A 72,089-nucleotide genomic window follows, 5' to 3' on the forward strand; every position below is an offset into this window, starting at 1 on the left:
GAACTGCAACTGTGTCCGAGGTCGCAATAAACCTGGCCGAGGTGCCTTCGTACCTTACTAGACTCTGTGGTTATTTGGGGTTCTCTTCGGGTCTGCTGGGTCAGCTATCTGTGCAGACCTGGGGCAGCACACAGAGGGAACACACGCACGCAGCCGAGTGATATCAACAAAGGAGAAAGCAAAGCACCACACCGGTAACATCTGACAACACTGGTGACGCCGACCACTGATCTGGTAAGTAAGCGAGCTGTCCGCTGTAGGAACCGTGATCTAACATGGCAGAAAACCTTGAGCTAGGGAACCCCCGATCCCCTCCCTTATGATCCCCACGGAGTTTGATAACTCGTGGACCCGCTGGATTGCCAGTAAGGGGGTCCATATGAATTTAAAAAAGAGAGTGGGGAAAGATGGACTGGCATATGCAGAGCGATGGGAGAAACCGAGGCTCTGAGAAACAGTAATAAGAGTAAAAAAGTAAGAATTTTGCAACTCATGTCTATGGCTCAGACAGCATGCTGGCATGCTGGCCAAACAAGTCATAGGAAAAACAGGAGAGTAGAAGAGGTAACCTGGGCAGTCGAGCACTGGAAAGCCCAAGCTCTGTTAGCAGAGCAACAGGCCGTCCAAACTCATAATATGCTCGAGCAAGTGAAGCAGGAAAATAAAAAATTGGAAACAGCTGTAGAAAACCTGCAGAAGCAAAAAGTGCCGTCCCCTGTTATAAATATTGGTGGTAAACAGCAGGCTTCAGGTAGCTACCCTGTGCCTGAAGAATGGGGACAGAAATGGAAAAAGTTGGTCCTAGTAAAATTAAAAGATGAAACGGGGTTCACTGCATTGCAACCACCACCTTATGATAAAAGCCAGGTTCCAGTTAAACTTAAACTGAGACCTAGACTGGTGCCTGTCAGAACGGGACAAGTAAGTGCACAGAAGGAAAGAGTAACACATAATACTTTCACAGAATTGGTAAATCAAATTGGTAAAGTCAATCGCAGGGGAGTAAATAAAAAAGAATTTCAAAGTAAAAAACCAAAATTAAATGGGTTAACACCTAAAATTGATGCATTAACACATGGAGTTGCCCAAAACCAGTTAACTGCAGCAAAAAAGGGCACTCCCGCCATCCATTTGGCATGCACACAAAAGCAACAGACATTGGGGTAACAAATTCAGGTTTTACAACAGCAGGCAACTACCCCTATTCTCCTCTCAAAGCCAGGATAAAAAACAGGGGCACAGTTCCTAACTGTGCAGGTTCCCAACTGCTTTGACCCACGGAACCACACTCCGCGCTCATATCTGAAAATAGAACCTTCTTTCTCAAATATTTTTACATAACAGTTAAATTTTGTCCTTTATATGCTTTCTTAGTTTGCTAAACTTGCTGCTGCTACCTGTACTTTCAAATATCTTGATAGAGTTAATCTCTCTTGGCTCAAGACTCGCTACCTTCCTAGGTTGCTCTTCAACCCCCTACCCCTTCTCTAGCCTCTCCTCAATTCTGCTCTCTCTTTTTGTTTTAAAAGTTAAAAGTTATAGTTTTTACAGAAACCTCCAAATAATACAGCAATTAAAAACAGAATAAAACAAGAAACAAAAAAAAACCGAGGTAAAAACTTTACTTTAAATAAATCCAGTAAATTAATTATTTTAACCCTTCAGGAATGCAACAGCTGGAATTATTCCTAACTTTCTTGAAGATATGGTTGCCAAGCAACAGAAACGCACACTCTGCTTCTAATCCTAACCACTCACTAATATTTGAAACATGGGCGTTTCTTATTTCCATATAGCAGAGTTTTAAAATAATGTTAAATATAAAGTAATGCAAAATTCCTTGTTACCAAATTAATACAATACATTTGGCAAATAGTAATATATTTTTTACCAATTTATGTTACAAGTTTTAAATAAGGAAATAATTTGGTTATTCAAACGTTTAACCCTTTTTATTTATTTATTTATTTATTTGCCTTACTTTGTATAGTTATGAATAGAATTCTGGCGCCATTTGTTTTTAATTGTAAGTTTGTCATGTATGTTGTCTTGTGTTGTATGTTGTGTGTGTCACATGACTATTTTTTATTATTTTTATTTTGTTGCAACAAAAGTTAATTTATACCCTTTTAAAAATGTATGTATATGTGGTACCACACTATTTTAAGATCATGGTTGGGGTATAATCATAGTAGTTTTAGCACCAATTTTTTGTGCAAAGTTCAAAAAGGTTTCAGTTACAAATATATGTACATATATTTCTGCCTCAACAAATAATGCAATTGCAAACAAAAAATATTCTCTTATCAATCACAGTTTTGTTTTGTTTTTTTTTAAAGATTTTTTTTTATTTGTTATTCAAAGAAAAAATGTAAGGGGAAACCTCAACATTAAGGTAAAGATAATATTAATAAAATGTTAATTTCTTGTTTGGGCTTTTAAATATAGTTATAAAAATATCATAACCAAAATGTTTTAAAATAACAATTTATGCATAAAGCTAACCAAACAATTTGAACAGGTTTCCACCTTTGGCTCCCAAACATAACAAAGCATCATGAAACTATACCCTCAAATACCCTCAAAGTACTGTATTTAAAATTTATTTTGGTTTAATTTTATACTTGGTTTAATTTTATACACTTTTCTTTTGTTATGTTATGTTAATGGGAAGCAATGGTTGTTAAAGTTTGTGCATCTAAACAGTTAACAAAAGTGAAATTGGTATCACAAGCAAATTAATTCTAAAAAGCTTGATACAAATTCTGTTAACTCCTTTGCTGAAACAAATTGTTCAGCAAGGGAAAGAAATACACCTTCTTATGGAAGATTGTGAGCGTTTATTTTAGCCGTTAAGCATTACATTTTGTATAAAAATATTAGTAACACATCAAATGAAAAAGAATGTCTATACAACAATTGCAAAAGTATAGCTTGTGTTATAAAAGGCTCGGTCCCTATTACCTTGTTCTTATTACATTGTAAACAAACTAAGTTAAACTGTGTATTAAGTTTGGGTTACTGAAAACAAAAACAAAAACAAAAAACAAAAACTTTACTCTGTTAACTAACAAAAGTTGTTTAAGTTGCATTCCACAGACTAAAGACACCAGAAGACATCACACCACAAAAATACCAGATGATATCAGTATATAGTAAAGAAACCCACAAGCATCAAGAAAAGAAAAATGAAGAGCTTTATAAATAAGAGACTGGTCAAATACACCTCTATCTATCATATATGGACAATTAACTTAACAATCAGCTAAAAAAGCACTAGCTGGACCAAAATAAGCCATCATTTAATTTCAACTTGGGTACTATGTAAAAACAACCTTATTATTGCTGTACTGCTGTATTATTGTTGTACTGTTGTCTTATTGCTGTATTGTAATATTGCTGTACAACATTTACAATGTGCATAACCTTGCTAAACTGTTTAACCAATACCCAGGTAAAAATCAACAAACAAATGGCAGCAAACAACGTGAAGGCAAGAAAAAAAAAGTGGTAAACAAACAAAAAGTTACATACGAACTACAAATTGGATAAACACCTTGCCTGTTAGTACCAGTCATAATTTGGGTCAGTAACACTGCATCCTAACTAAGGCACACGTTATTCAAAACGATCTTGTTCAGTGTCTGGGTACCAATACTACATCCTGACACAGCACTATTTTATAAATTGGTTGCTGTCCATTCAGTAGGTTATCTGGAAGACAGCATCCATAAGAAACAACTGAATCTATGTCAACTACTGGTGTATTGCAGAGCCATGCAACCCGTGAAACAAAGAAGCTAGCCACTTCAATTTCCTGCACAGTAAAGCTTACCAAAGGGTGACACCAGCCATAAGGGTAACCTATAACATGAATGGACAGTACTGTATAGTAACTAATTACAATATATTTATATATAAAGGCCTCAGTGGTAGTGTCACTACTCCAAATTTCTGTTTTTCTTCTCATATACATAGCACTGTGGGACACACCATCACAATCCCTATCCAGTATTTCAAAACACTCAGCCTACTACTAATAATGAGACAGGTGATAACTGGAATTGCCCTAATAGCAGTGTGTTTCTATCTGTGTTACCAAAGTAAAAGGACCAGAGTACAACACCAGACTGGAAAAACATGGTTATGCTTGAATATAAGGTGGTGTCATATGTATACATACATACTATACATATATGCCCATACACAACACAAATATATATGCCATATCCACATAATTCATATATATTAATTATTTGGGAGTGCCTCTAAGGCTCAATCGTAACACTACATTCCTCAGTCATGGTCCCTAACATTCCCAGGCCCACCATAAGGGACTAAAAAATAATTGAATAATAAAATCTGCCTATCAGTCGTATGTGGGAATGTGCAGACTAAAAAGACAGATGGGGCATGGATGTATGGATGGTAAAATAAGATAACCACATAACAGTGTTTAGCCCACTGGGTTATCTTTAGTCCATGCATTATGCTTTTCCAGGATGATGGGTAAACATCCTCCCCTTAAAAAGACAAAAAGTGGGGGAATGTAGTAAGAGGAGGCCCTGAGATATAAACCTTGGTATCAGAGGCCCGGTATGAGGCCTAAGGCCCGAACTAAAGAAATGGTCAAGACTTTGCTAACATAAAGCAAAGTTAAACTGTGAGCCAGAGGCAGGCCCTGCTCACAGAAGCTGGCAAGGAAAGGGCTGATGCTGCAAAAAGAGACATACCTAAAAGGTACTGGACACCAAATATCAGAACATACACTATACTGGAACGTTCCACAGATAACATGGAACAGGCCGACCCATCCCAATGACAGGGGCAAAAGGGTAAAATGATGGATAGAGTTGTTTTGATTGAACCAACATGTACAAGGTGAGAGGCGGCACCTTGCTACGTAGAGGGGTTGCACCTTAATACGTCAGGAGTGATGTGTAACTTGTTTGTACCTGTGTATAAGACTGTATCCCTGGGGTGGTGTCTTTGTCCAGCCGAGGGGGCAGTGGAAAGTCCCGCCACTGACTGAGCTGAGTCCATTGCCAAGAGGCACTTTCTCGTAGTATGCCTGGTAGACTAAGTAATCTTCGGGGAACTGCAACTGTGTCTGAGGTTGCAATAAACCTGGCCGAGGTGCCTTCGTACCTTACTAGACTCTGTGGTTATTGGGGGTTCGCTTCAGGTCTGCTGGGTCCCATATTTCAACCAGGTTACCATGAGCAATATCACTCTCCTGAGGATTACACAGCAAGATAAAGAACGGATGTTGCTTGAATGCCCGCAAACACAGGGACAATACGCTGCCAGACTTTGTCATTCAATGATACCAAATTACTTGCTACTAACATGGCGTGGTCAAGTGTCCTACCATGGAGGATGGAATAAGGCTGCACTGCCCAGAAACCTTCTGCAAAGGCTTTTGGAGTACCTCCAGGAGAGCTTCATGGAGATGTCCCTGGAGGATTTCCGCTCCATCCCCAGACACGTTAATAGACTTTTCCAGTAGCTGCACTGGCCGCGAATGCATCCCAAGTCCTCAGGGCAAATTAATCATTAAAAAACGCTTGCTTTTAAACCATGTTTTATATTTGAAAAGGTAAACTCACCTGAGGTCCCTTCCATGGGGTCATGGTCTTGGGTACTGGCTTGGGAGGGTTCTTCAGTCAGGCTGAGAAAAAGATCCTGGCTGTTGGGGAGAACGGAGTGCTGTGTGCTCTCTGCAAGCTCCTCGTCCTCCTCCTCCTCCTCCTCCTCCTCTTCACTGTCTGCAGAATCCTCAGGTGTGGCTGATGAGATTACCCCCGCCTCGGAATCCACGGTCAGAGGTGGGGTAGTGGTGGCCGCCCCCCCTAGAATTGCATGCAGCTCAGCGTAGAAGCGGCATGTCTGCGGCTCTGACCCAGACCTTCCGTTTGCCTCCTTTGTTTTCTGATAGGCTTGTCTGAGCTCCTTGACTTTCACGCGGCACTGCTCTGAGTCCCTATTGTGGCCTCTCTCCATCATGCCCTTGAATATTTTTTCAAAAGTTTTGGCATTTTGTCTTTTCGAATGAAGTTCTGCTAGCACTGAATCCTCTCCCCATATAGCGATCAGATCCAGTACCTCCCGTACGGTCCATGCTGGTGCTCTTTTTTGATTATCGGCCTGCATGGTTATCTGTGCTGATGAGCTCTCTGTGGTCACCTATGCTCTCCTGTGCTGGGCAAACAGGAAATTAAATTCAAATGTTCACGGGGCTTTTCCTGTCTACCTGGCCAGTGCATCCAAGTTCAGATTGTTGTCCAGAGCGGTCACAATGGTGCACTGTGGGATAGCTCCCGGAGGCCAATACCATTGAATTGCACTAACCCTAATTCGAAATGACAATATCGATTGGCACTACTCCGCTCATCGGGGAGGAGTACAGAAATCAATTTTAAGAGCCCTTTATTTCGAAATAAATGGCTTCGTTGTGTGGATGGGTGCAGGGTTAATTCAATTTAATGCTGCTAAATTCGATTTAAACTCATAGTGTAGACCAGGCCTAAAACTCTAACCTCTGTTAATACCAGATCTAGGTCTTTCAACAAAATATTAGGCTCTCCCTATATCATCGGTTCTCTTGCTATGGTCTACTATCGGTTTGTGGCACCCTTGCTGTGTCTGCTGGCTGGTTACATGGTGCTGGCTCCTCCTTTTTTCCCACGTGCTAAATTGTATAAAAGACAACTAAGTATAAATTAAATACTTCACTAATATTACTCTGCCATGTAAATAATTGTTGTAAGTGCCACATAGATGTTGTGTGATTATGAATGTGAAGAGAGTTGGTCTACAAACCACGCTATGAAAAAAATCTCAGGGCTCAGTCCCAAGGCTACTCTCAACATTTTTTTCCCCAAAAAGCTTTCAATATCACTCCTGTGAATTCTGACAGGTAGACCCAGACCCAGATTTTAAATTTTTAGAATCTATTTCATTCTCTAAGAATTTCCAGTTAAACTGTAAAATTTTTTATGAGCAGGTTGTTGGCAGCTGACAGCAAATGTGCCTTTTATCTATGGGCAATCAGATACCTTGGAGAAGCAGTTAAGTTCCTTTATTGATTAAGATAGCTGAAAAAATAAAAGCCACTACCCAAAGCACTGGTGATATGGAAGGCCTAAGAATTAACTCAGGGAGAATAAGAGGGGAGTACTTGGGAACTAATTGCAAACACAAGGGCTGGGGCATTGATTAGATTGAAGTTGAGTATGCTTGTGTATGTCAGAAGTTATCACCCAGAAAAGTGAGAAGAAAGCCAGAGAAGCTCTGGGTGAATGTGACCCTGAGAGGAAGCCAAGAGAGAAAGCTTCTTTGGGCAGAGTGCTGTCTGGAAAGAGGCTTGTAAACAGTGAGCAAGGAAATTGCATCCTGTCCTACTGTGCTTGGGGAAACAGGACTCTGTGTACATTCTTTGTAAATAAACAGAATTGCACCAAATAAATACTTGACTCATATAATAATTTTTTTCAAATGGAAACAAGTTGCAAGACCTTCCAGATGTAGCCTAAGCTCTTGGGCCAAAAGGGACAGCATTATCTGTCATTATGACATACCTCACAATGTATACAGAGTTAATGCTGGATTATTGTGATGGAATATATCATCCATATTTACAATTGTAATGTTCAAATCCCCAAACTGACACTGCATTAAGAAAAAATAATCTTCTTTTCATTCTAGATTTTCAGAGTGAGTCTCAAATTGAATTTTGTATTCAATCCTTGTAGAAGTGCCAGAAAAGTTTCATTACTCTAGATCTTATCAGTTTTGGAAGTGTCTCTGATCTGAGAAGTAAATAACATGTAATCTGGGGGACTTGTCTCTGGTCATGTGGAACTTTTTGATCTGATTTATTTTTGGCCCCTCCCCACTTACTAAAGGGTTGAGCCATTATTTCCTTGGGTAGGGCCTCTTACAGGGGCTTTGGCTGTCAAACCGGAGGTCAAATGAACTTTCTCACTGTAAATATGGGCTGAGTATCCCCTTTTGCTGGAAAAGGGTGCTAGGCAATTTGACCTCTGGCCAATGGCCAACCCATCAGTAGTGGGGAACTGCCATCAAGAAACCAGAATCAGCTGGGAACAAATACAAATGTGGAATCAAAGGGATAACAAAAGGGAACCAGTGATAGAAAACACCATTCCCCTCTCCCCCTTTCCATCTGCAGGCACAGATCATTTAAATTATAATCCAAAATGAACAGGCTAGTGTTTGTTATGTGTAGGAGACAGCCAGCAAAAGCAAACAAAAATGTGAGCTAAACAAAGAATACAATCAAATCTGTCTCTTTTTCCTTAGTCCAGCAGCTTCAGATCAAATTTGGAGTCCTACTCTTAACTCCTAGAAAAAAAATGGTTCCAACAGGGCTGGTGTGTGGTGAACTGTGGCTATGAAGTTTGTACAGGCTAGGGGTGTATTTCCAAAAAGGCCTTGTCTATATTAGCACATTTAGTGGCTGCAATTCATCACTGGGGCTCCCTCCATACATTGATGTCTTTTCCCAGTAACTGGCTATCTAGCATTTATCTACTACCAGGAAGTTACTTTGTGTAACCTGAGTCAGTCATTTTCTGTAGAGAGTCTAAAAGCAGGACTAGTTATTAACTAGGACACATTTTGTTATCAGCCTGAGCTGTTCGTATATCATGACCCAGAACTCTTGAATAAATCTACCTGGGATATATCTAGCTTATAGGATAGAAATTTCACAGCTCCCCCATTCTCTGTTACATAGTCACTGACATGCTTGTTTGGCAGAGCCCTGCACTGGGGCGGTGGAGAATCTCACTGTCATGGAAGAGGCACCAGGGTCATCCTTTATGAGAAGCTTTCCATTGCTCTGATGGGAGTAGGAACTGCTATACCCTTCTGAAGGGCATAGCATAATTTTCCACATGTGAACAGCCAGATCTTCCTCTTCTCTGATCCTCCTCATAGACTGCTATACTTTAAGGCCAGAAGGGACCATCATGATCATCTAGTCTGACCTCCTCCACATTGAAGGTCACAGAACCTCACCCACCTACACCAGTTGGAGGCCTATAACCTCTGGCTGAGTTATTGAAGCTCTTCTTTGGAAACTATACTTCTCATTCACTTACTCCCTAATCCACCTCCTCACTTTTCAGTACCATACTTCCTCAGGGGAACATATTAGTAACAGCCCCAATGCAGGGACTGTTATTCTACCTGGATTTTATCCAGACTGTGCAAGTTGGTGGAGAGACTCTTTAATTCTTCCCTCACAACTGCCAACCCACAAAGGGCCAGGCAGATTCTAGCCCCAATGATCTATAGATTATAGGGATGTGTCTCATTGGAACCATGCACCATTGGTATGGAAGTCTGAAGTAAGTTTCACTGCTAACATTGTGAATGGATGATATATGGCCCATATTCTATTTCTGGACTTTTGTCTCTCTTTTGCACTATCACGCTTTTCCATAAAGTCTATTTTGACCTTCGTCTCTCCCAGAATAAAAACTTTATATGGTTGGCCATAGGAGACCCGGTTATAACCATAATTAGAAATACTCTAGGTAAATAGTCCATAATCAAACAAACAATTTTCATATTTAATATGGTATGAAATATATCTATTAATGATACATTTTCTTAAACTTCTTACAAAATTAATGAAAATTTATATTTGGGGCTTAAACTATGGGGCACTGTTGCTTTAAGAGGATCTACACATTTTAATTCACTCAAATACATTCTAAAATATCTAACTCTCAATATGAAATTTTTGAAATAAAAATAGGATTATCAGAAATTATTCATTATTTTTACTATTAAAAATAAAAAGGGCCTAGAGGCCCTAATCTGGGTTTGGGGCCCATTGCATTGTATACACATAACAAGAAGTCAGGCCTTGCCCCCGAGAATTTACAAGTAGGAAAACAACTTTAATTACAAACTTAGAAATCAACTTAGTCTTTTTCATGAAATTGAAGGAAAGCATGATGGTTCTTTGTGTTGCTGTTCTTCCACTGTTCTACATGTAAAAAAGATAGTAATCATGACTCGATAATCTTTCATATATTTTCAAGTACTAGTAAGACAAGCTGCACTCCAGGATTTTCAATGTGCTGTAGAAATGTCCACACTGGTCTAGTGGATGTGGGGAAGCTGTAGACATGATATATCTTGATTTTAGTAAAGCTTTTTGACATGACATTTTCATAAGCACACTAGGGAAATGTCTAAATGAAATTACTATAAGGTGGGTGCAAAACTGGTTGAAAGACCATATTCATAGAGTGATTATCAATGGTCTACTATCAAACTAGGAGAGGGAGCTGTGGGGTCCTGCAGGGGTCTGTCCTGGGTCTGGTACTAATCAATGTTTTCATTAATGACTTAGTTAATGGAGTAGGGAGTATGCTTATAAAATTTGCAAATGACATCAAGGAGGGAGGAGTTGCTAGCACTTTGAAGGACAGGATTAGTATTCAATATGACCTTGACAAATTGGAGAATTGGTCTGAAATCAACAAGATGAAATTCAATAAAGCCAAGTTCCAAGTACTACACTTATGAAGGAAAATCAAATGTACAACTACAAAAAGGGAAATAACTGGCTAGACAGTGCTGCTGAAAAGGTTCTGGGGATGATAGTGGATCACAAATTGAATATGAGTCAACCATGTGGTGCAGTTGAGAAAAAGGCTAATATTCCAGAGTGTATTAACAGGACCATCATGTGTAAGACATGAGAGGTAATCGTCCCACTTTTCTCAGCACTGCTGAGGCCTCAACTGGTATACGGTGTCCAAATTTGAGCACCACACTTTGTGAAAGATGTGGACAAACTAGACAGAGTCCAGAGGAAAGCAACAAAAAATGATAGGTTTAGAAAATCTGATCTGTGTGGAAAGGCCAAAGAAATTGGGCATGTTTAGTCTTAAGAAAAGAAAACTAGGGGGACCCGATGCTATGGGCTGTTATAAAGTGGACTGCGATCAATTGTTTTCCATGTCCACTGAAGGTAGGATCTGCAGCTTAATCTGCAGCAAGGGAAATTTTGATATCAGAGAAAACTTTTAAACTATAAAGATAGTTGAGACTGGAATAGGCTTCCTAGAGAGGTTGTGGGATCCCTGTCATCTGAGGTTTTTAAGAACAGGTCAGACAAACACCTGTCAGGGACAGTCTAATTATACTTAGTCCTGCCTCAGCTCAGAGGGCTGGACAACATGACTACTCAAGGTCCCTTCCAGCCCTACATTTCTATGATTCTTATACTACGCAGTAAGCTGATGCAGTGTTACTCTGACTTGCCATGCATTAACTTGCTGTGTAGACAAGCTCTAAGTGATGGAGTAAATATTGGCTTTCACTAAGAACAAAACTTAAAAAACAATGCAGTGGCTGTGCCGTGGAGTGGAGGCTTCTGAATAAGCAGACAGGGGTGCTGGAATAATTTTTATAGTGAGGGTGCTGACAGCAATTGAAACAAACTTTAAATAATGTATATAATAGAAACTTCTTCAAGCCAGGGCGTGCTGCCTGCATCTATGGGAGCAGGCACTGAGGTTCCTCCACCTACCTTGTTCACTTGGATCTCTTGCTCCTATGAAGGCTTACTCACATCTTGTTGAATGGGACTATTCACGTGCTGTTAAGCACATGCTTCAGTCTTCTCAGGATTGCAGAGTTGCTAACTCTTCCCACTTTATCTTGAGTCTCGTGGCATTTGCTGTTTTTCTTAACACCTCCACTCTGGAATCAAGAGACCCCAGGAAAATCTCAGCTTTTATATTTTTTAATGTAGCCCTCACAGTTGTAGAGAACACCTTGAAAATATGACTTGAGTGCACTCTCTATTTCCCTTTTGGGGAAATAGAGAACCTCAAATTCATATATATGTATATATAAAGCCAATCTCATGATATTTTGGGGCCTAATCATGATTTTTGAATGTTGTATAGAACAGCATGGAGGATGATAAATGGGAAAGGAGTGGGGCCAGGAGGCCAGGGGGCATTGTGAAGGTATATTTCACTCCACTTGCCCTGTACCTCCAGAAAGCCAGATTGTTTGGGCATTTTGAAGAAAAAAATGAATTTCACCCTTAATGAAGCCTGCAGGGTCACCTATCTACCCAGTGTGTATGCTTTCTAGCAATATTGGGTCATTGTTGACATAGCAATTTCCTTTTTACTAAGAACACAGTGTTATGGTTCTATAAATAAATGCTATTTTCTGCATAGGGTTTTGACTAGAATGCATTCAGAGACAGTATTTCTCCATGAAAATCACTTGTGGTGATTTATATATAATTTTTTTAGTAATACCCTAATTCATCTTCTGTCACCAGATTACTATGTAAATCTATGTGCATAAGTCTATGGAAATTAACTTTTTAAAGGACAGACACCATATTTTTAGTAGCAATCAGGATGTTCTATTTGTAATATTGTATCCTGTCATGCTAAATCCAGGTGTGAATTCAGAAGATACGCTTGCATTGGACAATTTAGTAATTTAGGCTTCGATCCTGCAATGAGCTCCAGGTGGGCACAGGAGTTTGCCTGTGCAGAGCTCATTGCAGGATCAGGGCCTTAAAACCAAAATTATTAAGGTCTAACTATTTTTATTCACTAGTGTTCAAATGTATTGGTTAAAATACCTATAAATGCTTCATCTAGACAGCAGGGCACCATTTCAGGAACTGATTGCCTATTATAGTGCTGACAATGAAAGAGGAAAATACCTCAAAGGAGTGGGAGCATGGACTATGACTTTCCCATTGAACTCAATGTAAAACTTATAATTTCTTGCCCCTAATTTGCAGGATGCTTCAGTTTTCAGTGGCCATTACACTATGCTTCTAAGCTGCTTTTCAAATAAAACTGTAATGAGTGGAAAGCAAAGGCAACAGTACTGCAGTTTTCAGAGTCCCACTACAATAAAGATTCATTTCATATATGTACAAGAATATTCTCCTGTTCTTTGTTTTGGTTTTCTTACCTCCCTCATGGAATTAATCAACTACAAATATCTTTAGCATGATTTATTTTACAGTCCCTGGTCTAGGTCCTGAAAATGCACTCTCCCTCATAATAAAGACGCCCCTTTTAAGGATTCCAGCAACAATACTTAAGAAAGGAAAAACACACACACAAATAATCCAAACAGTCACCATTTTCCATGGCAGAGGTGTGTGCAGAGATCAGACACAATATGCAAACTCCAGCTCATGTTGTGCCTCCTCTGGTAGAGATCATCTGTCTCGTTAATGTGAAGGGATAAGGAAGTATGTTAACCAAGGAATTGGGGAGGGATGCAGGAGACTGGGTGCTAATTGAAGCAAAGTGTTCTATTAATATAGAGTGCTGGCTCCAAGCATGCCTAAAATCTAAATAATGATTCTAAACTCTAAAGACCTTATCCTGCATTCCTTGTGCACTCAGTACTCCCATTTAAATCAATGGGGCTTTTATGGACATGAGAAACACAGGATCAGATCATAAGTAAATAAGTTGTCAGAACTAACAACAAAATCTCACAATGTTTACAAGAAAAATTGCTGATCTGGTCAGTTCCCTCCCACCTAATAATAAATATATGGCAGGTCCAGTCAGACCAAAGGCACCATACTGCTCACTCTGACACTCTGGAGGCGCATCTAACCCACTAAATTTCCTTTGGGATTTTTGATGGTTTCCAAATGATCTCTCCTGTCATTTAGTCCTACTGCCATTGGATAGTTTGTGTACATTGCTCTTCAAAGGCTTACAGAGAATTTGACTGCTAGGTTGTGTAGCTTCTTAGGATATGCTTAGGGATTTGCCTTGTGCATTCTCAAACTATCTGTTGTTTCAATGTCTTTGCATATTGGAATACCTTAATGTTATGTAAACATTAATTACTTGATGGTCGTGCAGTGTTTTGAAGCTGTAAAGTGCTTTAAATATAATTATTATATGTATTATTAATATTTTTCCAAAACACAAAGGGCAGCTGATCCTCTTTCTTAAGAGCATTCACCTATGTAGAGCCACGGGACTCCATCCTATCTCCATTCCCATTCAATGAGCATATTGGACTCCAAGAGGAGAGTATAAGGCACTAAAATCTTGGGTGTGGTCATTGGAGACTGGGGTCAAGGCATTTTCAGAAACAGGAGCATGGTATGGAATACTATCTCATAGGGAGACAGAAGGAACTTGGATATTAACACCTTCAGACCGCACAAAAAGGATCATGTTTTTACACTTGCCTTCCTGTAATGAAACTACCAGAATGATAGGCCATCTTTCCCCCTGAAGATAACTCCTTTTTTTTTTTTGGTATGCTCACTCTATCACTAGAGCAGTGGTGGGTAACCTGCGGCATGTGGGCCGCATGCAGCCCATCAGGATAATCCCTCTGGCAAGCTGCGAGACAGATTGTTTACATTGACCATCCGCAGGCACGGTGGCTGCGGTTCGCCATTTCTGGCCAATGGGAGCTGCGGGATTACCCTGGCAGGCCGCGTGTGGCCCACAGGTTGCCCACCACTGCTCTAGAGTGATGGGTTTAGAATATAAGTCCTTTGGACTGAATTTTGCTTTGTGTAATTCTGTTAGTGCCCAAATAGATGATGGTTGCTACATAAAGGTTTGGGTAAAACTGAGAAATGATATGAACAAGTCCATCTAACACATTATAGTTATCAGATTATAATAATGATAGTAAATAAAACCTAGCTCTTATATAGCATTTTTCATCAGTAGATCTCAAAATGCTTTACAAAGGAGGTCAACATAATCATCCCCATTCTACAGAATCATTTTTAATTTTTCTAAATCTTACTGTATAGTACAGCTACCAATTAAACCCTATGCCATGAATGGACTTGCTAGCACTCAGACACAGCTCTTTGGATCTTGGAGGAAATACCCGTCCCCATATTCATATATTGTTTCCATGTCTGAGAAGGACATCCTCTCTGAGGATGTTTTAGAAGATTCTCAGATTTTGTTACGTCTTGCTTACTGCAGTAAAAATAAGTAAAGTTATTAACATTGAGCTAAAATCACCTAGGTTGATTTGAATTTGTAAAAAACCCTGGCAGATTCTCACCCCTATCTTTCTTAAGTGAAATTTGGCTACCCAGCTAAAGTCTCCACTTAAGATATTAACCACAAAAGCTGGTTGACATTTTTGATTGAAAAAGTTTCCTGTGGTTTCATCAAATTTATCTGTGAGAAAATGTCTGTTTTAATTAATTTTTTGTGTTTGCGAATCACAAAATTTAAACCAAAAATGTAATTTCAAAACTAAACAAAATAAGATAGTTAATTTTGTTAATTAATTTAGAAAACATGAAACTTTTTGGTAATTTTTTTTAAAAGGGATTTTAAATATGAAATTTTCCATGGGGAAAATTTATGTTTTCTGATCATCTCTAATTAACACTGAGTTGTTTCAGTGTTAAAAGCAACTACCTTCTCCCTAAATTTTACCATTACAGGTAGAAGGTTCAATTATAGCAACTTTTCCCAATTCCTTTTTCTTCAGTATGCCCATAATAGCCTAACCTGCAATTATACCTTCCCTCCATAGGAGGCTCATCTACAAGGTAATTTGTGACTTTTCTGACTCCTCAGCAATAGGATTCAGAAATTCATCTTCTCTTTTCTTCATGTTTCAATGGCCTTTCAAATGGCAATTCTGAAGCTGGGAAGTAGAAAGATTCTCTTCCCTTTGCCCTCTGCTTGGTTAGATAAAAGAGCAGTTATCAGCCGAACTACATGAGCTGGTCAGTGCACAGAAGAACAGACTAAGGAGCAGACTACATGCTCACCAACAAAATAAGACTTTTAACCAAGAGAGCAGGCATGTACAATGAGTAAAATGCTGTCATGCTAATTTGATAAAGCTTTTCTTCAAAAAATGTTAAGGCTATTACAACAGCACTTCTTACAATGAAATAAATAACGTGATGCAGACAGTAGGTTTGAATAGTGACAATTAGATAGCTGATGGTAAAAAGAACAGGAGTACTTGTGGCACCTTAGAGACTAACAAATAGCTGATGCTGATACTGTATAGTACACAAACTTAGGCCCAGACATTGCAAAGACTTATTTACATACATAAGTTTACACACTTAAGTAGTTCCATGAAGACAGGGACACAAGCCATATGTATAAGGTTATTCACATGCTTAAGGATATGTCTTCACTACCCGCCGGATCGGCGGGCAGCGATCGATTCAGTGGGGATCAATTTATCGTGTTATTCACATAGCTGAAGTTGCGTAACTTAGATTGATCCCTCCCTCCCCCCCAGTGTAGACCAGGGCTAAGTCTTTGCAGAATCAATACCATATTTAATTTTAAAAGTCATCTCTCTTTTTTTCTTGCAGTGATTTTGCTACCGCTAATGGCCACTTGCTGTCTGTAGGCTGAAGTAAAGAGGAGGAAGAAGGGAACAAAAGATCAGTACATTATGATCTGCACAGGAGACAGCAGGGAGAGCTACCACCACTCATGGAAGCAACTGGTGAGGCCAAAATATTCAGCAACACAATGTATACCCAGGTGGGGGTGAAACTGTGGTACAGAGAAAGGAAGTGCCTGTGTGGGTAAATCAAAGAATATTGTGATACTAGGGAGGAAGAGTTGCCTGGGTGATTGTGCTGGGAGATGAGAGGAGACTTTGGTACTGGGATGAGGATAGAGGTGGCCAGTAATGGAATGCTAAACTATTCAGCCACTAGGTGGCACTGTTTATAAAATACCTTAATTAAACAAACCTCACATCTGGTGTGTATAAGCAAGCTCTTTAGCCAGTCCATATCTGTAAAAGGAACATGACATGCCCTGCATGGTTGATTTGTGGGGATGGAGGAGTTTTTGATGTGATGAGGTGGGCCAGATGTTGGATTTGTCAGAGGGAATGTCCAATATTAGGTGCTATGGAGATGGAAGAACCAGTTGTTCCGGGGTGGGTGAAATGGTGAATGATTGTGCTGGTGGGGAGGGGTGGTGAAGATTGTGTGTCTTGGTTGGAAAGTGTTCATGACAATTTTGAAAGGCCAGTGGGGATTTGTGCATGCAATGTGGATAATGCCGTTATTAGATTGAAAGGGTGGAGGGTGAGTAGGGAATCAGCATATCGCACTGTCCTATTTTATTGAAATTTCACTGGGTTTTGCTAATATTTGTTTATGTGTACTAACACAGCAAATCTGTTGTAAAGTAATCATTACTTCAATTATGATATCTAATGGAAAGTTGGTAAAAAAAAATTTGAAATGCCATTTTTATGTTAGTATTTAGATGTACAGAAGTAATACTTTTTCCAGTTACTTTTTGCTAAATCATAATGAGAGGATAACTAATTGATTGTGATCGTCCACATTAGTCCACATTAGTCTCCACATTTGATTTCTGGTCCTTTTCTCTCACTCCACACAACTGCCAGAAAAAAGGCTGCTCCAATGGCAGTTTTTGGAAAATGGGAGAAGAAAACTAGTTTTACTCAATATTGGCTCCCTCTAGCTCTGATTGATGAACAATGTTATTGGGCTCTGAGGAGAATCCCATCCAGTCCTCCTCTGCCAGGAGATGAGTGATAGATGCAAAACAGGTTTAGTGAGTGAAGAAAGCATTGAACCACGGAAAATGTGGAGAGTGCCTTCAGCTTTCCATCTGAATGCAAAGAATTCCCTTTCCTTCCACTCAGGGGACAAAGATAACTAATCTAGTCATTTTTATGAGCTCCTAATAACACACAGTAAGTGTGTTACAGAAATTCATCAAAAAACTGCTGTTTTGCCCAACATTTTATATTTTCTCCTTATTCAATTGATCAATAAATAGTGCAATACGCAGCCAACAGAAGCTTCATGTTGGCTGTGCAGTCAGAAGGGATAACAGGCCCGTTATGTTTAGTAATTAGAGCACAAGGCTTGGAGTGAGAACTCAGGGCTCATTTGCTTCTATTTCTGACTTGCTACTGACTCAGTGTGAAACTTTGGGTAACATTTGGTCAACATTTATTAATGGATATCTAAAATTAGGCATCTACAATTCATAATTAGGCACTAGTATATAACTGGCCTGAATTTCAGAGATGCTTAAAGTCAGGCCACTTAATCTGGTACCAAAGTATGGATTTTGGTGCCAACTTTAAGCACCCAAATTTAAAAATCTTGGCCATTACACTTTTCTATGCCTTAGTCTATCTGTAAAATGTTCATGATAATACTAACCATGCAGAGTTGCCATGAGGCATAATTAATTAATGTTTCTGAGATACACTCAGTTCCTCAGATGACTGGTGCTATAGTAAAGGAATTTATTTAAGCATTTCTGCTTTCTCTGGCTTGGAGGAAGAAGAGCACATTTTTCCACAACATGTTACTGAAGTATATAAAAGACGAGAAAGGGGAGAAATATGGAGCATTCACAAGTCATTTAACAGATTATTCAGTTTGATGGCCAGGTAAAAAGCCGATTGCCCCAGGTTCAATAAAGGTCTAGAAATCTGGAAAAAATTTCAAATTGAATAAAGTAATTCCTTTATTCAGAACAGGTAAATGTTCCTTGCCCTTGTTTAGAGTAATGGTACATCATGATGGCTTGATCTAACCAAAAGCAGACTATATTTGCTAATAGAAACAAAACTTCAAACTAGGTTATTCAGAATCACCCGACAGGAGGTAATTGCAAAATCATGCATGATAGACAGGAACATTTGTATATTATGTTTAAAAGTTTTAAACATATAAATATTGTGCAAAGTCATCATGAATATTTTATATTCAGTGAGCTACAGAATGCTACTAAACTGAGCTATTCAACTTAAATTACATGAAAGTGCCCAATCCAAGAATAATATTTGAGTTATTTTACATTACTATACAATATTCATATTTAAACTTGCTTCAGTGTCTTCGCTCCATTTTATTGTTAGGCCAGTCTTTTACAGCAGCCCAGCCAGTCTAGTTGGTAAACACATTTGTCTCATTTTCACAAGATACTCGAATAAAAACAGATTTTAATTCTAACTTGCATTGAACTAATGTGAGTCTCTGTTAAACAACTCAGCTGGGATTTTACAGTTCTTTTGCTGTCACTTGTGACATCAATGGTTAACATTTTCATTCTTTCTTTTCCCTTTTAATTCTTTTCTCTCTAGAAATGCTTATTGATAATAATATTGCAAAGCAATAATAAGGGCAAAAACCTTCTTGCCTGATTCATACCTTATTCATTTCATTTGTCCCAAAATGATACTAAGGAGAACTGTGTGGCCTGACAAATGACTATTTGTTATCCACAGCTCTCCAATATTTAACAATGTAATCCAATTAGCTCTGGGTGATAGGGTAATAAGTGGTGGTAAGTGATGAAATCTGTTTCACTCTTCCCAAGCTCTGCTCCATTCTTAAAATTATTTTGTTTTACCTCTCTTCTACTTTGTTTTGTTTCTGTCCTTCACCCTTATTGCAACTTTTCTTGTTTTGCTCTTCCAAATGCTCATCATAAAAAATAAGCATAGAACCAGTTGAGCAGTAACATTATTTACCTCCCCATTAAGAACTTTCTGCTGGTTGTGTCTGCTGTAGTTAAGTCGCAAAATGTTTCCATTATTCCCTCCCCCCACATTTAAAACATGTTAGCATTTTCTGAAGCATTCATCTTTTGGACTATAATTATCCGTATCCAAGGATCACAATATAGTCATAAGCAACAGAGGGTCCTGTGGCACCTTTAAGACTAACAGAAGTATTGGGAGCATAAGCTTTCATGGGTAAGAACCTCACTTCTTCAGATGCAAGAACCTCACATCTTCACATCTTCAGAACCTCACATCTTGCATCTGAAGAAGTGAGGTTCTTACCCACGAAAGCTTATGCTCCCAATACTTCTGTTAGTCTTAAAGGTGCCACAGGACCCTCTGTTGCTTTTTACAGATTCAGACTAACATGGCTACCCCTCTGATACTTGACAATATAGTCATAGCTGAACATTAAAGCTTATAGGTCAAATCTCAGAGATTATCAAACAAACCAAGCTCTTATTGAAGATCTAGAGAAAAGCATCTTTCCAATGACATTTGGCATGATATTTAAACTAGAATATATTATATGAGTTTGTGTCTCAATCTTCATCTAAAAAACACATTCAAATGAACACAGAGAATCACCATAATATAAGATGACATCTATCAACCAAACTAAATTCATATATCCTTGTGGTTACATTTTGTTTGACATACCTTTCCTCTCCACCCAGAGATACCCTCAAACTACAACTTTGATGTAACCAGAAGCTAGCATAAGACCAGTTAATACATGTTTGGCTCACTTTCTATAGAACAAACATTTTATTAGGATCATATTACTTAAGTATTTTAAATTCCTGGTAAACTGAACACTACGTCACATAGATGGGAGAAAAAATGTAGACAGAATCATCCTGGTACTTCAATGCTCTTGCTAAATATAGATCATGTTAATAGATTTTATACATCTCCAGTTCATCCACTGCAATACTTTTTACATTGTGTTAAATGTCTACGTGTTAAATAGTAAACGTATTAAAACAACATAGCAACATTATTAGGTATTTCCATTAAAATTACAATTTGGAACATTTTATAGCTTTATCATTTCCAAAAACACTAACTTAAACTTTTCATGTTTTTAACCAAAGAAAAAGGTTAATTTTTTTGCATCTAAAGCAATCAATCATATTTTTGGTTATTCAGATTAAAATTAAAACATGAATTTCAGAAAAAAGTAAATGGCTGCCTGATGGAAGACTCTATAGAAGTCGCAAGATCAAGCAGCACAAGAGAGGCAAGTATAGTTACCACAAAGGTAAGTGATTTATTAGTAAAACTGATCAGAAAAAAAAGAAAATCACATTAAAATGTTCTAAAAATGTTGTTTCTTTTCATCATCATCAATATTTTCTGACCAGCTCTGTTTATTAGTAATACTCTGGAAGAAACATAGTGAATCAACACCACATCTCATTGTAATTAAATATACAGTTTTAATACATTGTCTAGTAGATCTCACTTTTATTCACTTTAAAAACATCCTGCTCTTTTCTGCTTGACTTCAAACTTGCCTTTTTTTTCTTTTCTTTGGGTCCATATTTATTTATTTTTCTTCTCTTTATTTTGTCTTTCTGTTCCTTGCTTTCCACAGCCTCTAGCTCATGGTTCCACTGAGTAGCCAAATCACAATTCATAGTTTCACAATCAGAGTGACAAAAGAAACTATCTTTTTACACATTATCAGATTTGTAAATGGCACATGTACAACTGTCATTACAATCTCTACCATATATTACGTGGGGTCTGGGCCTGTGTAAAGGAAACTCATTCGTCCTGTATTTCACAACAACAGTCTGCAAGCTCTCCAATGAACTAGACTTTTTAAAATTCAAAGTGGAACTAAAATCTTTGGTGGTAGCCTGCATTTTGTGTCCATCCTCAGAAATTTAAATGGAAGTTTCCAGTATATATTTTGCCAATTTCTTATACCATAAATCTGTCACATACTGCTATTTAAGTTCCAATCCCTCAACGGAAAATTAATATAAAATATGTAAAAGAAACAGAGGATCATAGGTGGTGAAGGCCATGGAAATTCTGAGCTAAGGCGTGCATGTTATTCTAGCATAACTTCACTGTATGTAGTCACTGAAGCCTGTGTGATCTCAGAAGAGAGGGTTACATGTATGGTACTATACTGGTATGTACTCCAAAGTTTAGGCATGATGGACATAACTAAGAGATACTGTCATCATATTTTGCTTCTGTCCTTAGTTTAAACTTTTAACAAATTAATAACAAAGGAGTTTTCATTTCTATTCTGCCTTTAATTTTGAACATGAAACAACATACCAAAGGATGGAAACTTGCCTTGGTTGTGAGACTATATCTATTACCCCATACAGAAAACTTTTTCCATGAATTGCAATTCTAATTCAAAAAGTGACTTTTTATAAATTGCATTCTAGAGTTCCATATTTATTGTGTTGCAGTGGTTTCCAGATCCAATATGCTCAGTGTACAAGTTATTCTGCTTTCTTATTAGGATCTAAAACTCCAACTGAGATCCAAAAGTCAAATTGTATCTTTTCTTGATTCTGGATCATCAGTAACATTTGCTGCAGGTTAAATTTTGCCTTCAGTTACAGTTTCATTGTCTTCAGATTTTGCCCTCACTTATACTTGTCCAACCCAAATGAAGACAGTGGAGGGGCAGAGAGGTAAATTAGGCAAATTTGTCCTTGAAACAGAAACTTAGTTCACAGTTTCATTGATGACATGTGAGCCACAATAAAATCCATGTCCTTTATCCATAACTGTACTGGCTCTGCAATGGTAATAGAAGCAGACAATAGTAGACTATTTGTGGCATTAAAGTAAGCTGACGCGAATACACAAAGGGAGTTGATCTTTTGATTAAGAAGTGGCCATTTTTATAGTCTCTTTGCAGTGGAAGTGCACTTTAATGTTACGTTAACAAATTTTGTTTTTACTTATTATACTGGACCATATGATATCAGTTGTAACTCCATTTAAGTTAGTAAACAACTGTTGGATGCATTTGATGCTAGAAAGCAATATTGTTTTCACTGATAATCCCCGTAACAAGTGATAGCCACTGAAAAAATTAAGTGTCTCCTTGAATCAAGTGAAAAAAAAGCCCTTACTTTTGCCCTGGGGGTGGGGGCACTTCCTTTTACAAAAAGTAGCACTCTGTACCTATAGTGTTGTCTCTAATATGTACTTTTGAAGATAGTGCAAATATTTTCACCCAGTAGGAGTACACAAGCTTTGCAATTGCATGCCTGTTGTATTGTCAAGTGACATTTAGCATCATTTACTTTTTGGCTGCCATTTCCTTGTCTTGCATAATACATTTTTCTTACATTAAAAACTGAAGCATAGGGAAATTTTAAAGTTTGAGTGCACCTGTGGGATGACAGCATGATAGACATCTTTGAAATAAATGCAGACTTATGGTGAGCAGGATCAGCTGCAACCCCATAAAATGACATTTTAGGATATGGCTGGCTTAAACTGTATAATGCTGAACAATTACAGAAAAACATTGCATCACATAAAACTGTAGTATGAGAAAAAAAGACAGCAGTGTTTAGAGCTGCAGCTGATCCTGCTTGCCATATGGCATGTCACTCACAGTAATAGCACTTACATTTCTTCAGGAAGTACACTTAAATATCAGTTAGTGAACAAGGCAGTACACATATTTTAATAGAAATTTGCAATCTTTGTACAGTCAAGGACTATGTCATAATCAATGTATCCACATAAATCTGAATGGCATTTTAAAAATTCTTTTATTTAAGATTATTCTAAATGCTGCATTTAAAAAACCATAATTATTGTGCGTATGGTTCATAGCAACTCTTCTTAAAACAAAATAAAACATAAAACTCATGAACAAATAGTTAACATAGCTTCCTGCTTGCATGGTATACAATGATTTTCATATGTTTATAACTTTACCAAACTGGCTGTAGTGTTTTCTGAGGTCCTGATGGAAAGCCAGTTGAAATCAGTGGAAAAAAGCCCATTAGTTTGAATGAACTTTGCATTAGTCTGAGGGGCCTACTAGTTTAGTGCTGTTTTCCAATGAATACAGATAGTTAATGAAATGTAGATGAAGCCTCTTTCCTGTGGAGTAGTCCAAACTTCATCTGCCAAAAATGCAATGATCATGTAGACAGAAACCAAGACTTGCAAGGATCAGCTATTTCCTCTTGTTGGTATGGGTGAGCTTTAAGAGTTAACACTTTGGGGTCATAGTGGATAACCCTGGAATGGCAAACTGCGGCCAGTGGGAGCCACGATCAGCCAAACCTGTGGACACGGCAGGTAAACAAACTGTCCCGGCACACCAGGTGGCTTACCCTGGCGGGCCATGTGCCGAAGGTTACTGATCCCTGTTCTATAGACTGTTATACAGGAGGTCACACTGGATGATCACAATACTCCTTTCTGGCCTTAAAAAAATCCCCAAAATAAATCTAAATTTATAAATCAAGTCACTTTTTATTTTGGTATATCTATAGCTGTTGATAGAGTCCCTTATAATTTTCAGGGATTATTTTGATATTCACTGTTAGAAACTGATGTTTTCTGATCTATCCTGTAGCTTATTTGTTCCGTCTAACTACTCCTGTCTTACAATATCCTAGTCAGATGTCCAAGAATAGTATTTGTTTTGCAGTTTGCAATTTCCCAGAGCTTTTTTCCTGCTAGGAAAGTAAGTGTTTTTTCCATCAGTCACTCTGCTAGAAGTCAGCTAGCCATTCTTAAACTTATAGATGATGGTCCTGCAGTCCTACCTCAGGCAAAAATCCCATTGGTTTCAATGCATTAGTGAATTGGGCTTTATCTATAAAATTCTTTGTCAACAGCAATTTAAAACCAGCTTGGCAAATCACTAGAAAACTTACTAAAGGGAAAAATCCCTTAGTGACAGGAAAAAGGAGTACATGACCAAACAGATCTTTTCCATTTCTAAACTCTATTGACCTGATTATCATTGAAACTGGTATAAATCAGGAGTAACTACTGAAGTTATAATAATGTAAAACCCATGGAAATGAGGGGAGAATCAGTGTCTGATATTATAATGTAAATGAGTTGAGCAAACAGCACTGTTCTTAAGAGTTTTTCTTCACAGCATGATAATACTGAGATTTCTCTTTTCATTTTCAGTGGCAGAGGTTCTTTTTCAGCAACAGGCAGAATTTGCATCCTGACAAACATTGGACAGCAACATAGGGATATTGGTGAAACTTGTCTTTGGTTTCCCCACATTTTCTCCTTATTCTGCTTAGTCTGCAGATTATTGCCTTTGTCTGCTTTGTCCACTGAACGGCACACCGCTCTCGCTTGTGTGAGAATTCTTTCTTACATAGCAAATCTCCCATTTTTTGCTACTCAAGCTCTTTATGCTCCTGCCCAATGTGTGCCAACTCACTATCTTATTGGAACTTTGCTCATTTCAACCTTCTCTCTCCTACCTTGTCATCACTCCTCAGGGTTCGCTCTGATCAGCTTGTAGAATTTCATTTTTCTCCAAGCTATTTCCTCTAAAACAACTGGCCTTTTCTGCCAGTGTTTTATCATCAAAGATAACATGCAGGTAAAAACACCTTTAATTTTTACCTGTTGTCCTAGTCCAGCACCATATCAACTGTGTCTATTTCTGCTTTTCTGCAGTACTCTACTGGATGGGCCAGAGCAAGTGAAACTGGATAGCTTCATTTTCTGTGCCTGCAGACCTGCACACTGCCTTTTGAGTCATGATATCTTAGGATCAGGGTTTTTACAGTTGATGATACTAGTTTACCATCTCTTCTGTTTGATTTCCTGGTAGTTTCTCAGGAGCTGACAAGGGTGAGCTTCAAGTACATTTTTTTCTGCTGTAATGTTGGAAGAAAATTTTAGTGAGAACAAGCAGATTATCTAAACAGAGCCTGATGAGTCTGTGTCCCGGCTCATTGATCTTTCCTAATCCATGTTTGTTTAATTCATTCTGATCCATGACCTTTGCTCCCACTTTAGCTTTGGAATGTCCCATATTCAGCAGCACATCAGGTCTTGGCACTGTGTCAGTGAGTTAGAACTCTTGAATTTCATCATCCTTGGCTGCTGTGGAAGAAGAGAGGCCTGAATGATGCTCAGGTTAATTGGACTTTCTTTAAAAGAAATAAGATAGATTTTGAAGGATTATATACCATTAGGGCTGGGATTTTATCCTTATTTAGAACAAGTACCAACATGTTCTCATTTTTAAAACTTAATCTTTATTTTTTTAAAATATAAATATAGTAGGATAGCTGCAGATAGCAACTCACTTGCTGCGTTCCAGTGTCATTCAGTACTTGGTGATCAGCATTTCGTCATAATGGAGAATTTAGAACAGTAGGTTATTAATAGAGGAACTGGTTGATGTATACCAGTGGTTCTCAAACTTTTGCATTGGTGAGCTCTTTCAAACAGCAAACCTCTGAGTGTGACCCTGCCTCATAAATTAAAAATATATTTTTTATATTTAACACTAGTATAAATGGTGGAGGCAAAGCAGGGTTTGGGGTGGAGGCTGACAGCTCATGACCCTCCATGTAATAACCTCGTGATCCCCTGAGGGGTCATGACCCTGTAGTTTGAGAACCCCTGAGTATACAATATAAGATTGGGTGTTTTTACACCATGAGAGCACAGATTTTTCTAAGTACTGTATGAAAGGGAGAGACAGCTCTAAATAATTTTCTAGTTCTAGCCATTTAGCATAAAATAACTTTTCCATTACAAGGCTTTCCCATATTAGGATATAACTGTGAAATATTGAGAGAATACTACATAAAAGCTTTTCAGTTCACCTTTAACCTTGGAAGTGCAGATCATTTTCACTCCAGAGTATCATTATGAGTCAGGATGTATAGCCCATTAGAAAATAGAAAGGTTTTCTTTTTTTTTTTTCATTTGGTGGACATGCTCTGTATGCTTTAACATGCATTTGAGATAGGTTCCCTGGAGCCTTATTTATGAATGGTATGCCTATGTTAAATTGCATGCAAAGTATAGTATACAGAAAGATTGCATAGCTTTGTACCGCTCATGTGTGTTTTAAACATGTATTAATATATGCCTCCTGATGTATAGTGAGACTCTTGTTTGGTATGAGAGTGGGCCAATATAGATTAAAATGGGGGCATTAGAAGAGACAAAAGATAGAATTGGCACATAGGAGCTATGAAAATGGATAAAAATGTTAAACAAAAATGTTCTGAAAAGTTAGATACAACAACTATACTAGCCCTAGGGTAGTTCTACTGCAACTTGAACACCTGGCACTTATATAGCAAATAGAAACTGACACTTGCCAGAATCTGACCTTGACAGAATTATATAATATTTCTAGCATGATTGAACAATGTATTTTAGGCACTCGGAGGTTTTCTATGAATATTAGGCAAGCATGTCTTTTATTGTGTCCTTTGTTTCTGTAAAATCATTTGTGTGTGTGTGTGTGTGTGGCCAGAGCAAGAGAAATCCCACTCTATTTAGTTTTGAATCTCCTTTTTTAATCTAGGTGTTTATATACCCCTCATGACTATAGTGTCTTAGTACCACACAAACATTAACTAATTCAGTCCCACTTCTGTGAGGTAAGGAAATAACATTACTCGCTCTAAAAGAAAACAAAACACCTAAAAGCCAAAAACAGATAGGGAACGGAGGCACAGAGAAACTAGAGCAGGGGTCGGCAACCTCTGGCATGCGGCTCGCCAGGATAAGCACTCTGGCGGGCCGGGCCAGTTTGTTTACCTGCCGCATTGGCAGGTTCAGCTGATCTCCACTGGTAAATTCCCCAAATTTCTGCTGGTGGGCATGCACAAACCTGCCTCAGACCTGACACCTAGCTCATGCCTCAGCCTCAGTGTGATGCTCAAACTAGGTATTTTCTTCCTCCCACCCATATCTCACCTCTGGGGCCCAATCTGGTACGTATGGTCAGAGCATGCCTAACAGACTGGGCCCAGCACAAAATACAGGAGGTGGTAGTGCCTCCCTTTTACCATATAGCCCAATGGTTAGAGTACTCACCCAGGATGTGGGAGACTGAGGTTTGATTGCCTATTCTGGCTGATGGGCAGCCAGAACTAGAACCCAGGTCTCTTATTTACTAGTTGAGTGCCCTAACTACTGGGCTGTATGCCAGAACAGCACTGTCTCAGTCTCTCCTGTTGAAGCTGTTCCACTTTGTCTGAAACACAGTCATTGGAGAAGGGACTGGGACCCGGATCTCCCAAGAAAATGTGCTAACAACTAGGCTATGGAGTTATTCTCTCTTTTTCTCTCACCAAATTGTGAATTGTATCCTTATATCACTTAACTTTCCCCATGCATTGTATAGGGAGCATGGGCACCTAATTTGGGGTGGTAGATTCCACAGGGTGGCAACAGCATCCTTAAGGTTAGGTGTTGCTGAACCTATGACTAAGTCCCCTTTGTGGCTCTTCCTTAAGTGACTTACCCAAGAATTTTTGTTAGGGCCAGGAACTGAACAAGGTTCTCTGAATCTCAAGCAAGTACTATGTGAGTTGTCTCTTTGAACACAGTGGGATTACTTACATGAAAAGGATTGTTCTCTGTATTATAAAATCTCCGGTTCCCTATACATTAACAAAGCAATTTCTTATCTTGATACATATGGTATATGCACTATATTTTATATTTATATATGTATGCTACTGCCCACATTAAGGACTAGATCCTGCAAATGCATCTGCATGGCTGGATTTCTACAGAACCCCAGTGACTTTGGTGTAGGTATATGTAGACAGAGTTGCGATTTCTTTGTGTGGATGAAGTTGCAGGATCAGAGCTTAAAATATATTAATTTATATCACAAAAAGAACAGAAGTACTTGTGGCACCTTAGAGACTAACAAATTTATTAGAGCATAAGCTTTCGTGGACTACAGCCCACTTCTTCAGCTGTAGTCCACGAAAGCTTATACTCTAATAAATTTGTTAGTCTCTAATGTGCCACAAGTACTCCTGTTCTTTTTGCGGATACAGACTAACACGGCTGCTACTCTGAAACCTGTCATTTATATCACAGTTCACCTTGCACTCAAAAGTAGAGGTTCTGTGTTCTCGTATCTGAGATTCTTGTCTTTGTTGTCCAACCAGATTTTGTTGACATACTGGTATGTTTCTGTGTAATTTGGAATTTCTACTTAAGACAGGAAGTTCATCTAGCTGGCTATGTAGCAAAGAGAAAAAGAAGGTCATGGAATAAAATAGGAAGAAGAAAACTGGGTGCTGGATGTGGAGAGCGATGATGCTTGGAAAGAGAAAGTCAAGGCCAAAGTGTTTTATCATTGATGGCCCAGGGACTGCATGTTCTATCTAGGGAGTTGAACATCTTAACAGTTTGTTAGATAAATAGGAGGAGAATTGTAATTATTCTAATTACTGTCACTGATTGTCTACCAATTATGCCCATAGCTATTTGATACTAAAACACCCTATTATTATTGTCAGCCTATCCTCTGCCCCCTCTCCTCTCCCATCCCACTTATTTGTTCCATCCGCTTGTTATGTCTTGTCTTTTAGATTGTAAACGGATAGGGGACATGGATTGTCATTTATTATATGTTTGTAGAATGCCAAGTACAATGGAGTTCCAAACCTGTTTGGGTCCTGGTCGCATAACCACAAAAAAAAATTAGTTTCTATTTCTTAATTAAACAAACTGAACATGAATTTAGTGTAAGGTGTTTATATTGCATAATGTATAATTGCTTTTTGAAAAAAATGTGTTATCAAAACAATGGCAGTAAAGCCAGATTATACATTTTTTAAACATCTCGGAGAAGAATTTGTATCATGATTCATTGTGCACATTCTAATTCTAACTAGTTTCCTTAAAAAGATCTTTATGTAAATAGAATATTAATCCTTTTATACATTGAGGGAAATCTAACTTATTTTTATTGGATTTCTTTTGAACATACATATAACGTGACTTTAACTCTCTTCCATATTTTAAGAGAGAGAGAGTACAAATGTAGGCAAATAATGAAATTGGCAAGATAGCTAAAAATATGAGATACCTCCTCTGCCTGCACAGAAAGTATTTCCCTTCTGAAAGTATTGGCTAATTATATTTAACATGGAATGAGAACATAATTTCCACTGTTTTGACAAGCAACAAATTGCACATTAGCTCCTTGTAAATAATATTATTAAAAACAGTTGTCCTTGTCTGTAGTTTCTTCTTTGTAAGAATAAAATTAATTTAAGGCCCATCATTCACAAGATAAGCATTATAATATCAAAGCAGCAGTTATAAGACATCGGAAACTGAAGATCCTGTATACCCAGTGAATACTAGGATAAATTTGGTGTTGCAATAAGAAGATAAAGGGAGAAGATATGTGAAGTCTATGATAGCAGCATGGTGCTTGTTGTAATCAGATTTTCAGTCATGATTCATTTGACTCAGTTATTTTACTAATAATATTATCCTGACTATAATCTAAACAGAATATTGGTTTCCACTGAGAAATGTAAATTACAGATTGTTAAGCATTTTTTCTACTTTTTCCCCCTAATTGACTAAGTAAGCTGAGATGTCGGCTTTTTTCTCAAAGATGCAATGTATAGGTGAATTTTAATATTACTTTACATTTATAGATCACCTTTCATCCAAAGAGCAAAAGGTGATTTACAATACAAATATTAATTAAATAGGCCTTGCAGCTACATCGTGATGTACATCCCTAATTGCTATTATAATACTCATTTTAGACTCAAGAGCTGATCCTGCAATGGCATTTGCTAGCATGGACTTTCTTCTGCATCTCTGCAGAATCCTTATAGAGCCATGGGACTTCTCTATGGTACCAGGGTCCACACAAACTAGAATCATAGTAATGTCCCCTGCACTGAGGCAGGACTTAGTATTATCTAGACCATCCCAGTTAGGTGTTTGGCTAGCCTGTTCTTAAAAACCTCCAATGATGGAGATTCCACAACCTCCCTAAGCAATTTATTCCAGTTTTTTACTGCCCTTACAGTTAGGAAGTTTCTCCAAAGGTCTAATTTAGATCTCGCTTGTTGCAATTTAAGCCCATTACCTCTTGTCCTGTCCTCAGTGGATAAGGAGAATAGTTTATCACCCTCCCCTTTATAACAACCTTTTAAGTACTTGAAGATTGTAATGTCTGTTATGAAGACCCTCAGTCTTCTCTTCTCCAAACTAAACAACCCATTTTTTTCAATCTTTCTTGGTAGGTCATGTTTTCTAGATCTTTAGTCATTTTTGTTACTCTTCTCTGGACCTTCTCCAGTTTGTCCACATCTTTCCTGAAGTGTGGTTATGAGAACTAGGCACAATACTCCAGTTGAGGCCTTATTGGTGCTGAATAGAGTGGAAGAATTACTTCTTGTGTCTTGCGTACAGAACTTCTGTTATTATGTCCCAGAATGAAGCTCACTCTTTTTGCAACAGTGTTACACTGTTGACTCATATTTAGTTTGTGATTCATTATAACCCCCTGATCCTTTTCAGCAGTACTCCTTCCTAGGCAGTCATTTCCTATTTTGTATTTGTCCAGTTGCTTATTCCTTCCTAAGTACATTTGGCCTTATTGAATTTCTCCCTATTATTTTAGACCATTTCTCCAGTTTGTCAAGATAATTTTGAATTCTAATCATGTCCCCCAAAGCACTTGTAACCCCTCCCGGCTTGGTATAATCAGCAAACTGTATAAGTGTACTCTATGCCATTATCCAAATCATTTATCAAGCTGTTGAATGGAACTAGACCTAGGAGAGATTCCTATGGGACTCCACTCGATATGCCCTTCCAGCTTGACTGTGAACCACAGATAACTACTCTCTGAGTATGGTTTTCCAACCAGTTGTTCACCCACCTTATAGTAGGTTTGTCTAAGCTATATTTCTCTAGTTTGCTTATGAGAAGATCAAGTGAGACAGTACCAAAAGTATTACTGAAGTCAAAATATATTATATCTATTGCTTCCCCCCATGCACAAGGCTTGCTACTCTGTCAAAAAAGGGTATTAAGTTGGTTTGACATGATATGTTTTTGACAAATCCATCTTGACTGTTACTTATCACCTTATAATCTTCTAGATGCTTTCAAACTGATTGTTTGATTACACTGCTCTACAGCCAAAATGCTTCTGAAATAAATATAGTCAAACTTTACTAATTCTGGATCACTGAGAATGAAAATGATGCTTAAAATTGTTGATTGGCTCTAGTTTTCAAGATATGCTATTGAGTCAGTATATACGACCCTTGACTTGGGAATGGCAGAGGATAAGTGAGTTATAAAGGGAAGGGATCTCAATTTAAACCAGAAATGACTAAAATACATCTTTGACTGGATCTAGGAATAAATCTATGACTGGGTTTGGACAGCACTTGCTTTTTAGGCAAAACAATGAATGATGCAATCTGAAGTTGGTATTGCATCATACATGATATGAATTGCATCATGTTATTCCTAGCAGTCATGGATGATGCAATCATAAAGAAGCTTACATCACTCTGCTGAACAAATTGCCCTATATCAGCTCTAGAAATCATCCAGTGTTGTGCTCTCTTATTTGTCAGTGTTTGATTTTGCAAAGGGACACATTTCTGTTTAGCCAAAGTGAGCAGAGATGCCTCGTACTTGTGTGAACAGTGCAGATAACGCTATGTTTGTGGTGAAGTGAATTTGCATCACAAAAGCGCAGTATAACCACTATGGTTAAGAACACCTATCACCTTTATTTTGGCTGCAAAATTGGAGATCAGGACAAGAGTTGGGCCCCAACACTTGTGCAACAAATCTTCACCAGTGGTTGAACAGGAAAAGGAAATCTATGCCTTTTGCAGCGCCAATGATTTGGAGAGAGCCAATAGATAATACCAGCAATTGTTACTTCTGCATGGTGCCTCCATTTGAGAAAGGTGTGTCAAAGAAGAAAAAGTGGATTGTGCATTATCCAAACATTACATCAGCTATACGCCCTATACGCCCAATACCCCATGGAGAAGGACTGCCGGTTCCTGATGCACCAGAATCAATCTCATTTGAGTCAGACGAGGAAGAGGAAGAGGATGAAACTTCTGGTCCTGAACCATCAATGTCACAGGACCCACATTTTGTCCCATCCTCCTCCTCTGAACTATACCTCATAACACAAGGTGAACTGAATGACCTTGTCAGGGATTTGGAACTACGCAAGAGTAAGGCAGAGCTGTTGGGCTCCAGACTACAGCAGTGGAATCTCCTGGCAGATGATGTTAGGGTTTCCATGTTCCATGACCGTCAAAAGGATCTTGTCCCATTCTTCTTCATGGAAGGTGATCTTGTAGCCTGCAACAACATCGATGGTGTGATGGCAGCCCTCAACATCGTTCACAATCCAGATGAGTGGAGACTGTTCATTGATTCATCGAAGACGAGTCTTAAAGCTGTTTTACTGCACAATGGCAATGTTTTGCCATCAATTCCAGTTGGTCATGCAGTCCATATGAAGGAAACCTATGACAACATGAAACAACTTTTGAGGTGCATAAACTATGACCAACATCAGTGGCAGCTTTGTGGCGATTTGAAGGTTGTTGCTCTCTTGCATGGTCTGCAGACTGGAAACACAAAGTACTGCTGTTTTCTCTGTGAATGGGATAGTCGTGCAAGAGATTCCCACTACATCAAGAAAGATTGGCCACTCCGACAGTCATTGGAGCCTGGGAGGAAAAGTGTTCAGCATCCACCACTTGTTGAATCAAGGAAGATTTTGTTACCACCCTTACACATCAAGCTGGGTCTGATGAAGAACTTTGTCAAGGCCATTGACAAAACACAAGCAGCTTTCAAGTACCTCCGTGGAAAATTTCCAAGGTTAAGTGAAGCTAAGATAAAGGAAGGTGTCTTTGTTGGTCCTCAGATTTGTGAACTTCTTCGAGATGATGCATTTGACCATGTACTGCGTGGCAAGGAAAAGACGGCATGGAAAGCCTTCCAGTTAGTGGCAATAAATTTTCTTGGACACAACAAGGCAGACAACTACAGGTTGTTGGTGGAAAACCTCCTCAAGACATACAAAAGCCTTGGTTGCAACATGTCACTAACGACACATTTTTTGCACTCTCATCTAGATTTTTTTCCACCGAACTGCGGAGCAGTGAGCGACGAGCACGGCGAGGCATTTCACCAGGACATTGCAACAATGGAGAAACGCTATCAGGGCAAATGGAGCCCATCAATGCTTGCAGACTATTGCTGGACAGTGACAAGAGATGCTCCATTTAATGAATACAAGACACAAGCCAAGAAGCGCCGAGTAGACACTGTATAGGACTAAACTATGTACAGAATATTTTTTTGCCTTTTGTTTCATAATAAATTTTATGTATATAACCCTTTTGCTGATTTTTAAAGTGTTACATAAACAGGACAGGTGAAATATTATCATGTAAAGCAAGCATAAACACATGAAAATACCTAGGTTTACAATTTATGATTAAAACTCTACTATCTACACAATATCCATCGACATAAAATGTAAAAACTTAAATATCTTAGAAACAGTAGCCAATCAGTTGTTTTAATTGTCATATTTGAATTCAGCACATCAAAATACATAATAAATAGCACATTTTATCTCTGAAGCAGGTGACTTCTCAAAATTTGTAGACCAGTGTTATTTTCTCCAATAATTTTCAAGATACTGAAGTTTAGGTGATTGGTCTATAATTCCCTATGTTGTCCTTATTCCCCTTTTTATAGATAGGTACTATATTTGCCCTTTTCCAGTTCTCTGAAATGTCTCTATCCTCCATGGCTTCTCAAAGATAATTGCCAATGGCTCAGATATCTCTTCAGCCAGTTCCTTGAGTATTCTAGGATGTATTTCACCAGACTCTGTAGACTTGAAGAAATCTAACCGGTCTAAGTAATTCTTACCTCATTCTCTCCCTACTTTAGCCTCAGATCTTACTCCATTTTATAATGATGTTCACTATATTAGTCATCCAATCACTGTTAATCTTTTTAGTGAAAACTAAAACAAAAAAGGATTTAATACTTTGATCATTGCTGCATTTTCTGTTATTGTCTTTCCCTCCTCATTGAATAATGGGCTGACCCTGTCCTTGGTCTTCCTGTTGCTTCTAATGTATTTGTAAAATATTTCTTATTATACTTTATGCCCCTAGCTAGCTAAATCTCATTTTGTGACTTGATTGCCCTTGAGGATCAGAGCCCATATTAAGTCTCACAAGGTGAAATCCTGACCCTATTAAAAGTCACTGGGAGTTTTGTCATTGACTTCAATGGGACTGAGACTTCATCCATAATACTTAAGTCCAAGAGCTCAGTCCAGGATCACACATGGAGTCAGTGGCACAGCCAGGAAAAGATCCCAGGAGTCATAGTTCTCAGCCCTAACTACCAAATTAATCTCCCTGGAGTGCAATATTTTCCCCCATGTAAATAAACTGTATATTTAGAGACAGATTTCTGTTAAAAAATGAAGAGCTAAATTCTATTCTTGTTTCCATGAGGTGCAAAACCAAAGTGACGCCATTGACTTCAGTTGAATTACTCCAGTTGAGTTACTCCAGATTTACACTAGGGTAAATTAGACCAGAATTAGGTCCGAATTGTTAAATATATGTCTTAACTGGAAAACCAAATTAAGCCATATATGACTTTATGAATGCTAAATTGATTATTTGTATTAGGGGTTTCTCTGATACATTCGTAGTGATAGCACACTTCAAATAAAATGACACTTCAAAGAAGGAATGCTTACTTGGGCCATGGTTCTGGGATGTGCTGCATGCCTTGGGGTGTTGCTTTGGTCTCTCCTACTGAAATGAACGAGAGATAGGGTCTCAGCAAGTCACATGACTGGGGCAATTATGTTAACATGCAGTGGAACGTCCATACAAGTGCATGTAACATCTGCACAAAATTGCATTGTGCTATTATTATGTTGAAATTAAAATGCATCATTATAAATGGAACACTTATATACTGTTATCAGCAGAACAATTGTTATGTATTGAGCAATCAGAAGCACCCACTTGCAAATCCTTAACAAAATGCTTAGCATTTAATAAACAGAATTTCCAGTGAACTTAGAGATCAGTACAGCAGTCTAGTCACCTTTCAGAGACTGCTCTTCACAGCTTTGTCTCTAGCCCTACTTAAGTAAACACATTCAGAATAGAACATTAGTTTCAACAATGCATCCCATTTTACAGTTCCCTGGCACTTCAGACTAAAAAGTAACACATGAGGCACCTGAGCCTAGATCCTCAGAGGTATTTGTGGGAGTCAGTGGGAGTTAGGCACCTAAATACTTTAGAGGATATGGATCCCGGTATTCTACTTAATCTAAATGCAACCAAAATCTAACTTTCACCTTTTCTTCCTGGATTAAGAGATCGGATTCTAACAGTCCTCATTTGTAAGGAGTATCATGTAGGTGTCTAATTGAGTTATTAAAAATAACAGGTTTTGCTTCTCCATGAATGGATGTTAATTCTACTGCTTCCATGCTAGAAGAGTATTATTTAGAATATTTTTGGTGTATGTAATTAAGGGAGAGATCAATAGGTGTATAGTACCTTCTGTTGCAGATAGGGCTTCTCAAAGAAGTGAGATTTGCAGTTATTCTAAAAGCGAAGATATTGTACATGGACTTATCTTGATCTCTGATAGCAGCTTATTGCACAGTCAGAGAACTTTTTCTGATATATTCTTACTCTTGCATTGAAGATATTTATCCTGGGCTCAGTGGCTCTGTGGATCACAATATTCTTTAGGCTTCCATAGAAAGGGACAATACCTGAGCTTATTAGTTCCTAGCCCAAAGAGAGCTTTGTAGAGCTAGATCAGGACCTTACAGTGAATCTAGAATTCAATATACATCCACTGCATGGAACCAATGTGATATTCTCTCAGAAAGGTATCCTATCAGGAGATGAATTACAGCATGCTGAAGCTTTCCATGGTTTTAGCCTCAAATACACAGGTCTTATATGTTCATAAAATAGAAATCCCCATAATCAGATTAGAAATTGCTGGTGTTTTATGTATACACCAAATATACCTATAAACAAGCATGAAAGTTAGAATACAGTGAAAATTGTGCACTTATTGATTGGCATATACAGAAGAAAGAAATTAAGCCCTCAAGACCAGAAATAAGGACCTTTATATATGGACAAAGGGATTCCTCATCATTTAACAATGGAAGGAGAATAAAACAAACAATGTATATTCTTCTGGCTATTCTGCAAGAACATTCTTGCTATGCTTATTAGTAATGTGTGGACACAGCTTGACATCATAGTACATGAATATTCCTGTTACTGTAGTGCCCAGAGACCTCAATCAGACTATCAGTCCCATTACTCAAGATGCTAGATATCATTCGTGCAACAGGATTTTACAGATAGTGGCCCAGATCCACAATTGGTATTAGTCAACACAGCTCCATGAGGATCTGGCTGCACAAGTCTTTTTAAGAGATCAAGGCTCTAGGGCCCTAATGCAACATTTATATATACAGAAATGACTAATGGAGAGATGAGGTAATATTGACCACAAGGTGATGTCTCCTCCTGGTGGAGCCAGAGGTGTGGTGATTGGTATAAATCATCCTACAAGTTGGATGTGTGCTGAAGGTGAGATCTGGAGGAACACAAGACATACACCTCTGTGCCTGAAGAGAACACATTACTGAAAACCAGTCAACCAATGAGAACCAGAAGAAGGTGCTAGAGTAAACCACAAGGCCACGAGAAAAATTCAGAAACCCCATTTTAAACAAAGGGGGGAAGTCCTTGGGGAGATGTAATTACTGTCCTTGTTTAGTGTTTGATACCTGGCAAACATTGAAGCAGGGCAACTTTGAAAATTAATTGATGGTGGTAAGAGTCTTAGCACTAGGACCCTATTGGATCTCTTGCAGTTTTGAGAGCCAACAGTGTGCTGAAGGTTTGGGTGAAGGGTAAGATTATTCTGCCCAAAGAGGACAGTCAAGAAAGCCTGCCTCCTGAAGCACTGGGGAAATATGCTCAAAAGTGGTGACTACTACACACTGTAAAATAGTGTCGCATCACACTCCCTTCAGCATTGGCCTCAGTCTTCAGCAAATGTGCAGGATGTGCAGGACCAAGACAAAGCCCATAGCCCTCTCCAGAAATGTAGAAACCTGTCACACACTATTTTACCCTCTCTTAAGCTGAGACAGCACAAGCACTGGCCTTGTGACTCCCTTTTTCAAGGAAGGGCAGGGCAGAAAGGGCGTCCTGCCTCATTTACCCCCTTCTTGTATATCTGCCCTAAAGCAGCTCTAGTTGAGCCTGATCTGGGATGTGGAAATAAGTACATAGACAAATTAGATATTTTCAAAATGTTTTTTTCAAATAAAGAAGAAATTATTTGGTACCTGGAGGACGTAAGAGCTAGTATATCAAGTATTCATGTACCCACAGGGTCCTACTTCCATTGCAAAATTTAACATCTGACAAAATTTGGCCAAAGCTGCAGGGGACCTGCAACTGCAGCAAAAGTTCTTCGCCTGACGAATTGCCATATACTACAAAATATGCAAAAGATATAGGTAGGAAGCTTGAATAGAAATGGGAGCGGGGGGTAACTCCAAAACCCTCATTGGATGAAGATGGCCTTGAATTGCTGTTAGAAAGTACCCAGAGGAATACCAATCTGAATGGTTAATGAACGTTTCCTTTCCATTGTCCACAATAAGTTTGTTACATTTTGAAAAAGACTTAAAAAGAGAAGTCCTTCACTTTGAAGATAAACAAAAACTTTTTCCCATCTAATTCTGCACATTGCAAAAACTGTTCAGGAACAATTCATCCGTGTGAGAATCTGACCCTTGTAATGCTGCCAAGGTGAGAGAGGCTTAGGACAATCTGCTACATAAGGGCTGATTGCACAATTTAAAGCTGCCTGAGGGCTGCTTTAGCGTATGCTCCCAATTTTTCTAAGGCTCCTGGAGAGAGAATATTGTGTGCCATACTTTACGCTTTCCTACCTCTCTTAATCTTTCTACCCCTTTTGGACAATCATCAACCAGTCTCTCTAGTTGGCTGATAAGTAGCCTAAGCACTACCTCAGATATCATGAAAGATTTCCAGAGTGTATGATTTATATGGGATACATATTAGTGAAATGTCTGCAGAGAGACTGAAGAGATGTGTAACACAGTTAAGAGTAGAGGAGGTTCTACCTGTTGAGTTTGGTTAATGCATTAATGCCTCCATGTGGGAGATCTCCATTTTGGGTTCTCGCTTTGGAATCATAGTGCAGTGAGAAAAGAAAAGGATTGTGGGGGTCAATTTACATGCTCCACACAGTAATTGATCTCTAGTTTTATAATCTAAAGGAAAGAATTGTCTTTAAAATCCACAAGCAGATGGTAGGGAATTTAATGCAAGGTAAGGGTAGCTCAAAATAAATATAGGAGTAAATATAGGTGTATCTTTGCAAGCCTTTTTTCAGCTCCTGGAAATAATGAGTCAGTAATGAGAATAGTTTAGCATCTGAAATCAAGCAGAATAAAAGAACTCTAGTATTTATGTGTAGGTTTTACTGTTAGCAATGCAAATAAAAAAAAAAGACTAAGAAAATATCATGTGTACATCACTCAGTTATTCATATCACAGTTGTAAGATAAAAAACTACTGATAGCAGGTAGTATTAATTAGGAATCTACTATATAGTTAAAAAGTTATATTCATTTACACATTCTTTAAAACCTACTCTTTTTATGATCATATGACTTTTTATTGTATTTTACACTTCATGCATTTGGTATAGATAATTCAATCCCCGAAAAAACCGTGGACATCCCTATTCAATCTGGCAAACTGATTTGAACACATTTAAAGAAGAAATTCTCAATTTTAAATGTAGTTTATAAAATTGTTTTTTTGGCCTACACTATATAATACTTAAAAGGAAATGCACCTTTACTCTTTTATCTGATTAGTATGAATGATTTAATAAAAATAATCTTAAATTCATAGAAACTGGCGATCATATATCCTACCCTGATGTCACTGCGGTTTATAAATACACAAGCAACCACTCACATCTGTTCTTTTATTTTCTTTTTCGATTTAAGAGGGAAATTGACCTTACAATCTTTAACGTGACTTCAGGTCATTGTTATTAGTGATGAGAAAATACTGTGTTCTCCTTCTGACTGAGCCTGGCAAACCTCCCAGATATTTTACAATCCCAGTATAAAAAAACCTCTGAAATGCTTTTTATTTTTCAGGTTTAGGCACTTGTTGTAGTACTCTATACATCTGGCAAACAGAAAATCTTTTTGCAAGAGAATGTGTACTCTTTTCACATGAATAGTGTTTCTTTTCTGAAGCACTATACCTTTAGAATATATACTTCACTAAACCTTTCTTACTGGTCAAAAGATTAGTCATTTTAATTTGGGGGTCAGGGGTCCAGGGAACAGTTTCATGATTTTAAGTGTGAGCTGAAGACAGTGAGAAACATCTGAGTTGCATTCAGGTTCACCTGTGGCCGGCCTAATCTAAATCCCTAATAAGTATGGCACGATGTATCCTTTCATAATCATAATATAAGATCCAGATCCAGAAGCCTTAGCGCAGTGGTTCTCAAACTTTTGTACTGGTGACCCATTTCACACAGCAAGCCTCTGAGTGTGACCCCCCATAAAAATTAAAAACACTTTTTAAATAGATTTAACACCATTATAAATGCTGGAGGCAAAGTGGGATTTGGGGTGGAGGCTGACAGCTCGCGACCGCCCATGTAATAACCTCATGACCCCCTCGAGGGTCCCGACCTTCAGTTTGAGAACCCCTGGCTTAGAGGGCTGGAATTCTCTGCTCCCTCTCTAGGGGAAAAGGGGAAAATCCTGCTCTTGCCAGCTTCATTTACATTAATTATAATCAATGTTCATAGTCATGTTTTGTTTGCTTACTTTTTCCCAAATAAAAAAGATGCTTGTGTTTCCAAGATTCCCAAGGACTCTTGAGTACTTGTGAGTGGGGAAAACCACCAACAAAGGTACCAAGGAAGGTTTTATTTTAATTTCCCAAGGGCAGAAGTATAACTACGCTTGGCAGAATTTTATTTTTATATTTTTGATGAATAATATCAATATTTATTTTTAAACTTTTTTATTTTAAGGGACTTAAATTTTCGCAGTTGTAGGAAATTATGGGGGGAGGAGATGTTCACCGACATTTACCAATAAAAATTGAATCCTTCCAAGTCTAAATATAACTCTAGGTAGGGACTTGAACCATGCATTCATTACATTTATTTATTTTTAGAAGAGGACCCCAAGTCAGATTGAACTTTGCCCCTGTTGCAGCCATTGGCACCTGACTGAAGGTTTACAGTAGTTTGTAGAACCCTTGGTTGGTACAACATAATTTTATAGCATATACCAGGGGTCGGCAACCTCTGGCATGCGGCGCTCACCAGGGTAAGCACCCTGGCAGGCCGGGACAGTTTGTTTACCTGCCGCGTTGGCAGGTTCAGCCGATCGTAGCTCCCACTGGCCACGGTTCACTGCTCCAGGCCAATGGGGGCTGCGGGAAGCAGCATAGGCCGAGGGATGTGCTGGTCACGGCTTCCCACCACCCCCATTGGCCTGGAGAGGTGAACCATGGCCAATGGAAGCTGCGATCGGCCAAACCTGCCAACACGGCAGGTAAACAAACTGGGCTGGCCCGCCCAGGGTGCTTATCCTGGCAAGCTGCGTGCCAGAGGTTGCCGACCCCTGGCATATACTCATTGTTCAAACACAACTGTCACAACACTGGGCAATATAATAAACTATTTCAATTGTTTGTAAGCTCTTGGAGGCAGGGACTTCAGGTTCTGCTTGTAACATGAGCCCGAGGGGGTGTGGCTAGAATGATAACCCCTTGGGGCTGTTACAAAACAGGTTAGTTTAGAACAGTACTATGACGGGGATGGGGACAGCAAAAAAAAAAAAAAAAAAAAACAGTTGTAGAATGAGGGAGCCGCAAATGGCTCCTTTGTAACTTCGCATTTGAGATATAGGTAGTGCTCACTGAGCACAGCGAAGGAATATCTACATAGTTTTCTTATAAGTATATTTTTACTACTGTAGATGCTATGTACATCATAGGCACTGTCAAAATAATTAATAATAAATAATAAGAAATCGATGTACATGGGACAAGCAGGGCCGTCCCTAGACCAAATGGTGCCGCCGCATTTGTTAAACTTTTGAATACCTTATTTTTATTGCATTTGTAGCCCATTTCATGACTTAGATGCACAATTTGCATGCTTGATTTATGCCTGTCATATAAGAAAATACATTTGCACGCTAGGATCTGTAAATCTGTATTTATTCATGCCATATATGAGCAAATTAAAAAAAATGTTTCCTCTAAGCTTATAGAAACTTTTTAATTTTAAGAATAAACTGAAATGTACTAACATCAAGAAATTGAACTGTGCACCAACATTGCGTGGACCAGTATTAAATAGTGTTACAGTAGGTGACAGCTTTAGAATATTAACTGTAGTCCTTTAGTTGAAAAGGTCGCTTTTTTCCCTTTTACCTTGTGAACAGAAGAACATCATTAGAGAGATCCAAAGACTGGCCAATGGCATTTTCGAGTGATATAATAGCAAGCGATGTCAGTCTCTCGTCTGCCATTGTTGATTGAAGATACGTTTTAATAAGCCCGAGCTTCAAAAAGCTACACTCACCACTCGTGACTGTGACCGGCATACTGAGCAGAATCCTCAAAGCTATCCACACATTAGGAAAAGTGTCCTTCAACTCTGCATCATGAATGAATTGGAGAACTTGGTGTGGAGAATTCTTCCCATGTTGCAAAATGTGATGGATGTTATCCAATTTGACATAGGTGTCTTTATCATTGACATCTGAACATTCTCCATGTGTCAGCGTCCAGTGAAGGTCCGTACAATTGTTCAGCAGTGTTTTACTGTCCGCTAGCAGCTTACTAAGGTCATACAAAAATCCCCAGTTATTTTTGTGAAGCTTCATTTGTCCAAACCCTTTTTCGATAGACACTCAAGTAGTGTCAGTGAGTGAGCAAAAAACTCCTCTTGATTTTTTCCCCAAGATTTGAATTACCTAATTTCTGCCCTTGTAACCAAGTTGTCACTTCTTCTGATGAATGTGAGTTTCCTTGAAGACAGGCTCACCTCCTAAGTTTTTGGTTGTTTCTTTGGCAGCAGAGATGGCATCTTCAAATCCGTTGTCTCTGTAGTCAACAACAAAATCAAGGCAGCTTCTCATCAAAGTAGTAGTGATCACGATGTCCATCAACTGAGTTTGTAATGCCTTGCTTACAACATATCCTTGGAACAGGATATCATGCCAAACCACAGTTGTGACCAGTGATCTGGTTTGCCAGGCTTTGTCCCTCATGTCGGATTCCAGCCTCGGCTTTACTTGACAATGCCAGTTCCATCAGGGCATTGTAAACCTCATTCACTTGGTACCTCAGTGGCCTTATGCTGTCAATGCAGTTCTCCCAGTGAGGGTCACTTAGTGACTTCATGGTCAGATTTGTAACATGAGGATCTTCCACCTGATAGTTTATCTTAAAACAGAACATATATCCTTTGGAAATTTTTCCCTTTTGTCACTAACAAAAAAAAAATAGTACCCTAAGCCTTGCACACACACCCCCCCAAGCCTGGCACCATAGGTGTTGCTTGGGTCGCCTGCCCCTAAATCCAGCCCTGGGGATAAGAGACTAGGAGAGATGTGAAGTGCTGGTAATAGTAAGCATTGACATAGGGGATTGATCAAAAGATTGCTGGCTCTAGACTGTATAGAAGAGATATAGCTTGAGCTGCCGATTTGGCACACACATGGAATCAGTGAGGCAGAGGAACACGGGTAAGCTGTTTTTCCATGTGCAGAATAAAATCTCCTTCACAAGGGTGTCATGTGGTTTAACTGATTAGTGTTTGAAAAGCACTTTGAGTTCCTCAGATAAACTGCAGTTATGTAGCATCATTCATCACTGCAAAAAGGAAGATGAAGAGGACATTGAATTCTTCAGAGCTGAAGGGGATGGGAGCAATTAGCCATGCAAGGCATTGAAGATGAGGAGAACATTTGTATAGCAGACAGGGATGTGGTTCACTTACACAGAGAGAGATGGCAGTTGGATACAACCTGGAGTTTGGATATGAGCAACTTTGGGAAGCCATAGAGGATGAAGCTGAGGTAACCAAGGTATTGAAGGCTAGATTCACAAAGGTACTTTGCCACTTAAAGAGACAGGTGTATAAGTCCAATATTTAGGCACCATTGACACTCACAAAACCATTGCTCAGCTGCCACCTAAACATGTACATGTACATTTGTGCTGGTAGGCATGTGCAAAGTGGCCTTAAGCTTGATGCCTCTCCACGGATAACAAGCTAATTGGAGTGCTACCTCATTCCTAATCCTTTGCAGAATTCTCAAACTAGGTGCCCCGCTGCCTATCTGGCCTGTGGGGCCCAGTCTGATAGGTGTCTGAGTGCCTACAGGATCTGGCCTCACTCAAAAGGCAACAGTGTGTGTTTGTACATGCTCCAGCATACCCAACAATCTACTGATTAGGAGACTCACCTAGGATATGAGAGACCCTGGTTTCAATCCCCACTCTGCCCGATTTGGAGCATTTGAACCCATGTCTCCCACATGAGTGCCTTAACCAGTGGGTATAATGGCATGGTCTGTCTGTGTTTTTTGTGAGAAAGAACATGGGATACCTAGGGCATGAGATACCTAGGGCACTTACTCCACGTCATACACTTAACTGTAGGAGAGGGTTTATGGTTGAGAATTCCAAGCATAAGGAGATGTCTGTTGTGACTGGTTTGGTCATAGAGATCCCCTTAGGACTATCACCTGATGTGCTGAAATTACCTCTGATCCTGTTTCCCCTGCCAGGTTGGGACTCCAGAACCCTGTCTTTTTGAGCCAGACATGCTAGCCTGCTGCAACACAGATCCAGAGTCTGGTCCATGCCCCAAAGTTGCAGACTTAATGGAAAACAGCTTAGTAGGTTACCTGTCTCTAGCACCCAGACACCCAGTTTCCAATGGGATCCAAACTCCAAATAAATCTGTTTTACTCTGTATAAATCTTATAGAGGGTAAATTCATAAATTGTCCGCACTCTATAACACTGATAGAGAGATATGCACAGCTGTTTGCTCCCCCAGGTATTAATCACTTACGCTGGGTTTATTAATAAACAAAAGTGATTTTATTAAGAATAAAAAGTAGGATTTAAGCAGTTTCAAGTAATAACACACAGAACAAAGTAAGTCACCAAGCAAAAACATGCAAGTCTAAGCCTAATACATTAAGAAACTTATTACAGGTAATATCTCACCCTCAGAGATATTACACTTCTTTCACAGACTAGACTTCTTTCTAGTCTGGGCCCAATCCTTTCCCCTGGTACAGTCCTTGCTAGTTCCAGCAGACATCTTAGGTGGTAAGCGGGGGTTCTTCTTCGAGTGCTTGCTCGTATTGATTCCAATTAGATGTGCACGCACCATGTGCACGCCGTTGGAGAATTTTTACCCTAGCAACACCTGGTGGGTCAGCTATGAAGCCCCCTGGAGTGGTGCCTTCATGGCACTCAATATATACCCCAGCTGACCCAGCACCCCCTCAGTTCCTTCTTACCGCCCATGACGGTCATTGGAATTGTGGAGTTCAGCTTCACTGGTCTCCACTCTCCCTAGCACTTACAGTTTCTAGTTATAATAGCTCATAGTTGATAGTTTATAGTAGTTCATAGTTATAACTGTAATTCGTTAGTATTAGTGGGATGGGGGGGTTCCCCTCCTCCCCGATTTTCTATTGGGCTCATGCCCAAAGCTTCGGGATTCAAGCCCTGCGGTTCCTGCTCTAAGCCCATGCCAACGGGCGACCCCCCACGACTCTTGCCTAAAGTGTCTGGGGGAGTCTCATCAAGCAGACAAGTGCAGGATCTGCAAGGGTTTTTGTCCCCAGACCAAAAAGGAGCAGGACTTTCATCTCAAACAGCTCCTGATGGAGGTGGCTCTTAGCCCTCAACCTCCTGCGGCGCGCCGAGATCCGGCACTGAGCACCTTGGTGTGCAGCACCCTGGCAGCAGCAATAGTGGTTGGACTCTGACTGAGACCCACGGCACCGACGCTCCCCAGCACCACAGCTGACATCATCGGCCCGGCACCAGTCCCACTCTCTAGGCCAGAAGCGGAACTGGAAACCAGCAAAGGCTGGCCCACCTCCACAGAGGCCAGCCTCCTTGGAACCATCTCTGCAGGTGCGTCCCACAGAGGAACTCCTAAAGGCACAGTCTATGGCCTCAGCACCATTGACTCCGCTCCCTGGAGGAGAGCCATTGAGTCCAGTGCCCCTGGACTCCCCTGTACTGTGGTCAACGTCCAGTTGCCGTCCACCCCAGATACCTTTGCAGCTGCGAGGGACCTTATTGCTATGATGGCATCAGCATCTCCTCAGCCTCATGCCAAGGCACTGGTACCTGTACGTGTGACACCATCCCGAGGCAAATCAGCCCTGATCCACCCATCAGCACCATCGGTCGAGCCACGGCACTGATCTCGTTCTCGGCACCATTCCTGTTCCGACGCCACTTGCAATCTTTACACTGCTTGCAGTTCTGGCATTGCTCACAGTCCCGGCACCACTCTCCTTCATGGTGCTGGTTGTACTCGCGATGCTGCTCGTATTCATGGCACCGCTATGACTCCCAGAACTAGTCCCGGTTGCGACGCCGCTCTGCCCACTGGTCGCCATCGAGGAGCAGATCCTGGACCCGATATGGCTCCTGATGCTGCTCATTGTCTAGACCCAGGTCCAGATCCAAGCACCATTCCAGGTCCCGGTACTGTTCTAGGTCCCAGCACCACTCCCCAGCGTCGTGGCACCATTCACCATCACCCCGTTGGCATGACCCGGTGCAGATCTGCTCGGCACCACTGTGGCCTTCCTGTTCCATTTCCTAGTCTTCAGGATCGGAGGCAGGGTTGCGATTCTAGGATTGCTGCCATTTTGACCATAGCTGCCCAGAGTCGGGGATTGGGCATTGGCAGGTGCAAGAGCAGGGTCCTGCTCAAGGGTCAACCCAATGGCCGTTCTGAACACCCTGGGCCTACCACCAGTCACAGGATGCTCCATCTGGGGCTTCTCGCTCTGCCCCATCTGAACCACAAGTGCCAGAGGCTACCGCCACTTGGCCTGCCCCGGGAGGCATGGAGAACATGGTGGCTCCTCTTCCCGCTGCAGGACCTCCTCCAACACCGGTTCCTGCTCCGGGCCCTGAGGTCGCTGGCACAGGACAGCTGGGCCCAGCTCCGCAAGAGGCCCCAGATAACCCTCTCCCCCATGTGGCCTCCTCCTCCTCCTCACCTGATGAGGCGGTGGCAGGCACTGCTGTCTCGGGTCCCCCTCCCATAGACCTACATGCCCACCAGGACCTCCTGCACAGGGTGGTGCAGAACATGAACTTGCAAGCAGAGGAGGTGGTAGAGGCAGAGGACCCAATGATGGATATTCTGTCAGCAGAAGCTCCATCAAGGGTAGCCCTAGCCCTTATTCCGACTATCCAATCCACCACCAGAACTATCTGGCAAACACCTGCATCCATCCCACCAACTGCTAAGGGAATGGAGTGCAAATACTTTGTCCCTTCAAAGGGGTACAATTATTTGTTCACCCACCCGCAGCCTTGTTCACTAGTGGTAGCATAGGTGAATGAGAAAGAACGGCATGGCCAGCAGGCCCCAGCTCCCAAATCAAAGGATGCCAGGCACCTTGATCTATTTGGGGGCAAAGTTTATTCCGTGTGGGGTCTTCAGCTCAGGATCGCTAATCAGCAGGCACTCCTGAGCTGTTACAATTTTAACTCCTGGAACTCCATGTTGAAATTTAAGGAGTTAGTACCTCCTGAGTCCAGAGAGGAGTTCGGGGCCTTGGTTGATGAGGGCAAAATAGTGGCACGGACCTCGTTGCAGGCCTTGCTGGATGCTGCGGATTCTGCCGCATTCACTTTCTCCTCGGGGATAGCGATGAGGTGTATCTCCTGGCTGCAAGCCTACAACCTGCCATCGGATCTTCAGCAAACACTTCAGGACCTCCCCTTTGATGGAGAGGGCCTATTTTCAGACAAAACCGATTCCAGGCTACAAAGCCTTAAGGACTCAAGGGCGATAACGAAGTCCATGGGCATGCACACACCAGATACCCAGTGGAAACCCTTTAAACCCCAGCAGCCACAACAACGCTCCTATCCTCCTCCTCCACTAAGGCAGGATTTTTATAGGAGACAGGGGTGTAATGGCAGGAAGAAGCCCTCCAACCCCCAGTCTGGGCAAGGCCAGAGCCTGTCCAAGCCTTTGTTGGGCTCAAAACAGGCCTTTTGAAGGGATGCTCGAGGATGATGTATTGGACCTCATTCAGGATCCTACCCCACCGTTCTTGAATCGTTTATCCCACTTCCACCATGCCTGGTCCCACATAACTGCAGACTGCTGTGTCGTCCACACAGAGGAAGCAGGATGCTCTCTCCAATTTTCTTCCTCCCCACCTTCCTTCCCTGTCCCTTTTCAGGGACACTTCTTGCGAGCAGCTCCTTATTCAGGAGGTTCAGATGCTCCTCGCCATGGGGGCGATTGAGGAGGTTCCGAGGGAGCTAAGGGGTGGGAGGTTTTACTCCCAATATTTCCTAATCACCAAGGCAAAGGGAGGGATTTGGCCCATTCTGGACCCATGCGGTCTCAACAAGTTCATGGTAAAGTTAAAATTCCGCATGGTCTCCTTGGGCACCATCATACCTTCCCTGGATCCTGGAGACTGGGACGCCGCCCTCGACATGAAGGACGCGTAGTTCCACATAGCGATTCATCTGGCGCACAGATGCTTCCTCCGCTTTGTGGAACATTATCAGTTCACAGCCCTTCCCTTCGGTCTCTCCACGGCCCCACGAGTGTTTACTAAATGTATGGCGGTCATGGCAGCATTCCTTCGTCAGCTGCGGGTGCAAGTATACCCTTTCCTCTACAATTGGCTTATCGGGGAAGCACCAAAGAACAGGTGCTTGGTCAAGGACATGTTTCATTGTTAAGGCTTCCTTCTCAATGCAGCAAAGTCTACACTAGAACTGACCCAGAGACTAGAATTCATCGGGGCGGTTCTGTACTCCGTGCAGGCATGAGCCTTCCTGACGGCCGCTTGTTTCCAGGCTTGTCCGGAGCCTTCAGTGCTTCCCAACCTCATTGGCAAGAAGTTGCTTGAGTCTTCTCGGCCACATGGCTATCTGCACAAAATTGACTTCGACTCCGCCCATTACAAGCTTGGCTGGCATCAGTCTATCGCCCAGGTCAAGACAGCCTGAACTTGGTGGTCACCGTCCCGGAGTGGGTCCTGGTCTTTCTCCGCTGGTGGCTAAATCCCCGGGTGGTTTGCGAAGGAGTACCTTTTCACAGCTCGCAGCCCTCCTTGTCCCTGGTCACGGATGCGTCAGCCCTGGGATGGGGTGCCCACTTTGGGGATATTCAGTCGTAGGGCCTATGGCCCCCATCTGCGCTCTCCCTTCATATCAATGTTTGGGAGCTGATGGCAGTGCGCCTTGCCTGTCAAGCCTTCCAGGAGCGGTTGCAGGGTCGTTGTGTGGTGGTCCTCACAGACAACACCAAGGCCATGTTCTACATCAACAAACAAGGGGGGGGCCCGCTCCTCCCACCTTTGTCAGGAGGCCGTTCAACTGTGGGAATTCTGCATAGCCCACTCTATTCACCTGCTGGCGTCTTTTCTACCCAGGATCCAGAACATGCTGGCGGACCACCTGAGCAGGTCCTTCCACTCCCACGAATGGTTCCTTCGACCAGATGTCATCCACCCCATCTTCCGAAGGCGGGGGTTTCCCCAGGTCGACCTGTTCGCCTCCCGCAGCACTCGGAAATGTCCGACTTTCTGCTCCCTCCAGGGCTGCTCCCCGGGCTCTCTCACAGATGCTTTTCTGCTCCCCTGGATGAGTCGACTATTTTACGCCTTTCCCCTGTTTCTCCTGGCACGCAGGGTCTTGCTCAAAGTACCAGGGACAGGGCGCGAGTGATTCTGGTAGCTCCCGCATGGTCTAGACAGTATTGGTACACCATGCTACCGGAACTCTCTGTGAACACTCCAGTCCCATTGCCTCTTCTTCCAGACCTGATTACTCAGAATCACGATCGCCTCTGCCATCCCGATGTATGATCTCTCCACCTCACAGCATGGATACTGCATGGCTGAACCCTGCAGAACTTTGCTATTCAGAATCTGTGCAACAAGTACTGATGGGCAGCAGGAAGCCCTACACTCGGGCCGCATATACGGCTAAATAGAAGCAATTTTCAGGCTGGTGCACTCAGCACAGAACACCCCCGCTCCAGGCGTCCATGCCTCTCATCTTGGAATACCTGCTGAGCCTAAAACAGCAAGGCATGGTTGCATCCTCTGTCAGAGTTCACCTTGTGGCCATCTCGGCTTTTCACCCGGGTGCGAATGGGCGCTCTGTCTTCGCCAGTCCCATGGTTGGCAGGTTTCTAAGGGCCTGGACCATTTCTACCCACAGCTTCGACAGCCGATCCCTGCCTGGGACCTTAACCTGGTCCTCTCCAGACTCATGGGGCCCCCGTTCGAGCCACTGGCCACCTGCTCCCTCCTCTACCTCTCCTGGAAAATGGATTTCCTTGTCACTATCACGTCAGTGCGGCGTGTCTCTGAGCTCAGAGCCCTAACCTCCGAACCACCCTATATTATCTTTCTAAGGATAAAGTGCAGCTTTGGCCTCATCCAGCATTTCTTCTGAAGGTTGTATCGCCCTTCCATATCAGCCAGGACATATTTCTTCCATTTTTTTATCCAAAACCGCATGCCAGTTGCCAGGAACAGCAGCTGCACTCCCTAGATGTCTGTAGGGGCCTTGCCTTCTACATTGAGCGTACAAAATCGTTCAGGAAGATGACCCAGCTCTACGTCGCGGTGGTGGACCAGATGAAAGGCCTCCCGGTTTCCTCTCAATGGATCTCCTCGTGGATCACATCCTGCATCTGCGCTTGCTGTGATCTGGCTGGGGTATTGACCTCACTGCTCACTCCACAAGGGCCCAGGCCTCATCGGCAGCGTTTCTCGCCCAGGTGCCAATCCAGGAGATCTGCAGAGCCGCAACTTCGTCCTTGGTACACACTTTCGCTTCGCACTATGCCATCAACCAACAAACAAGGGACGATGCGGCATTTGGTAGAGCGGTCCTACAATCCACGTTACTTCACTCCGATCCCACTGCCTAGGTAAGGCTTGCGAGTCACCTAATTGGAATCAATATGAGCGAGCACTCGAAGAAGAAAAAATGGTTACTCACCTTTGTAACTGTTGTTCTTCTAGATGTGTTGCTCAAACCCGCCCCACCCCCCATCCCCTATGTCGGACTAGCCAGCAAGAAGGAACTGAGGGGGCACTGGGTTGGCTGGGGTATATATCGAGCGCCATGAAGGCGCCACTCCGCAGGGCTCCATAGCCGACCCCAGGTGTTGCTAGGGTAAAAATTCTCTGACGGCCGTGCATGCGACGCGCGCACACCTAATTGGAATGGATATGAGCAACACATCTCGAAGAACAACAGTTACAAAAGTGAGTAACGATTTTTTTTTCTGATGACTGGCAGCCCCTTTTGTCCTGCTCCTCCCACTTTTATAGCTTTTGCACGAGGCGGGAATCTTTTGTCTGTGCTTGTCCCCACCCCTGCCTCATCAATGGGAAAGTACAAGGATTAAGATGGATTCCAGTATCATGTGACATGGTCACATTTCACTATAAGATCCCTAGTCTCCATTCTTCCTGGGTTGGCCCACACATACACAGGAAGGCTTTCAATTAACTAAGGCCATTTACAACTAATTGTTTCTGGAGCATCCTTAATAGCCTCCATTTAATATGTTTACATCAGTGATACAAGTTTATATCTTATTCTCCTAGTTCCAGATATAGAAATAATACATGCAAACAAATAGGATGAACACACTTAGTAGATTACAAGCTTTCTAATCACACCATACAAGGGGTATTTAGCGTAAAGCATATTCCAGTTATGTCATATTCATCAGCATATTTCCATAAAGCATATGGAGTGCAACATCACACCTATCTCTGACCTGTGAGTCCAGGTCCTAAAGTCCAGATCAGTGGGAATTAAACACTTAAGTACCTTTGCGAATCCGTGTCTTAAGTCCCACCCTTTTCCTCTGCATTTCACTCCTGCCTACCTCATGTGGCTCTCTGATCAGCTTGCTGGCTCCTGAGAATCCCTTTCTTAGGTGCATAACTCTACCTCTGCACTGTATGGGGAATCTGGGAGCCTAACTTGGGTCAGAGGATTCCACTAAGTGCACCTAGGGGTTAAACATTGCAATTCCCAAGTCTTTGTGTATCTAGACCCAAATGCCTTGCTACTAGCAGAGTGAGGAAGCTGGAGGCAGAGTCTTCGAAAAAGTAGACCCAAAGCTCTGTAACACCCTCCCTAAAGAAATCAGCAAAAGTCAATCCTCACCACCATCTGATGTGACCTCTCTTAATCTCTCCTGTTGAAACGGTTCCACTTTGTATAAAAAGTCATTGGAGCAAGGACAAGAAACTGGATCTTCCATCTCTGGGGCCCAACCCCCGGGCTATAGAGTCAGTCTCACTTTCTCTCTGTCCCAATGACTATTCACTGTCATTCATGATCTCTTTTTCAATATTGGCAGCCAATCAAAGTCAGTTATTTGCCCAGCTCTAATGAACAAATGCAAATACTGTTCCTGACCTCATCACATTAGCAAAGCCAATCAAGTGATCTGAATGGATGGATAGCTTGTGCTTCATAATATTCTGCCATTTTGTTCCCTGGGCAAGTAGAGAGAAGTTAAACTTTGCTGTTGTTTAGATAGCAACAGTGAATTTTAGGACTGTGAGTCTTAAAAATAGACCTCAAAAAGAACAGGAGTACTTGTGGCACCTTAGAGACTAACAAATTTATTAGAGCATAAGCTTTCGTGGACTACAGCCCACTTCTTCGGATGCATCCGAAGAAGTGGGCTGTAGTCCAAGAAAGCTTATGCTCTAATAAATTTGTTAGTCTCTAAGGTGCCACAAGTACTCCTGTTCTTTTTGCGGATACAGACTAACATGGCTGCTACTCTGAATAATAGACCTGAAGTTTTATTGCCAGTGAGAAAGTAAAGACTATATTTGTTTATTGTTCACAGGGCAATATGTTTTTTGTGTTGAAATATTTAAATCAGTACAGAAAATAATAGAATAGAAACTTCAGAAAGCAAAAAAGAGAAGCCAGCTTTAAAAAATCCTCCTCCTTATCATCATCAATTTGTCTATACTGGTTACCCTTTAAAGCTTGCCAGTTATCCCAGTTTTTGCAGTATTCCCACACTATTCCCTATAGTAAGTATACTGAAGTGACCTTATGTATTTATTTACCTGTGGAAAACTGACAAGTTTTTACAGGTCTTTTCTTAGACAATCACTCTCAAAGAAAACCTGGATAAACGGATATACCTTGTAGCATGCCTTAAAGATCAACAAACCTGCTTCTGCCCGACTGAAGGGGTAGCAAGATCAAGGTCCTCCACTGAGAATGCTCTGCTGTCCTGTCAGATCAAGCATCCAACTGTTCTCAAATATTAAGGGTAAAGTACAGAAAGAGAGGCTGTTACCAAGACAAACATGTGTCTATTTACATGTGGTTATGTCTATTTACATGTGTCTTATGTCTGTTTACATTGTGGTTATCAGCTTGTGGGGGCATATTTTTATACAGTTATTTACCAGGAGTGTTTTACTGTAATTTTAAAGTTACTGAAACAATTTATAAGTGTAGATAGCTTCTTAAAACCCTAGAATAGGCTCTTATTTTTCAAAATGAGCCAGAGATGTTTTTCAGAACCCCAGAGTATGCTCTATTGGCTTCGCTTATTACATTTTCCATCATTAGTTTTTATTTAATAAATCCAAGTAACAAAAAACATAGACAAGGGTCTGACTTAAACTCACAAAGGCCAGGACATTGAGAGTTCAGGCTTTTCATTCCGTCTTTAAATCAGGTCTTTGTGTTTTGATACTGCAGGGATCTGGGACCCATAAGCAAGCTCCTCTAGGCACATGCTATAGTACATAGTATTATACGTGCAGCAAGACACCTACGATATTAGAGAATTAGGGGGGAAATGAACCAACATGTTATAAGAGCCAGAATGATGGTACTTCAGATCGTCTTAATCATAATACTATTATTCAGGATGCCTTCTTTCTATGTGCTTAAGTGCTATTGAACTACTGGTTAAGTTTGAAGGGAATAGCTGTGAAATATTGCCCTTGAATCCACTCATTATTTTAACTTTTATAATGATTGCTTAGGAAGCAATGGAGGAAACAGCACAACATGTGATCTATCAGTTGAATTATTTTATTTTCATGGATTTGAAGAGTTTAGATTTCTAACAAATGGATAAGAAAAGCTGATCATGTGGTCAAGGCATCAGACTGTGGTTCAGGCAAACTGGATTTAATACATGGTTCTGCCATGAACTAGCTGTGTGTCCTTGGACAAGTCTCTCTGTGCCCATCTGAAAAACGGTGATAGTAATACTTATTTTCTCCCACTTCTTTGTCTGTCTTATCCTGTTTAGCTTGTAAGCTTATAGCAGGGACTTTTTCCGACTATGCATTTGTACAACATCTATCATAATGGAGCTCCAGTCTTTGTTGGGGCCTTTACTGTGAGAGCAGAGTAGGAGCTACTGTAACACATACACAATAAGTGCCTATACCAATAGACCAAATGCCTGTGGAGCCAGGACTAGAACCTGGTCCAACTCTAAAACATAATTCATTTGAAGACAATCCATTTTTTTCTGTTGGTTGACCACATTTGAGCTGATCACAATAACTTAAAAATATCAGTGTGTGAGTGCATGTTGCTCATTAGGAGTATCGCTGTAATTGAGAGATAATTAATGTCTACATTTTATTTTGAAAAAGGAAAACAAATGTATTATGTTCAATGGAACTAGTGTGAAGGATCCATCATGAAATAAATGGAGGTGACTAAGACACTTTCATTATGTATGGATCATTAGTACAGTACACCATAATGGCCTCTCAAGAGCCATTATGGTGCATCCTGTGAGTACATAGTGACATAGCTTGTAATACATGAATAACTGACATTCTACAGCAAAATAATTTAACTTAATACCAGTAAATCATCTTGGTAGATCTACAGCTAGGTCAAAATGCAGCTGCCCACTTTTCAAGTGGATTGAGATGCTGTGAGAATAAATTTTGAGAATCTGTGTTTTGTGCTTGGCATTGGCTACTACTGGTGGGAGACAATGATAAAAATGTTTCCAAGAAAATGTTAGATTTATTTTTCACTTTTTTTTTAATTTTACAGCATGTAATTCTCAACAACTGTAATCAGCGTAGCTGCACTGAAGTCAATAGAGTTATGTCAATTGCTGAGGATCTGCTCCAAGATTTTTTTCCTGCGATATATTAGCTTGTGAAATGCATTTTGGGGTAAAATTTCATGTCTGTGAAATTAGCCTCAGCCACTCTAATGACTGCCAATAGTTTCTCCAAAATACTGTTAACCGTGAGATTCTTCTCAAGGCTACATGTGCATAGTGTGGCAAGATGCTGAATGCTGTTATTGCTTCTGCTGCTATCATATATGCAGTAATGCATATATAAATAGTGGCTTTCCCACAGATCCAAATGTCCCTACTACAGTGGACCTTCCCACCTGGCCAAAATATGGCAATTCACATTTACTGTTATGTAAAGCTTGAGCAGTGCCATTATGCTGGGAGTGGAATAGCCCAAATCAACAGGTTGGCACCTGCCACTGAAGGGATCCAACTTCCATCAATTTTCAGAAGCCCTGTCTTTCCACATATGAGAAGAGAAGATCTACTGACTTAGCAAGGAGTAAATCTATATTTACTGTCTATGGCTCGGCCTTCGGTCTTCTAATTCTAATATTCAAACAGTCACCTTTGTGCTCTCCCCATGCAGTCCATCACTTTTGGGAGAAGTGCCCTGTAAACATCAATTCAAGTCATGCATTATCCTCCTTCAAACTCTCCTTTGTCATGTATCCTACGAAAAATCTTGACAACAGTTAGCTGCTGTAGAAAGTCCACTTCCTATCATGGTGACAAATACTGTTTCCTTGTACTCCCCTGTCTGTATCCATGTGTTGTCTTTTGTCTTATAATTAGATTGTAAGCTTGTCAGGCAGGGATTGTTTTTTGTTGTGTTTGCACAGCTCTATTACAATAGGGTCCTGGACCATGTCTACAGCTCCTAGGTGCTATAATAATACAAGGTGCTAAAACAGCTTCTGGTCTCCTTTCTCATTGGAGTTACTTCCCTTGACACAACGTACTGGCATGGAAGACACTCCCCTGAACCCATGTTCTATTCCTCACAGCTTACAGCATTATATTCTTAATATGGGTACTAGGACTCCCACTCTTGTTTCTCATTTCGCTCTTTATACACCCATGGGTCTGCTTTGACTTGTTTACAGGAATGCACTTAGTTCTGCTACTACCTCTTTGTGGGAATTGAGGAGAAAGAGCCTGGGAATCACCATCACCACTATCCCTCCTGCTCACTGGAGAGGTATTGGGTAGGCTAGATGGATTTCGGAGGCAGAGTGTTTGGAAATATTGGATGGGAAAAGGATGGATATTTTTGAATGGGGGAAATGTTATAGTCAGGGGATGTCATTTATAGCTCTCAGCTGCAAAGATTTTTGGGAGCCCCTTATGGTTTTGGCCAGACATCCTCACATTGTGCTATTATAATAATGCCACTGTTTGTTTGTCTCCGTGCATGGACTGCAGTCCGGGAGTGCTCCTCTGTTTCTTACAGCTTTTCATTTGTTTGGTAACTTTTCTCCACAGAAGCTGAAGAGGAAACACTCCACATTTGTGGAATTGCTTTTATTCTCGACGTTTGCTGGAGCCAGATTGTGATTGGGCTTGCATGCCCATGCAAGGTAGTAAACAGCCCCCTTCTTAACTTGTGCTAGCTACCAGTTACCACCACACACAATGCAGGAGGAGAAGAAGGCTCCACAGAGTTACTTATATGCCCCCCCTTGGAAGCAGGAAGGATGAGACAGTGAATGGGTGGAATCTTGGCTACATTAGCATATTAGCAAAATACACATTGCACCGTGTATAGACCCAGGGCAGTTCACTCTCTCCCTGGAGCAGGGAGATGGGTGCTGTTCGAGGGGCAGTGTAACAACATGCTTCCCTGTGCAGAGGACAGATACTAAGCCATGATCTAGACCTTCATCTTTTTTATTCAATGCTTTACTAAGCTTGCAGTTTGTTATTGTTGCATCCCGTATTTTTATCCAAAGACTGCCATTGGTAAAGTTGACACCAGCCCAATGTGAACTGTTGTCAGACCTGATAAAGGGATGGAGTTTGCTTCTGCTGGGCTTTAATGGATATTTAGCTTGGCAGCTGCTCTCTGAGACATGGTTCTCTTCAGGGGATCTCTCCATTTCAACAACCACCCTATAGGTTTCCCTTCTGGTACTGAGCGTCAGACATCTGCTTTCCTCCTCTCTTTCTTTCCCAGTCTTCCCCATATCATGTCATCTGTGGGCAGCAGAGTCCCTTGTTCCTCATATTTGTAACAAACAGGAGCTTTTTCTTGTGCAAGCCTACTATGCTCAGGAGTACCATAGCTATTCCTGGAAATGTGGAGAATTACCTGTGAGCTGCTCTTTGTCTCTTCTGCTGCATACCTCACAATGAGCTCATTGTGCCTGGGGTGTTTTTGAAAATGCCATAGGCACCATCAGCTGGCACAGGGAAGAAAGAGCTCTCCACTCCTTGCAGCACTTACTTTTGCACCCCACGTGCCTAGAGGTGCAGTTTCAGGCAGGTTCAGTTACTTATTTTCAAGTAGATTTGATTCCTCCCCTCCCTTTCGTTTTTAAGAATGAAAACTGGGACACCTGACTGAGTTTAATTTGCATTTTTTTTTAAATTTAGTCCATTGCACCTAATGCCCAGGGACATTATCAAGGTTGAAAAGCCCTGATCTTGACTTACTCCCCCCCTTTATGTCTGTTTGAATTTAGGCATCTCTTCCTGCTCAAGTCCTTTAATACTAATTACTTTTTTTTTAAAAGCAATTTCAGTAACATAAGTCTTGCCCTCCTGTGTGAACCTGTAATAAGCATGTTTGTCTTACATTGAGAGAAATAGATGTAGGTGGAAGTACAGATTATCATTTCAGGCTTCCAAAGGAATGATTGCAATTACACATATTAACACCATCCTTTTTGCACAAGTTAGTTATCAGAGTACTTTATAAGAGAATACAATATTGGCTCCTAATGAATGTTCTCATTTTGGGACTTGTATTATTATATGAGAATCCATTATCTTCTATTAGCAGGGCGAACTCTGCCCTCTACTACTAAGTATGTTCAGGGCTAGAATGAGGTTGGCTGGCACTAGCCCAGCAAATTGATACTTCTTTTGAAGGCTGTCATCTTTGAAGGCTCAATCATCTGAGCTTTCATTTACAAAAAAAAAAAAAAAGCAAGCAGACTTTCAGAGCCCAAGCACTCTGCTCCTTTACTGGTAAATAAGTGCATTTACATAGAGTTTGAGTGGGAGTTTTTAGATAGTTAAGTGCCTGTCTGTTCTGAAAATCCAGTCACACAGTTATCCCCACAGACACGGGGGGTGAGGTATTGAACAGATGGGGAAATAGTATGTTTACTTAAGTGAGGTGTTCAGAACGGGATTTGGAAATACTTTGTGGACTTTGAGTTGATGTGTGAACAGTTGGGTGGTCCATCGGCTCATTGTTTCTTGAAGTTTCAGTCTCTGCTGCAGGATGCTGAACAAATAGCAATACGCTCTTGTATTTGGTACCTACTTTGTCATGATATTAGTATGTGGCTACAGATGACTTCAAATTTAATATGCTACCTAAATATTTAGTGAGAAGTTCTTCAAAGGTCTTCTCCAAAAGTCTTTCACATATCTTAGGGGAGATCTGCAGAAAGGACTCCCTTGCAGGAGGATCAGATTTTGCTAGGAAATGGTGAGATATTATATAATAATGAATTTGTATGTATTCACACTGTAGAACAAATGAATTAACACAGTGGTTTGCAAACTTGTTCCATTTTGTGACCATTTCCCCCTTAACTGAAGGAACTATTCTGGGGTCCCCTTCCCATCCAGCTAGGAAATAGCTAAGATAGGTTGACATCCCCTTGATACCTGTGTGTGATCCACAGGTAGAGAACATCTATCTTAGTAGATGGGATGGGGGGGCATATTTCCCTGAAGGCTAGCCAAATAGATTGAAATCCTTTGCTAGTTATTCACCTTGCCATCACCACTTTTCGCTTTGGCACAATAAAGATGCTCGTCCTATGTACTAATTCTGCAAATTTATTTCAGGAACTGATCAAAAGAATGATATACCCAGATGTTACCACCAGCTGAAGAAAGAAAGTGTCATATGGGGATGGGGGGAAAGACAGTCACTACCAGGGAGGGATAGCACTCCTCAGGAGTTTTGTTCCATGGGAAAAAAATGATTCCCTAAGTGGAGAAAAACAAAAAAAAACAAAAACAAAATTAGGATCAGTGGCTATTTGAGATAGATAAAGAACAAGAAAAGAGGTCCACTCTGCTGCTGAGCTACTCTTCACCTTCTCATCTCTCTTTCAGGCATCCATTCTTTTCCCAATATGGCATGTAAAATTGAGAATTCACTGATGCAAGTGGCTGGAACTACTTTACACAACTGCTTGTACTAAACTTGTCGAGAGAAAAATACTAAATTATATCAGTCCAATAAAAACCTAAAGTGCCTTTGTGGAACGGTACATTGAAGGATCCCCTCCTGTCTGTCTGGGAACATGGACTGATGGCTAGGGGAAGGCTCCCCTATATCTGCTGAAGAAAAAGTGTCCGTAAAGGGTCAAATTGTAGGAGAAATCTGTGTTCAAATTTACAAGACAGATTAGGTGTAAACTCCATATACAGTGACACGCTGGATGAACAAGTTAAGAGACACACATTTACTATCACAGTTGGTTTGTCTGAGCTATTTTATCTGGCACACAGTCGGGATAACTCCTGGCACAGGCTCAGCTCAGCAAGCCTACGTTCCTGAGCTGATAAATCCAAATTCAACACTTATGTGTAAGAGACAGGCTGTGAAGCAACTGACTCTGAAAGGATCTTATCTTGCTTTAGAGATAGATGATGCTCAAGAGAGTAGAAATAGGCTGTGACAGCCTCAAAAACAGGAGAAGGTGGTCTTGTGGAAAATACACTGATCATGGATATAAGATAAATAATTGGTCCCAAACAGTGGTAATTTTAAAATACTCTTCTAAGGGAGGGATGGTTTATCCATCATTGCCATTAGCTACCCTGCCATTACCCCTAAGCTCTTCATTAAAAACTGAGGCAAAGTATTTATTTAGGTGTCAGGTCAGGCCTAGATAATCTTTCATCTCTACTCCTATCCTCAGTGCTTAGCAGTCTCACTTCTTGTTTCCTGGTTTTATTCTTGTTTATATGGCTGTAAAACCTTTTACTAATGGTTTTAATTCCCTTTGCAAGGTCCAGCTCTGCTTGGCTTTTGGAAGTTCTCTCTTTATCGCCACACTTTCTGATCTCCAAGAGGTAGCTTCCTTTGCTGATCCCTCCCATCTTCCATTCCTTGTAGGCTTTCTGCTTTCTATTAATCACCTGTTTGAAATGCTTGCTCATACAGCTTGGTCTGCAACCACACCCATATTTACTCTATAGTAACTACTTTTCACAGAGTATGTATCCGAGTTAAAAAGTCTGTAACGACTTAAGGTATCTCATTCAAAAATTTCCACTATATGCCCTTTTAAAAACAAAAACAAAAAAAACAGAGGTTAGGAGTGCTGGGTAGAGCTGGTGGAACATTTTCAATTAAATCTATCTTCATGAAAATACGATGTTTTGTCAGAGCCAAAATGTTTTATGAATATATTGGTTTCAGTTGTTTGTATAGAAAGCTTTCTGAGTTCCACTGCTATCTAATCACTGCTGACCCAAGGTGATGGTGACTGGAAAGAAAAAATCTAAAACTAGTCCTTTTTGCTCTGACACAATTCTCTTTCACAAAAGCATTTGAAAGGTTTTGTTTTCATTCCAGTGAGGAACAACAAACAAAATTGCATAACCTTGAAAGTTGTTGTCAAATGGAATTGTCATCCTATGGTCAGCACTAGTGCTGCGGTGGGCAAATTCATTAAATTATTTCAGCATAGTACTAGTTCTAACAAAATTGTTTTCACTATGTTGGAAAAGTAGCTAAAAAAAGCATACAAGCTGAAAACAAAGATTTTTCAGATAACCCTTGATTTGTAGTAGCACATGAACTACAAGCTACAAAGCTTCCTGTTTTAGCATTTGGATAGGTAAGAGTTACAAATCAAGATTGAGGGTTACAGGTTACCTGTGTCTACACATGTTGGGGAATTTTCATAGAAATTAGAAACAACTGAGTTGTTAAAAGCATATTTTGGGGGCTTGTGCATGTAATAAGAAAAAGGTTTGGCTGTAAATCATCAACATCAGGGATGGCAATTTTTTATTTAATTGACATTTCAGTAATTCAATAATTGTTCAAACATCTAACTGATGATAGAACTGACAGTTCTGTAACTTTTGATTGATATCAAGTTTGACAAATTGATAAAGACTTGTATTAAGGAACCATAGTTCCATTTTGCTACACAAGATCACCTCCACAGAATAAAGAATTAGAATACATTTACTATTTGGTAAGAAGACTGATTTAGTATGATTGGATTTATTACTTCTTGATAAGTTTTAACATCATAAATTAAATTCATGCATTTAGACACTCTCATATAATTATACTTAGTTTACTTTCTGTAATTTCTTATTTATGTTTAAACTGTATTTTGATAAGAATTCTCAAGTCTGCGCTTTAGCTAAAACCACCTGCAATTAATGAATTAATAATAAACATGCTATGGTTAATTGGCTAATTAGACATATTTAACTAATGTGAGTTTTGTGTGTTTTATTTTCCCTAATGCTCTCAAACCTAGCTATTTTCTCACACAACTTGTTATTCGCTCATTTGGTCATCTTTGGCTGCTGAATGTGATAAAGTATGAAAGCCTAATCTGCTATTAACACCTGAAAACAAAGGTGACATAATTTTTCACAGTTGCTTTGATTGCAACCCAAAAAGCCTGCTCTAACAGAGAAAGGTCACATGTGCATGCACACATACACTATTCCATCCTCCATCTTATGACCTGACACATATTAGATCAGTGTCCTCTTGTGAGGCAAGCAGTCCATGATAATGAATGCCAATTTCATGCATGTTACACACAGGCAAGGCTTGCTGCTCACCTTTTCTATGCAGTTTCCTCAAAAGTCTGCCTGGGTTATGAATAGACTATTCAAGTTGTCACAAGTTTTCAGTATCAAGTAAAGAGAAGCTTAGCCCAAGCCATACTTGGCAACAATTTTAAATGATACTCTATTCCTAAAAAAGACGGTAATTCCTTGCAGAGAATTATAAAATCCTTCCATCTCTAGAATGTTAGGTCATATTTTCTCTTTATTTCTCAGTGCTCATTTTCACTTTACATAGAAATAGGGTTTAGATTTTTAAATGTTTACATGAACCTGCTGCTTCTTTCCAACCTCGAGCAATGATCCTCTGTTTGTGATGTAACATTTGGTTGCTGTGGGACAATGATAGTGTCACAATTGGAGGATTCCAGGGTTTGATTTCATACAAAGAATGAATGCCGTAGCAGAAATAAATGAAGTCCTGGGGAGCAAAAATCCTGTTTTCACAGGAACTAGTCTACTACTAAAGAAAGTGAATGTGAATGGGAGAGAAACATAATTATCCCTAAAGAGAGGGCTGCCTACTGCTATTTAGACCCAGCCTTATATCGAGAGAGATGGAGTGCCTCACTGCCCCAGGGGCAGGATTCTCTCTCAGACAGGGATTGTACACACAGAAACAATCCTCCCCAAGATTCCCAGCGCACAGGGTGTATATGGTCTGCATTTGGTTGCAGTGCGGAAGGGCTGGGCCAACGCTCTGCTTCCTCCCCAGCCACCATGAGGAGATGCATGTATCAAAGAGGAAACTGTCCTTCCATATTCCTCACACACATCCCCACTGGACCTCAGAAGGACAAATCACAGTCTGGCTCAATGTTTTTCAAATATGTCTAGTGGGAATCCCTGAATCTTTTAAAATTTAGAATATATTGGTTTACTTTTCAAAGCAAAGGATCTAAACTTAAGCACCTAAATACCAATGTCTGGCACCTATGTGGTGATGTAGATGAGTAAATCAACGTTTCAGTGCCTAGCTTTAGGCACCCATGTCTGATGATTGTGTCCATTAATACTACTGTACAAATGCCTGTTATTAAAGTACAAGATGGTAACAAATGTACTGTTTCTTAACACAGGATGTTAATGCACTTGCTGCAACACAGAGCATCCGTCTTGTAAACGAGGGGTTGCAAGCTCAAATCTCCCTTGGGTGTGGGTAGCAGTTTCTGGCTGGGCATGTAGTCTTGTCACTTGTTCGTAGATCGCTTATCAGCTGGAACCAAGAGGCAGCAGTTGTAATGACCCAAGACAATGAAGATGACCAGTGATTGAAACTGTAGGATATACATGAGCAGATACATGAAGAGAATTTAGTCTATATGAAGTGTGGCTTGTTGGAGCTGATGGAAGAGAAGAGGAGCCAAGGCTTGGAAATGCAGGTGGAAACTATGGTTAAGTTTCAAAGGGGGTTTGAACAGATGATGGAGCAAAGGTGAGAGGAGCGGAAGGGGGAAGTCAAGACATGCAGATACAAGCTGGACTGAAGACAATTGCAAGGGAGAATAACAGACAAGAGGACTCTCAGAAACATCTGGTGCTGGCCAGTGTCAGTGACAGACTTCTGGGCTAAATAAAAGATCAGCTCTTCATTTGTAGATCTCAAAGTATTTTACAAAGAAAACCAGTATCACTAATCACATTTTACAGATGAGGAAACTGAGGCACAGAGACTTGCCTACAGTTACTCATCAGGGAAGTGGCAAAGCTGGGACTAGGACTCAGCTCTCCTGAATTGTAGTCCAGTGTTCTAACCACTAGGCCACAGCATTCTAAAAAGAAACAATTAGAGATGCAAGTAAAAGCAACGTTAAAATAAAAGTAAAAGCCCTTCCGCACTGCAACCAACTGCAGTCCATATCACCCTCTCACAGGAAAAGGCAGGTCTATGTAATTGGGGACTCCATCCAAAGAAGAACAGACAGTTTCAAAAGAGCTAACTTTAAAAAATTTAGGGAATTAGTTAGGGAAGTTGGCTGGACTGAAGAACTCAATGATCTAAATGTGAAGGAGGCTTGGAATTACTGTAAGTAAAAGTTACAGAAGCTATCTCAAGCCTACATCCCAAGCAAGGGGGGAAATTGTAGGGTGGGGTTGCAGACCAAGCTGGATGAGCAAGCATTTCAAACAGGTGATTAATAGAAAGCAGAAAGCCTACAAGGAATGGAAGATGGGAGGGATCAGCAAAGAAAGCTACCACTTGGAGATCAGAAAGTGTGGAGATAAAGAGAGAACTTCCAAAAGCCAAGCAGAGTTGGACCTTGCAAAGGGAATTAAAACCATTAGTAAAAGGTTTTACAGCCATATAAACAAGAATAAAACCAGGAAACAAGAAGTGAGACTGCTAAGCACTGAGGATAGGAATAGAGATGAAAGATTATCTAGGCCTGGCCTACCACCTAAATAAATACTTTGCCTCGGTTTTTAATGAAGAGCTTAGGGGTAATGGCAGGGTAGCTAATGGCAATGAGGATATGGAGGTAGACATTACCATATCCAAGGTGGATGTCAAATTCAAGCAGTTTAATGGGACTAAATCGAGGAGCCAGGATAATCTCCATCCAAGAATATTAAAGGGACTGGCACATGAAATTGCAAGGCCAAGAGCAGGGATTTTTAATGAATCTGTAAACTCTGGGATCATACCCTATGACTGGAGAATTGCTAATATAATTCCTGTTTTTAAGAAAGTGGGGGAAACTGATCAAGGAAACTACAGGCCGTTAGTTTGACCTGAATTGTATACAGGGTCTTTGAACAAATTTTGAAAGAGAAAATAATTAAGGACATAGAGATGAACGGTAATCAGGAGAAAATAAAACAAGGTTTTAAAACATAAGGTAGATCATGCCAGACCAACGTGATTTCCTTCTTTGAGAACATAACTGTTTTTTTAGACAAAGGAAATGCAGTAGGTCTGATCTACCTGGATTTCAGTAAGGCATTTGGTATAATTCCACATGGTAAATTATTAGTTAAATAGGAGAAGATGGGGATTAATATGAGAATTGAGGTGGATAAGGAACTGGTTAAAGGGGAGACTACAGTGGGTCATACTGAAAGATGACCTGTCAGGCTAGAGGTTGGTTACTAGTGGAGTTCCTCAGGGATCAATTTTGGGACCAATCTTATTTAACAGCTTTATTATTGATCTTGGCACAAAGAGAGAGAGAGAGTGCTAATAAAATATGCGGATGACACAAAGTTGGGAGGTATAGCCAATACAGAGGAGAACCGGAATATCATACAAGAAAATCTGAATAACCATGTAAACTGGAATAATAGAAATAGGATGAAATTTAATAGTGGAAAGTCATACATTTAGGGACTATCAAGAAGAATTTTCATTATAAGCTGGGGACATATCAGTTGGAAGAGTCAGAGGAGGAGAAAGACCTCGGTGTGTTGGTTGATCACAAGATGACTATGAGCTGTTTGGTCTCCCATGTTAAGAAAGATTAACTCAAACTGGAACAGGTGCAGAGTAGGTTTACTAGGATAATCAGAGGAATGGAAAAGCTACATTGTGAGAGAAGGCTCAAAGAGCTTGGCTTGTTTAGCCTAACCAAAAGAAGGCTGAGGGGCATTATGATTGCCCTCTACAAACACATCAGAAGGATAAATACCAGGGTTCAAAAGGAGTTAAGCACCAATGTGGACACGAACAAATAGATATGAACCGGCCATCAACAAAAAGTTTAGGTTGAAGATTAGGCAAAGGTTTCTAACCGTCAGAAGAGTGAAGTTCTGGAACCGCCTTCCAAGGGAAGCAGAGGGGGCAAAAATTTGAACTGACTTCAAGACTGAGCTTGATAAATTTATGGAGGGGATGATATGATGGGACTGCCTATGATGGCATATGGCCATTGGTGACTGCCTGTAGCAAAAATACTCAAAGGCTGGAAACAGGACACTAGATGGGGTGGGCTCTGAGTTACTACAGAGAATCCTTTCCCAGGTGTCTGCCTGGTCAGTCTTGCCCACATGCTCAGAATCTAACTGATCATTGTATTTGGTGTCAGAAGGAATTTCCCCCAGGTCAGATTGGCAGAGATCTGGGGATTTTTTGCCTTCCTCTGCTGCATGGGATATGGGTCACCTGCAGGTTGAACAAGTGTAAATGGTGAATTCTTTGTAACTTGAAGTCTTTACACCATGATTTGAAGACTTCAGTAACTCAGCCAGAGATTAGGGGGTCAATATCAGGAGTTGGTGAGTGAGGTTCTGTGGCCTGCAATGTGCAGGTCAGACTAGATTATCACAATGGTCCCTTCTGGCCTTAAAATCTATTAGCATGAGTCTGTGTAGAAATAGGGGTTCCTTTCATTCTGAAGAGAATGAAAAGTCTATGAGAGGCTCGGGAGGCTCTAGTTCTTTCTAAATTGAATGTTAGAAGGACACTAGCATACAAAATCTGTAGACTGGCTTCCTCCTTAGAGTTATGCAGGTTAGGGTAGAAAATGAGTAATCATCTGACCTGGTAAATGTGGAAGTCTGAAGAGCTCTTGGGAAAAAGTGAAGATGGAGTGAAGAGCCACTTTGTCCCAATAAAAAAAGTGTAGGGTGGATCTGCCATAATGGCACCCAGTTCCCTTTCGCTTCTAGCTGAGTAAAGAAGTTTCCATGGATAAGTGCAGGAGAAAGCTATCTACCAGAGGTTCAAAGGGTGCTGTTATTAGGTCATTGAGGATGACATTAAACATCCCAAGATGAAGTAGGTTATCTAACATATAGAAAGATAAGTGGAAGGCTGCAATAGCTGCAAGATGGACTTTGACAGAACGGAATGACAAACCCAAGGTCTTTAAACTTCAGGTAGTCTAAAAACATGCACTTTGAGAATTGGATGGAGACTAATCATACTGGATGCACAAGGAGTAGAATTACTTCCATTTATGAGGCTAAATCTTCCTTGTGGATGGTTTCCTACTGTTCAGCAGCATCTTCTGCACTTCAAATGAACAGTCCATTTCTATAACCAAGAGCCATTCAAGAGCCTGGTCTTGAGATGTAGCATGGGAAGATTGGGTCGAATAGTTCCACACACCCCCAAGTCTTGAGTCAGCAATTCTGTTGTCAATGGCAGGTGAAGAGGTGGCCAAAGTGACAGGCAAATCAAGCCCAAGACCCATATCTATCAGAGCCAGCAAACCTCTGTCCTGTTTTATCTTTTTCAGGAATTTGAGAAGTAACAGGAGGGTGGGGGGGGGAAGGAGGGGATAGCCATACAGCAGGGATCCTGACTATGGAATGAGGAATGCATCCCCTAGAGAATTGTAGCCATGTCCTTTCCTTCAGCATAGCTTGTTGCACTTCTTGTTGGATGCTGTCACAAAGAGGTCTATCTCTGAGAAGCACCAGATGAAGAATATGTCCTGTAGGATCAGATTGCTCAATTCCCATTTGTGATCTTGGCAAAAAATATCTGCTCAGCATGTTAGCTATGGTGTTCTGCAGGCTGGATAGGTATGCAGCTGAGATTTCAGTCTTGATGGCCATGCTCTAATTCCGAAGCTTTACTGCCGCTGTTCTCAGTGATAAGGAACTTGCTCCTCCTTGGTGGTTTATGTAATAAATGGTTGCTCTGCTGTCCAGCATGACCCTAACTAGAGGACTTCTGATTATGTGTAGAAAATGCTCTGAGTTTGATATGAAGGCCAGATTCGAGGTGTCCACTTGCTCTACCATAAGGTTTTGAAGCTGGACACCCCAGGCTATCCGAGGCATCTGTAGTTATGATTTCTGTTGGGGAGTGGCTGAGTGATTGGGACTTCCACACAAGCCTTGTGGGAATCCTTCGACCAATCAAAGGACATGAGTACTTTTGGGGGAATAGATGTTCGTTTGTTTAGGTTGTGCTTGGAGGGCTCTCACACAGTCCTAAAGCAGGCCTGAAGCCATCAGGAATGTAATCTGGCCTGGGGTGTTATGAATGAGCAAGCTGTCACGTGTCCCAGTAATTGAAGGCAGGTTGTCACAGTTTGAGGCTTTAACTGAAGCTGGGAGATGAGGTTGGACATTGTGATGAGTAATCCTCTAACCTTAATAATAATAATTGTTAGTAACTTAACAAAAGTCTTTATTAGATACATAGTTAACATATATAGAGAGCATCTTAACTTAGGTCAATCAAGCAGTCTAACCTAAAACCAAACAGCCTCTTCCCATTGTCAGCTCCTGCACCCTGAAGATTCTATTAATTCTCATAAAGCCATAGTAACATCAAGGTGCCTTAAAAGCAATACCCCCCTCCCCAAAATTTGTGTATCTGTATCTCAGAATTATCTTAACAGCTTTCAATAAGTCTTTTAACAGATCTTGACTCAATGACCATCTAACTTCTATATTTCCTGTATTATTTAAAGAAGTTTATTACTCAGAGGAATCATGTCATTTTCATTATTTGCTGCTCTTGTTGCTGCACTAAATCATTTCTTTCAGCTGAGTCTGGTTTTGCAGGTTACAATTGCAAGTGTCTGACTTCATCTCTACACTTGACCATAGTCATGGCATCACAAGGCTAAGGTACTACCTTGTTATAGTGGCTTTCTGAGCCCAATTTCTACCATTATAGATATATATATATTCTATCATATAAATGCAACTGAACAAATAATCTTTGAAACCCAGGTGGTATGCCCTTTTTGAAATATTAACTACTGGTTTATGACCTGGTTTTGCCAGTACAGATTTACCATGTATATGTGAAAAAAAAATTGTGTACAAAAACCAATGTCAAAACCTCTTTCTGTTGGAGTAAGCTGACATTCTGTTTGTTTATGACATAGGTCTAGATAAATAAGCAATTGGTTTCCATAGATCATCACACTTTGGTAATAGTATTGCTCCTTAGGCCTTGTTTTGGCTGCCTCTGAAGTCAAATTTTCTAAGTCTGTTACTATGAAATAGTTTTAATACTGGAGCTGTTTTTATTGGTTGCTTAAGCTTCTTAAGTTCTTGCTGATGCTTACAGTCCCATTTCCATCAATTATTTGTATAAAGTAAAGCCCTTAAGTTTGTAAGGATTTTTTCCCTGCCACTTAGATATGTGTTTTCCTAAAAAGTTAACCATACCCCAAAATTTCTGTAATGACTCCTTATCTTTTGGGTAAGCAATATTATCAATGACTTCTCTTTGTTCTCTGAAATCCCTGATTGGTCAGCTTTTTCTCCTAGATGTAATTATTGCACTCTAAATTTATATTTACTTTGCAAAATTTCAATCCTGCTTCTTTTGCTCTAGATAATGCTTTACTTAACCTTATATCAGGTTCTTCTAAAGTTCTTCTCCATATTGTTCTATCATCTATGTATACTAGTCTGCCATCTATATTTACAAAAATCTTTTGCATTATTCTATGAAATACCTCTGGAGCTGAACGCAATCCAAAAGGTAATCTTTGAGCAAACAGTAATGTCAATAAGGTGTGTTAAACATAGATAGAAATTGACTTTTTTGCTCCAATGGTTCTGACCAAAATCCATTTGAAGCATCTAAAGAAGCAAAATATTTTGCTCCTGACTTTTGTCCAAATATTTCTTCCTGGCAGGTATTTTAAAAATGTTTCTTTTAACATACTTAAGTCTTTTGGATCTAAACATAAACATAAAGCTCCATCTTTCTTTTTTATTACTAAGAATTCAACCACTCAGTCAGCTCTTTTACTCTTAATTTCATAAGTTTATAAATTAACTAAACTTTTCCAATTCCTTTTGTACCCTATTTCTCCAACCTAAGGGTATTTTTTCTAATTGCATGTATAACTGGTTTCTTTGTTTCTTTTAACTGTATCTTGTACATTGTATTCAATTTATCAATGCCTGTGAATAACTGTGTAAGTTGATGTTCTATTTCCAATCTTTCAGAATCCTGAATAGTCTGAATCTACCAATTAGATTTAGTGCTAAACATGTTTTTAAACCTAAAATAGAAATACCTTGCCCCTTAACTACTACCAATCTTAGATTTTCTAAATAATATTTAGATATGACTTGTAATTCACAGATGCTCCTAACAGGAATTGTCATTCCTTAAGTCTGTAAATTAATATATATATTGTTCTCTTATTACAGTTTTTACTTTTAGACTTTTTAAAATTTCTTCTGACATTACATAAGTTTGTGCACCTGTCTCTATTACATACAAAATAAAAGTTCCATTAGCAGGAGGGGTGTGGGAGGGGGGAGAAGAGGGGAAGTCAAGCCGCATAGAGACTAGGAGGTTCCTCAACAACAGGTATCTTCTTGGTACTTGGAAGGCATGTTGGAGAGCTGAGTTTGATGTAGTTGAAGCCATCATTACCAAGGATGGCAAAGGGTGTGATCAGAATGCCCCTTGTCTTTGTGCCTCACTGGAGGGGCAGGTGCCATGGGATCTGGTGCCAGTATTGAATTATTCTAGGGGTGGAGTACTTTTGCCTGGTCCATTCTGAGACAGGTTCCACAATTGGTACCAAATGCGGCTTTCTGCCAAAGACTTTTCAGTGCGGATAGCAGAAGAAGGCATTTTAGTCAGTGCAAGAAGCTTGGTACCAGAGGGTCTAGGAGCCTTGACTGTACTGCTTCTGGGACATGAGGTCTTCTTGCTGAGAAATTTCTGAGGTGATTTACCCCTTTTCTTCAGTGAGTCTCTATAAGGGTATTTAAGTCATTTTTTGAGGGCTTTAAGCTAATTTCTGGAGTTGCCCTATGCTTCTTACCCAGGGAAGTCAGAACTGTGGAAGTCAAAGGTGTGCTCATGTTGGACAGATGGATTTGCTGTTGCTGAGGAATAGAGACCTTCTACAGATCTGGCAGGGTTTAAATCCCACGGTTTTGTGAATATCCATCACCAAAAGAGAAAAGGAAGCTTCAAACAAAGGGAGATGCTCAAAGGGAAGAGGGAGGAGGACCACAAAAAAAGAAAGGGAGGGTGGAACTCATGTAGGAGAAAAAAAGACAGAAAGTATGCAAGGCAAGTTAAAAAGTAAAACAAAGGTACAAATCAAGAATAAGGTATGGAAAGCTAGCTAGGACTAGAGGTATGCTAACCTGTGGACATGACACAGCTCCCTCTCTATCTGTAGGTGGTCAAGAAGGAACTGGAGCAGTGGTGGGTCTGCCCTGATTTATAAGCGCCCTCAAATTGGATCATGAAAGTGTACAGAGCGTGGGCTACCAAAAAAAAAATCTCCACTCAGAGACACATGGGCATGTGCCCAGCTGAAGTGGAGCACCCATAAGTGTTTGAGAAATTCTCTAGCCTCTATTTTGTGTGCCTAATCTCTATGCCAAATAAGCAGGACTCAGTCCACCCTAAAATGGAAGCTGCAGATCATGAGCATACTCAGTATAAAAATCAGCTAAGTAGATCAAATTTGGAACATGCCCAGTTAATATAGTAGTATGGCCACAAAATAAATGGCCTAGAGCATGGGCAGTAGGGTCAGATGAGGTAATCATGGCTCTAAGACAAAATAACAGCAGTGAGCAGGTACAAGGTTAATAGTATTGAACAAGTCCAGACATGCCCAAGGTAATGCGAGGGGAGGGATAGCTCAGTGGTTTGAGCATAGGCCCTCTAAACCCAGAGTTGGGCATTCAATCCTTGAGGGGGCCATTTAGGGAACTGGGGACTGGTCCTCCTTTGAGCAGGGGGTTGGACTAGAAGATCTTCTGAGGTCCCTTCCAACTCTGATATTCTGTGAATGTTGACAGTACACACATATGAAGTGTTAGCATATGTCCTAGATAGTACTGTGAATTCTGATGGATTTCTGTTAAGCTTCCATAGCATTATGCAAAGTTGTTGCAATCTGTATGTTAATGCACTTGCTGCAACACAGTGTACACATTTAATTGTAACCATCAATCACAATTGCTGTTTTGCTTTTGTTCTTATTACAATGTATCATTGTCTCTGTCTGAATCAATGCC

The 72,089-nt window shown here is 40.4% G+C and overlaps 1 long non-coding RNA gene across 1 annotated transcript; it reads right to left on the bottom strand.

The window, feature by feature from the left end:
* Positions 1-10,003: 10,003 nt before the first annotated feature.
* Positions 10,004-53,335, bottom strand: LOC117870914. The gene is made up of 4 exons (XR_004644069.1): positions 53,259-53,335; positions 35,387-35,444; positions 11,579-11,751; positions 10,004-10,158 (listed from the first exon to the last, which is right to left on the bottom strand). It is a non-coding gene; the product is annotated as an uncharacterized LOC117870914 (long non-coding RNA).
* Positions 53,336-72,089: the final 18,754 nt, after the last annotated feature.

The sequence above is a fragment of the Trachemys scripta genome, chromosome 1, assembly GCF_013100865.1.
Source record: "Trachemys scripta elegans isolate TJP31775 chromosome 1, CAS_Tse_1.0, whole genome shotgun sequence".
Classification (NCBI taxonomy): domain Eukaryota; kingdom Metazoa; phylum Chordata; order Testudines; family Emydidae; genus Trachemys; species Trachemys scripta.